This window comes from Dipteris shenzhenensis, chromosome 12, assembly GCF_047967505.1.
Source record: "Dipteris shenzhenensis isolate YYH24624 ecotype China chromosome 12, Dip_SZ_1.0, whole genome shotgun sequence".
NCBI classification, from domain to species: Eukaryota; Viridiplantae; Streptophyta; class Polypodiopsida; order Gleicheniales; family Dipteridaceae; genus Dipteris; species Dipteris shenzhenensis.
The window spans coordinates 23,998,199-24,070,287 of record NC_141607.1 but is presented as its reverse complement, the minus strand read 5'-3'; the positions used below and the strand labels follow the sequence as shown (position 1 = coordinate 24,070,287).

At 41.8% G+C, this 72,089-nt stretch overlaps 2 protein-coding genes across 3 annotated transcripts in view; one reads left to right on the top strand and one right to left on the bottom strand.

The window, feature by feature from the left end:
- LOC147896010 (pentatricopeptide repeat-containing protein At4g19191, mitochondrial-like) overlaps positions 1-1,903 on the bottom strand; it is a 10,994-nt gene extending 9,091 nt beyond the window's left edge. The window contains exon 1 of the mRNA XM_087382893.1: positions 1-1,903. This exon is cut by the window's left edge and continues 1,472 nt beyond it. Within this exon, the coding sequence (XP_087239019.1) occupies positions 1-1,465 (1,465 nt within the window). The 5' untranslated portion in view covers positions 1,466-1,903.
- A 30,496-nt stretch (positions 1,904-32,399) lies between these two features.
- Positions 32,400-62,364, top strand: LOC147896009 (phosphatidylinositol 4-phosphate 5-kinase 9-like). Of its 2 annotated transcripts, none has more exons than XM_087383105.1 (8): positions 32,400-34,510; positions 34,630-34,797; positions 35,382-35,547; positions 38,630-38,740; positions 38,867-39,054; positions 56,902-57,047; positions 60,704-60,866; positions 60,962-62,364. In XM_087383105.1, the coding sequence occupies exons 1-8, from the start codon at positions 33,036-33,038 to the stop codon at positions 61,254-61,256; spliced, it is 2,712 nt and encodes a 903-aa protein (XP_087239231.1). In that variant the 5' UTR covers positions 32,400-33,035; the 3' UTR covers positions 61,257-62,364. The 2 variants fall into 2 exon arrangements, with proteins under 2 accessions (XP_087239231.1, XP_087239230.1); XM_087383104.1 differs by having other exon boundaries at positions 60,704-60,869.
- The last annotated feature ends 9,725 nt before the right edge of the window (positions 62,365-72,089 follow it).

Genomic DNA, 72,089 nt, shown 5'->3' with positions numbered 1-72,089 from the left:
CTGTGATCACGTCTGTTTTGAGGCCTCTTCTAACGATCTGGTCATGAACAATTCTACCCTGCCCTATTGCACCTATGCTGCCACAGGCTTTCAAGGCACATGACAACGTAATTCCATCTGCTTCTATGCAATTTTCTTGCATCTTCTGAAAAAGTTGAAGGGCAGAAGAACCATGCCCATGCTGGACATATCCTGCAATCATTGCATTCCACAATGCAGCATCTTGATTCGGCATCTCCTCAAAGACTTTGCACATCTCCTGCAGGCTTCCACATTTTGCATACATGTCAATGAGGGCAGTCCTGATGGACACATCTGATTTAAAACCACTTCTAATGATGTGGTTGTGTATCAACCTACCGTTCCCTATAGTTTCTACGCTGCTACATGCCGCCAAGATGCATAGAAAAGTAACTCTGTTTGGCTGTATACCATCCGCTTGCATCTTTTCATAAAGCTGAAGAGCAAGAAGACCATGTCCATGTTGAGCATATCCTGCAATTATTGCATTCCAAGATACCAAATTTTTTCGCAACAATCTGTCAAACATGTTGCCAGCCTCATCAATGCTTCCCAGTTTGGCATACATATCAATGAGGGCACTACCAACAATTGTGTCTGATTCAAAACCCATTCTGATGACAGAGTCATGTACTAGCCTGCCCTGCCTGGAGGCTCCTGTGATACTACAAGCTTTTAAGGTGCATGAAAATATAGCTTTGTCTGGCTTTATACAGTGTAATTCCATGTTCTCAAAAAGTTGTAGAGCAAGGAAACCACGTCCACCATTGACATATCCAGCAATCAATGCACCCCACGATACTACATCTTGGGCTGGTAGTTTATCAAAAACTTTATGTGCCTCATCCAAGCTCGCACATTTTGCATACATATTGATAAGGCAGCTCCCGACGACCACATCCATATCAAGCCCTCTTCTGCTGATCTGGTCATGTATTAGCTTGCCCTGCTCTGCACTTCCTATCATGCCACATGTTTTTAGGATAGACAAGAACGTGACTTTGTCTGGCTTGATGCCTTCGTGTTGCATTCTGTGATACAGCTTAAGAGCCATATCACACTCTCCAAGAGTGATATGTGCTGAAATGATTGCATGCCACGTATAAACAGTTGGCTCTGCAACATTGCAAAATACAAGGCTTGCTTCCAGCAAGCTCCCATACGAGACAAACAAGCGGATAAGTTGGTCTCCAAAAATTGTGACTGAGGCCAGTCCGCTGCTGACCATAAGAGGATGCACTCGCCTGCCGATCAAGAGGCTTTTCCTTTCGGTGTATCCCTGTAGAAGACAGTGAATGAGGTCCCTTGACAGAGGCATTCCTTGGTGATGCATATTGTCTGCGGCTTGAAGGGTTTCGTCCAGCCATTGCACACTACACAATTTGCTCGACTTTTTGATAGTTCTGGAGGTTCTACAACGAAGGGAAAGGAAGTCAATGCGCATCCAGATGCTTGGCACGTCGGGTGTAATGAGGCAAGAACATGGGAACCCAAAATTTAATAATGACTCAGGGCATGGATGTCGTCGTCCCTCATGCAGAAGACGTCCGTCTACTTCTCCCAACCGTTCTGTTCTTTCTGAGGGCAGCAGGTGTAATCAAAAACAAATTCTCCCCAGAAACGAGAAGCTATAGTTTGCCTCTTCAAGGGGTAAAGCCTAGCTGAGTGTATCAAACACAAAATGGAGTCTCTGGCTCTTGGATCTTTCATATTCTGTTATGAAGGAGACCTGGATTAGCCAGTCCACAGTGCACACTACTTCACACGTGGATCAGCTTGCAGTTGTGGTCAATGGATATGGGCTCTCGAGTCTCAACAAGCACGTGAATTATGCTTGGAAGTTGGGAAGGTCGTTAGGTTAACGGCCACACAAAATGCACTTGGCCACTACCCTGGTGCAAGTTCGAGTCTAGGCGTCGAGTACAAGGACGGGTTGTATGGCAAAGGCCGACTACTATCTCATCCACATCAACCCCATGAGACGGCTCGAGGGTTTCCTGACAAGCACCAGTAGCTAGTTATGATGGTGTGGTTCACTTGGTTAGAGGTCCCCATGGATTAGGAGACCTCCCCTTCGATGCCAGGTTGGGAGATGGGTAGGTGCTATGGCCATATGTGGCAAACCCATGTGTCACGTCCTCGTAGAGCACACGTGAGCCGAGTAGCACGGCAATCAAGTGGTCAAGCAACATGTGGCATGTGCCAGTTTTGTACCTAGCCCACATGGGGCTGTTATTTTGGTAGCATGGTTGAAACCAAATAGAACCTACTAACTAAGCTATGACTAATCTATCCTAAGGTCCAACCAAGGTTGGCAAAGGCATGTAATCTCTCACCCTTCGTAACAAGGATATCTAATGAGGATTTCTCTTGCAACCCACTTTGTGTATGCTTGTCTAAGTTTGTTTGTGCACCATGGAAGATTGGTGCACACAATCCTAGCCCCTAGCATCGCCCCTTGTACTCCCTTCGTATCCCCCTTCACAATCCCTAGCGTAGCCATTGTATTGCAACCTATCTGGCAACAAACAAACAAAGTGGAGGTACCCTACGTCGACTCTAAAGGGGCTAATCAAGCATAAGCGCATGTGGCTAGTGTGGCAATAGCACCATGCGAGGGAGACCCGCAGCTAGTAGTTCATTGATAGTAGCAGAAACAGCTTGATGGAAGAGCCGAAGGATCTTTGTTGCTCTTGACAGCCTTGCAGGTAGCACCTATGGTGCTTGTGTGATGTAAGGTCTCAAGGAGTGACTCAGCGCTCAACCAATTCGGCATGTCTTTTAGTACTCTTCTACAACCCAAATGGACAAGGAGGTAAATTGCTACCATGGGCTATGGTTTTGGCATAAGCATTGCCTGTTGCTTTATTAGTTTGATGCCCGTTGTAGTGGTTCTTTGTTGGATCGCCCAATAGCTTGGATGGCTTGTGTGTCCGATCCTTCGACTGTGTATTGATGCACTCTATCAAGAGTCATTCTGGTGTTTGGAATCATCTATCTATGTATTTATTTCTCATCTAATTATTTCATTGACTTTCTTGGTTGATTATCCTTGTACTAGTTGATGCTAGTTTGGGATTTTACCATGTGCTAATGCTCATGGGTTTGTGAGCTTGAGCTCCCATAATGTGTGTGAGTCTTAGCCAATGAGTCGTGGCATTATGAATTATGATGGTGGAGATCTTGTTGGAGAGGTTAGGCTGGTAGTAGGTGATACTACCACAAATGTACTCATAAACAACTCTACTTCCATGCAAATATGCACAATTTAGAATTAAAATTTGTACCAGAGTGAGTTGTACTAGAGTCATCGCTAAAAGATGTCCCTAGCAATGCATTTGGCATCGTTTTATGATGCGATTTTCATTCTATTTTTGCAATGCAAAACAATGCTATTTTAGTTAAAAAAATTGCATCATTTAACAACATCTCCAATGGTAGTTTTCTTCCCTCGATATGTAAGTGGCTAGTTGAGCTTTCTTTTGTCTTGATAATATCAAGTCTCGCACAAGTTAATAGAAGCGACTCCATGATACCTTTCCCTAGCCTAATCCCCATTTATATTTTCCAACCTCTCTCATTTCCTGTCGCCCAACATCATTCATGTCTCCATTTGCTACTGAACTAGTCCACCTTAACTTCAAGTCATATTTTCCTTATAGCTTGTAAGTTTAATCATATGCTTTAACTCTTTTCATTTATTATACATGCTTTAGCTCTATTTTTCAATAAATGAATCACATATATTTGATTCTAAGAATGGAGTACAAATTATACAAGCGCCACACATACAATTAGTTGGAATGGCATCAAATTATTCTTGCTTTCATTTTGAGGCCATACTAGAAATGCGGCTAGAGCTACATTGAAGAATATTGCATGTATTATGATTAACCATGGTAAGTAGTAACCACTTGTAATGGGGATGCTATATTTTATTTCGTAAGTTGTATTTTATTTATTTTAAACAAAAAAAGAGCCTTTATATTTATATGAAGTAAATCAAAAAAGTAATTATAGGACTGTCTCAAAAGGTGACATCAGTCTTATCTAACATCTTGTAAATTGACATCCTTGGGGCGCCAACTCCCTTTAGTAAGAAAACCCATCAAAATCTTGAGTATGAGATGAATTTAACAATATGCCATGAGTAGAAATTATTCAAATTAATATAGTTGTGTTCTACACTAAAAGAGCTTCAAATATGTCTTTACACCTTGAAATTTGGGTAACACATGAAAAAGTTACATTACTTTGAAAGGAGATTGGTTTTCATATTTTAGTGTATTTTTTATTTTACCCCCCCAAACCCAAAAGAACCCCCCCCTTGGGCCTCACATATTATAAAAAATATGTACAAATCTTAAAATCTTGCATATTTTTCAAGGCATATACCTTATATTTTGAGGGTGGGGGGACATAAATTTTTCATATTTTTCCCTTGCATATTTGAAAATTTTTAAGGAAATCCATGCATATTATATATGGACTTGTTCCCCCATACCCTAGATTTTACGGTAGTAACATATTACATATTGAGTTAGCGCCCCAGGTTGACATCACATTATCATGCTTCATTCCTAGAGCTTCCAGCACCCCTAACACGTTCTCTTATCACTATAACTAGATCCATCTTGAAAGGGATATTTCTAGTTGCTTTATTATTCCTACTAGTCCAAATAATGCCTTCGATGATCTAAAATATTTCGTACTGAATAACATTAAGCCCCTTACGATCTCCTAATATAGCCTATTTCCAACTAATTTGCATCTCAATGTTAACTCCATGCAGCCATCTCAAAACTACTTGCCAACCCACTCGAACTTCTAGACAGTCCCATTGTAAATGCTAGTGAGATTCTAGCACCATCCCACACAGTGCACACATTGGATTAATAGCCATCTTGCTAATTGACCTCTCATAGGAAGATCGCATGTCACCACATCCTTTTAAAAGGTGTAGCCCTCCATATATGTCTACATCTCATTGCCCAAATGTCCTCATGATCGAGACACCTGAGACCATCTATTCTCACATGTCTAAAGGCATTACTTTCCCTCTTCCCCCTAGTCTCAACTGGTGCATTTACTAAGTGCCTTCCCCTTAGCATTGACCCATTCATTTAAACCAACCATGTCTCTTTTTAGAGAGCTCATTGGCTAATCAAACTTGATAGCCCCAACCATGTTTGCCTAGTACTATCCCACAAGTCATCAAAATGTCTAATTCCCTTCATATGCATAGCCCTAGCAATCATGGCACTCTTAAGTAAGTGGTGGCTCTTTGACAGCCATATTGAGAAATCAGGCAAAGCATCCCCCATCAAAGACCTTTGTCCTCCATTATGCATGTGCTAGCTTACCCTTGCATATCAAATTGAGCTGCTTGACTAGTTTAGAGTTAGCCAAGTTAAAGCCTCCATCAAAGAAATGAACATCTTGCCATCGAATTTCCTTTCCTTATGTCTCCACCACCAAATGAATACTGACCACATTTGAGCAGCAGATCCAATCTTGGTTACCCACTTAGCACATAAGCTCCTTGATTTGCTTTTGAAGTCTTCCAATCCCAAACCTCTTGGCTCTTCTAAAAGCATAATCAGACTCCTATAATAACATGTTGCTACTACCATAAAAAATCATGAACAAATTTATAGCAAGATGACTTGGAAAAATGTATAACAAACAAACATATACTAATGCTAAAGATGTTATGTTTAGTCACTGTCAAGCGTCCAAAAATGAGAGTGTCACGCCCTCACAAGATCTAACCCTATCGAAACCAATAGACTCAAGGACAATTCTACCAAGAGATCCACCTACACAAAAACATTAGATGAGCATGAAGTCCTATTCAAAAAGTAACATCTATGTCAAATGAACCAACTGGAAACTCTACTCTGACAATGCTACCAATACCTAAGGTAGCCATATGCTAACAGTACCCAAGGTCAGCGACAACTGTCCTAAAGAGTCGTGCCCAAAATATGTGTCATTTGACTTGCTTGCTTTAATCTTAATGTCCTTTACACTAGGAAACCATATACCTAGAATCTTCTACTGAAGTATAAACACAGTAGTAGTCTCTTCCCAAATGGAAAAATATCAAATCTAATTTCCAAATTAAGAAAGCTCAACAAATATACACTTCCAAAACTCGAAAGTGAAATCAAATCCATACTTCCGAGACTTGGAAGTGAAACCAAATCTACACTTCCCAGACTTGGAGTGAAATCAAATATGATTTGCTAGACTTGGAAGTGAAATCAAATCTACACTTCCTAGACTTAGAAGTGAAACCAAATCTAACTTTCCAGTCTTGGAAAGTCAAAATATCTACTTGTCAACCGCGAAAAGCGTAGTCTAGGGTTCTAATTCAAAGAAAATTTGAGGTCAATCTTAAAGAATTTTTGAGTATCAGAAAACCCATATTTCAGCAGACATTATTATGATTCAAGATAGAATCTCATAATTGTTTGTGTAAGTAACCTATCTTCCTAAAAAGGGAAAGATAGTCATGTGTTCGTAGGTGTAGAGTCTTAAATAAATATGGATACTCTGGCATAACCCTGCAACATTTGTTGGATCATGGCCGCCCACACCACCAAAATACACCACATATGCACGTGCTATGATTGCTACACCATGAGTTTGTGGATCTGTCGCCAACTAAAGGCCAACCAAAAACCAAAAACTAAAAAAAAAACCTTGAAAAGTATAAGACAATTCAAGACTACATCTAATGGACCGCCGCGCTAGTAGCTCCTAGCTCTTCTCCCTCACTAGCATGTGTCTGCAACTAGAAACCTATTGACTACCATGCTTTAATCATCAATATCTAAGGTTGAGGTGAAGGCTACAGTTTTGAGATGGCAAAATGTAAATTCATTGGTCTAGATAGGGTGCTTATGGAGTCCTATTAGCATTATTGGGATCGTCGTGGAATAGAGTTAACCTTGGTACTGAATTTTATGATTTGCCAACGTGAAATTTTGCATGATGTCAACAATGGGATGATAAAGATCATCCCAAATAGTTCCTCTAGGCTCTTCCCAAAGGATTAAAGGCCTTTGGCACCCTTGAATGTTGTATACAAGATACTTGCAAAAATCTTTACTACAAGAATTAAGTTTTTTCTCGCTCAATTCATGCATCTGTGGTGCCTAGGCACATTTGAGGTAAGCACACACTTGGATTGAAAGTGGTTTTTTAAGAAGTATAATGTATTTATTAATGTCCGATTCTTTAATTGTATTTTCAATGGCAGGTTCGGATAGAGGACCACAAAACTTTTGATTGGGTATTCCAACACACAGAAATACCAGCAATTATTAAAGATCAAGTTCAAGGAGGGTTCTGCATGTTGCCAGCAAAGGTGATTTCCAGGTTGATTGGCATATGGCAGGCGACCTCAAGGCCTTTGAGTGTGTTCAACATAAGCAAATGAGGTAATTCAAAATCTCCATGCCTTTACTGCGAGGAGCCATCATATGTCATAGATCCCAAATGTTGGAGGAAGGCACCTAACAGAGATAAGGTCGATCTCAATTTCAAAGCTGTTCTTGATATCCCTTTGTGTAATGTACATATATGCACATTTCACATTACACTCTTTATTTCAAATCATCGAGAAACTAGTATTTTTTAATTTTGATTTTGCTTGGAAGCTTCATCCTGAAAAGCGTAGGAAGGATACACTTCAAGCAATTGAGAAAGTATTGTTGGACGTTGGTTTCCATGGAGGAGATGTTCATACCACAACAGACTTGAAAAATTTGGCAAATGGAATGAAAGTGCCCATTAAGCCATCTATTAGTGGAGTGAAGGCTAGAAGGTTTTTATCACAGCCACAGGGCAAGAGAAAACCAAGTAGACAATCACTCTATGTTTCAAGAGTGTAGTACGGCATTTGGAGGAACTCATACAATACAATTAAAGATCATGAAGCAAATGGGATTGCACGAACAGTTAAAATAGAAGAATGGAAATCCTTAGACAAGCTTTTCATACTTTTTGACAAACAAACTTGGACCAAGAATGATAACTGTGAATTGGAGGAGGAACTAAAGACTTTTGGAAAGTCAATGAAAGAAGCTAGAACAACATGCAACATAACACATTACATCGTTATAAAATTTCATTATTTTATTGTAAATGCAACATTATCTGCAACCATCTTCCATATTTTGTAAAAAAATATGGATGCTCTGCAATTTCGTCAACTCAAGGAATGGAGAAGTCTCATTACACAACATGAAATGCATTTTTCCGACATACACAACATTTTGGATACTTGTGTTGTGCATAAAATTTGTGTGCGCAATATGTGTGTGTAGTATGCTTGCTTGTGGTTTTTTTGTTGTGTTGTGTGTGTTTGATTTATGTGTGTTTTGTTTGTATATCATTGTGCCATGTGCCAATGTGTGTGTGTGTGTCATGGTAAATATGTGTGTGGAGTTAGGTGTACTGTGGTGTGTTTGTGTGGCTATGGCAAACCTATGGGTGCATGGCATGTTGTGCGTGTTAGTTTATGGGTGTGTGAGTGCATCCATTTTCCTGTGTTGTGAGTATCCATCCCAAATACACAAATGCCATCTTGTGAGTATCTCATAAACTTTTGGCGAATAATCCCACACAACTAAGGATTGTGAGTTAACAAGCAGTTTTAATGTGAAATTAAGAAAAGAAACTCAAGCTAGCTATATGTTGGTTGTTAGAAAAACACAAAATCAAAAGGAAATACAATTCCATATCATGACATCAATAGAGTGCTCATAAGTGCATAAGAAAGTTTAACAGATACTAGAAAACACTTTGAACCATAATTTTAATGACTACTAGCAAACACTTTGAACCATAAGTTACATTATAAGAGCCCCGAAGTGGCCAAAATAGTTTAGATATCTCGTATAAGCTAAGGAATTTGTATAATGTAAAATATAAGACCTTTTATGAGGCCATCAAAAAGATCAATAGTGATTGTCCCATGTGCCAACATGTGTGTGTGTGTCATGGTAATTATGTGTGTTGAGTTAGGTGTAGTGTCATGTGCTTGTGTGGCTATGGAAAACTATGGGTGCATGGCATGCTATGTGCATTGGTTTGTGGTTGTGTGACTACACCCATTTTCCTACCATTGTGGGTAGCCATGAAAAAGACAGAAAAGACCATGAATGAGTCTTTTGAGCATCTCATAATCTTTTGGTGACACAAAAGCAATAAAGAGAGTTAATATACTTGCAAAGGAAAATACTAAGCCCATCTCATGATATTAATAGGGTGCTGATAATTGCATAACAATGTTTGACAATTACTAGCAAACACTTCAAACCATAAGTCACACTAAGGAGGAAAAAATGGCCAAAATAGCTCAGATATCTAATACAAGCTAAGGCAAGTTATATAAGGTAGAATAGAAGACCTTCTAAGAGGCCATAAAAAAGACCAACCATTCACTCTGACTCCAATTGGCAAAGATCTAGCCAAATTTCCAAAGACAACATGGTCAAAGGCAGCAATATTGTTGTGAGACAGTGAATCAAAAGAATATTGCAAGACATGCATTAAAGTTTGTACAAATGAGTTTTCATAGAAGGTTTGGGCAACATATCTAGGCACTTAAGTCCAATGCATTTGATAGTAAAATCTATACAGATTCCATAAAAAAGATTGTTAGGTAATGATGTAACTATTGTTCAAAATCCAATGGCATTCAATTGTACTAAGGGATCATATAAACAGATTTAAAGCTTACGAAATTCTCTCATCAAGCTATGTTGATAGTAAAAGAAAGTATAAATTTACTAGATAGTAATACCATTATTGACATGGTAGAGCATCCTCTCATCAAGCTATAATGATAGTAAATGCACCCATTTACTAAATAGTAATGGGATACAATGACATGGTAGAGCATCTATCAAAGGTAGAAATCTTTCAAGAAAGTGCTCTCACCAACATAATTTCAACAACTCATAAATCTAAATCAACATGGCTTAGTCAACAAATAGAGTGCCAGTCATCAGGAAACTATACAAAGTATTTCCAAACAAAGGCATAGGAAAGTGCTATCACCAGCATAATTTCAAAAACTCATGAATCTAAAGCAATATCATTTAGTCAACAAATAGAGTGCCAACCATTAGGAATCTATATAAATCTTTGCCTATCAAAGGCATAGGCTCCAAACAAAACAAAGTAGCTTGTAGCACACACTCTAGAGTCTTTCAAATAATTTACATGCATAATGTAGATGCTCAAAAACTAAACTTCTAAGGACAAATATCAATGAGGAAGAGAGGAAGATCAACAAGGTAAGAGATACAAGAGGAAGACATATTGGGCCATGATTTCTTCTATTTCCATCCCTCAAAGGAGACATCCTCACAACATGGGTGTGCATGCCCATTTATGGCCTTCCAAACCTCCATTCATACCCATCCCATATTTATTCTAGGGTTCCATTCACTTTATGATTTTGTTCTTCAATAAAATCTTCACCTTTGGTCTTCATCTTCATCTTCATGTGTTTTTTCATAATTTATTTGACATCAACATATTTCCCACCACTTAATTGGTTCATATCCTCATGGACTTTAGATACATCATGTCATTCCATGAACATGCAATTATAAAGCACCTTTCATATGCACCCTTGCTACTAGCCTTCTTGCATCTCATACATGCAACGGTATCCTTCATTGATGCTTCCATGCTTTATCATTATTGCTTGCTGTGAAAGGGTCCAAGGGGATGAAGTTGTTTAATGGATGTCAATTAAGTTCAATGTTTAGAACTTAGTTCTTTTGGTCAAGTTGACTATGTTAGTGGGAGTTTAGTGTTAGGGTTAGTGCTAGGTAGTTTAGTTGACTAGATTGAGTTTCAGGTTTAGGTTTTTGGCCCTATGTGAGGGTATACAACAACTTTATCACTTTGTCCTTGGTAGCTCTCTCATTCTGCTCATCATTGAGCTCTCTTTGCTTCTCAGAATTTCTCTTCTTTGCTCGACGAAGCTATCCTCCATGGCGGCTCACTTTTCTTACTCGTCATCTGTGCATCCCTCTTAGAAGTGGATCACCAAAATCAAAGGGGAAAACATTTCTGTGACATTGTGTTGGCCATTTTTGTGTGATAAAATCTTTAAAGTGCAGCTGTCATCCATGGTGGCTCTCTTCTTCTGCTTGTCATTTGTGGATCTGCCTCATGGTTGTTTATTCAATGGTAATTATTAATTTTCACATAGTCTAGTAGGTTCTATAATATTTCAGTAGTTTTGTATAGAAAACCAAAAATTCAAAGGTGCAAACTTTATATTTGCTCTTTGCAAAACCAAAATTTCTATTTGTTAATGTGAAATAAGCAATATGTCCAGGTTTTCAAATTCATTTTGGCAAAACATATTAGAAAACAGAGATTAGTAATTATGAGTTAAATATTCCATTTACTAGCTACAATCAATTCCAATAGTTTTGAATGAAAAACCAAGAATTAGAAGCTGCACAATTCATATTTTATAAATTTCAAATTGTAAATAAATAGTTGCTAAATGAACATAAGGCTTCCAAAATACAAGATGAATTCTGAATATAAACTTGATTGAAGGTAATGGTTTCAAAAGAAATTTTAATAAACATTTATGAAGCATTATTACACTAAGCATTCATAGAAACGAAGAATACATGCATAAAAAATTTTCATGCCAGGTCAAATCATAGCCTCAACTATCAATTGCCTGATAGACCAGCATCTATGAAGTTTTATTTCACCCCATATAACCTGAAGGAGTACAAGAGTGCTCATCCAATAAAGGGAGACTAGACTCCAACTCTATCTAAGTCTACAACTAAACACACATTTAAAACAAGTAGCATTCTTCATATTCACAATGGAAAACCTAGAAGAAGCCCCCTTCATCTTGTCATCCAGCCAAATTTAGCAACCAAAAATATAACAAATAATACAAAACAATGCATCAAGTGCGCATTAAGCCCATAACCTACAAATGTTGCAAAGAAATACAAACAAAGTCATTCCGAAAGTTGTAAATGCTACAAGCAAAGTGAAAGATTCCAAGAATAGTGCATCTTTTCGCATCTTTTCAATGTGTCACACTAAGGAAGGGGGCAACAAGGCTCAGCAATCAAACCACATAAGCAGGTAAGTAACAAAACAATAAAAAAATTCCAATTCACCTAAGTATCCTTTGTGCTCCAATTGATTGATTGCTAGCTCGTGTCTCAATGGAAGACAGCTTGAGACTGAAGCTCCTCACCACCGCTCCTCTGAATTACATGTCTTATTTATAGGGCCCAACCTCCCTTTGGTGACTGTCTATTGTACCTCCTCCTCTTAAAACAAGGCATCTACAATTTAGAAGCCTTCCTTAGGGGGGCCTCAACAGGATTGCTCAAGGTGAAGAACAATCGGTGAGTGGTCAGACATCATGGTACCTGTAAAAATGCTAGAGCCTCCCTCGTTATGCGCGTTGCCCAATCCATGCAACAATGTACCAGAGCCTTGACATGCACTGCATCTACTTTTAGAGCCCACTGCATCATGAAGGATACCTCTATCCCAACCTGGTAGTGCACTAATGAAGCATCTAGTACATAGCTTATGTGACCCATACCTCTGGCCCCAAATGGATCACCCCCATTGCTATGCTTGTACTTGGCCTTTCCTCTCTCGGTAAGTCAAGCTGAAAAGTAGCTAAGTCTCCATGGGTGAGCCAAAGATCTATCCCTTGGGGCCCCATTATCCACTACTCCATCACGTGGAATAGCTACTCTTTCATCATATAATCAACCAAGTGGGGGTTCGTTTCTCTGAGATTTATCCTCTTGTGTGGAAGCAAAGTGGAAGCCTAAAAAAGGGTGAGTGTGGGAACCAACCACTCTAATGGATTTCCTTTTTTGAGGCTTCAAGATCATCACTTTCATCTTTAGGGAAAGAGGTTACTCATCTAGAATCTCCAAGTAATTCCATGGTACGATCAGAGAGAGAGAGAGAGAGTCTCACGAACCGGGTTGGAAAATGCACATGTGTGGAAGAATGATGCATAAATTGAGAAGCATCGGCCCTCCAAATGGGGTGGAAGGAGTGCCCACGTGAGTGTACTTTTGCTATTGACAACCACTAGGCAATCCACATACCACCTATGAATGCATAATGCCTCATACACTGTTATGGATAAATTTGACCAAGGTAAAAGGCATAAATATGTGTGTGTGCTTGTATGTGTGGCAATAGTATAATAAAATATGGTGTGCATAGGGCCCAAGGTTGAGGTGGCAGGGCATGACCATGTGCCACCCTTCCACGTAAGAGGACCCATAAGGTGTGTTGTACATAATCCATGGTAGTAATATTATAAAATGTTAAGGTGGCATGGTTTCTCCATGTGCCACCCCTCCACCTAGGCAGTCCCATGCTTGCATTTAGTGAGACATGGCCCAAGGACCATGGGAGAAGTAATATAAAATAGGTGGAGATGGATATTATATTGGATTATTCCCTCCATGTAGGATAGGCCCATGTGGGGGGGTGTAGATAGTCCAAGAGTGCAAGTTGAATAATGGGGAAAGTAGGAGGAGGTGGCAAGACTCCTTGTGCCAACCCTCCACTTGTCCTCCTAGATGTTTGAATGTATTATAAAATTGGGGAGAGACCAAGGGAGTATCTTAGACTTGGGATATGGGGTTTGATATATGTGGAAAAATGAGGCAAATGGTTGTTGCACACAATTGAGAGTGCGTACCCACCTAGCCCACATGGGAGACTCCTCCACACACACCATGCATGTGGGAGGATGCATTTATTGGGAGAGACCCCCTCTCTTGGCTATACAAGGAGGGGGCTATTCCTTGATGGGACATGCTCATTCTTGTAAAGCCACCTAGCTAGTACTTTGATTTCCCCCCCCATCCTTCCTTTCAAATAAAGCATGACTCTCTTCCCTTGATTTCTCCATCTCTACATTCCACCTTCCATCATGTACATGCTCCTCTTCCCCCTCTTCCTTCCCCCTTGTGCCATAGTCCCCCTCTTCATTTCCACCCCTCTTAATCCCTTTTCCCCACCCATGTTAACACTTCTCCCCTCACGTTCCCTTTTCCTCTATGGCCCTCGAGTGTCGCCATGCCTAGTGTCTAGCCTCATGCCTTGATTTCTTTTATATATAATAGAAGTGGTGTGGTTAGTGGGATCGAAGTCTCCACGTTTAGTGGCGTAAAATTCGTTAATCCTACGGTTGGGTGTAGTTCTGCAGCATCTTCCATGTGCAGTTCTCTGCTTCTGCACCTCCAATTTGCGCGTCTTCTACTCATGGTTCTCCATCTCTGCAGCTACAAAACTCCACTGCTTCTGCGCTTCCAGTCTGTGTGCCTTCTACTCGCAGGTCCTGCACATTTGCGTGTATTCTGGCTCGCAAATCTTCTGGTTGTACCAGAAACATCTGCAAAACTGCAACATCCGCCTCCTAGTTGCGGCTGGTGCATCTGCGCATGTATTCGCGCATCATAGACAGATCACGATTGATTTTTTGGGTCCCCGCATCTTTTGGTCGTGATAGATTTTCGGGGCCTCTGCAAATCTATAACACATCTCGCACCCCTCTATCCTCTTCTTGTTCTTCTTCTCCTTCTCTTCTCTTCTCCTCTCCTTTTATTAAGGAGTGGGAATTGAACCCAAGACCTCCCTCTTCACAAAAGGAAGACTTACCATTGGGCCAGCAAATAGAAAGTGATCAAAATATACTGATACTGCTTATATGTTGAAATCCCATGAACTGTAACTCTCTAATCATGGGGAGTTTCCTCTTGCTGTAAAAAGCAAAAGTACTTCATTTCATGTGCTCTAGTCATATCTTATACTAGATCGCAGATTCTGAACTTTTTCAAGCTCACTCCTTGGGTGCACGCCACACGAGGAGGATGGATATTTATGGCACTTCTCGACGAATTCAAGGATTTGGTGCTTGGTCCTCTGCTCATTATGGCTACCAATTGGCGAGATCTCTTTCTTGATCTTCATGTGGATCTTCAACAATTGATTGTACAATGCATTGCTCAAGTAGATGACAGGTGGGATGATACACCGTGGATGATTCAAGGTGAAGAACTAGTGATACACTGGGAGGGCTTTGATTCCAGTACTACTCACTATGTGGTGATCGAGTGGTACTGAGGCAGTTTTACCACTAGAGATAGAGATTTCGGCCTTGAGATTGGCACAAGAACAGAGGATGATAGAAGATGAACATGTAGAGGCCAGGTTGGTACAGCTTGAGAAGTTAGATGAAACCCGATGCCTTGCACTACATCAAACAGAGATCCAAAAGAATCGACAAAAGGCCTGCTTGGATGCTAAGATTTGTAAGGGATGGGAAAGACACTTTGCTAAGGGGGATGTTGTGCTATGCTTTGATAATAGATTGGACCACCAAATGGATAAAAAGCTCCTTCCATTATGGACCCCGGTCCATACAAAGTCATCAAGGAATGTAGCAATGGGTCTGTACAAGTTCAGGAGCTGCATGAGCCATATGGCAAGAAGGTGATCAACATGCATTATCTCAAGCCCTTCTTTGTGCGTGATGGTCCTAGGCATGGAAATGCCGTGCATTCCCTACCTGGGGGGGGAACTGTTATGGATAAATTTGACCAAGGTAAAAGGCATAAATATGTGTGTGTGCTTGTATGTGTGGCAATAGTATAATAAAATATGGTGTGCATAGGGCCCAAGGTTGAGGTGGCAGGGCATAACCATGTGCCACCCTTCCACGTAAGAGGACCCATAAGGTGTGTTGTACATAATCCATGGTAGTAATATTATAAAATGTTAAGGTGGCATGGTTCCTCCATGTGCCACCCCTCCACCTAGGCAGTCCCATGCCTGCATTTAGTGAGACATGGCCCAAGGACCATGGGAGAAGTAATATAAAATAGGTGGAGATGGATATTATATTGGATTATTCTCTCCATGTAGGATAGGCCCATGTGGGGGGGTGTAGATAGTCCAAGAGTGCAAGTTAAATAATGGGGAAAGTAGGATGAGGTGGCAAGACTCCTTGTGCCAACCCTCCACTTGTCCTCTTAGATGTTTGAATGTATTATAAAATTGGGGAGATACCAAGGGAGTATCTTAGACTTGGGATATGGGGTTTGATTTCTGTGGAAAAATGAGGCAAATGGTTGTCGCACAGAATTGAGAGTGCGTACCCACCTAGCTCACATGAGAGACTCCTCCACACACACCATGGATGTGGGAGGATGCATTTATTGGGAGAGACCCCCTCTCTTGGCTATAAAAGGAGGGGGCTATTCCTTGATGGGACACGCTCATTCTTGTAAAGCCACCTAGCTAGTACTTTAATTTCCCCCCCCATCCTTCCTTTCAAATAAAGCATAACTCTCTTCCCTTGATGTCTCCATCTCTACATTCCACCTTCCATCATGTACATGCTCCTCTTCCCCCTCTTCCTTCCCCCTTGTGCCATAGTCCCCCTCTTCATCCCCACCCCTCTTAATCCCTTTTCCCCACCCATGTTAATGCTTCTCCCCTCACGTTCCCTTTTCCTCTATGGCCCTCGAGTGTCGCCATGCCTAGCATCTAGCCTCATGCCTTGATTTCTTTTTTGTATAATAACGCACATTCCATGCATACGAGAGGTCACAACCTCTCATGCCTCTTGGGATCCATCCGTTGGGCATACCCCATTATTCTACCCTTAGCCTATGACACTTTATGCCTACCATTTATTAATGCATACCCATGCATTCCTACCCATTCCTATCCTAGGACCTTTATGTGTGAGTGCACCATTTATTCCATATCAATTAATATCTCCAATACATTATCCATATGACATTTAGCCATTTAAACCTACCTAACCTACCTTCTAATTATTTAATTTGATCATGCCAGCCTAATACATTCTAGACCACAAAATCGTGTTGTGACATGCCCTCTTGCTTGGGACATAGATGTCCTCATCTACCAAGGATTCTTCCTTGTCTTCATGGTCGTTAGCACTCATTAAGTTCCTACATAAACTTCCATACAACATCTTCAATGTTTCATCTTCATGTCTACTACTCCTGCCAAACAAGTCCAACATTAGTATGTTCCTTCAAAGCAATTTTTCAAATAAAAAGAAAGACATAGTGTTTATCTTTTATGTTGTGTCATCCATATACTCCTTTGCTTTGGATATTCTTACAAAGACTAATTTAAATTTATCCCCATTAGGGTTAGTAGGGATCTAGATCCATTCTACTTTTCCTTTCCAATAATATACCATTTTCTAATCTATCTCTCTCATATGCTTGCATTGGTCCAAGTTCCAAGTGACCAGCTTGGAACCATTAGTTTTAGGTTTGATCAGTCCCAAAACTTATAAGATAGGCCTAACTTACAAGCCGTATATGCACAATGGCTCTGATGCTGCAAGGGCTAAAGTTTGGATAGGGTATCAAAAGGAACGGGTTCTGTGTTTGATGGAATCTCATGTTGAGTGCTATAGCAGTGGGAGCATTGATGGTTCGACATGATTCCCTAGAAACACCTTGCATGAAGGATTGTGATGGGTTGTGGTCGCTCAACATCTTGGTCAACATGGTCCATAGCTTTGGTAAATTACAACATCCCACCAACTTAGGCTGATAATGAACAAGGGACACCTCGCTCATGCTTGTTCTCCTTGTGCTAGGGAATTACAAGGTAAAGAACATGGACATGTACATGGAACCTTTGGTTTCTATAGACAAAATTAAGCAAGACTATGTTTTAAACTTGGACAAAATCAAGTGAGATTAGAAGCAATGTTACATTTTCCATAACCCCTTTTTAAATGTCTTAACTTCTTAAGATTTTAACTCGACTAATCTAGTCTAATTTAAGGTTACCAAACCTATAGCCATGTATAGCACCCTCTTGCTTGGGAAGAGCCCAAGTACTCCCATGGCTCATCAACCCAACATAAGAGAATGACTTAACCATCTCTAGTACTCCAACTTCAAGACTCTTGGCACCATGGATGCCTTCCAAAGCCCAGCTTGCCCAACGTCTCTGTACAATACCATTGTGTACATTTCCAAGGTAATAATTGTGCACGTGCTCAATTCTTGAGTTTTTCCTATTTCTACTATATGATCCTACATGCAAATGCATCTACTACTTTATCATCCTACATGTAAATGCACTATTGATTCATTATTTGTCCTAAATGCTCATCTTGAGTTTAAGTAGGTCAATCATTTGACCCTTGTCATCACCATGCAATTGTGTATTCCATTCTTTTCTAGATGACGAGTCACTTTTGTAGCCTTCATTCAAGTTTCCTCCTCCTACTCCAAATTCATTCACCATCTAACCTATTCATGGTTACTCATCCAAGTCGATACATCACTTGTTACATCTCCTTCTAGGATTCCATGATCTCTTTCCTACCCCCACAACTAATCTAGTTCCATTCTCTAAATGTTACTACTCTATGCCTCCATCATGGTGTCAAGGTCTACCCCCATTGAATGTCTCATATCTCTTTGTAACTTTAATCCTACCTCACTTTGTGGCCATTCTTAGGATAATATAACTCATCCTTGTAGTGCTTTTTGATAGTAGTGTTTTGTAGCAGTCCCCTCCTTGCTGAAGTGACCATGCTTCATCTATGGTACTGCTTGATTTTATGTTCTCATAATCTTTCCTAAGTTCTATATCCTACAAATTACTTCTTTGATTGTCCAATGTTACCTCCTCCTTTATCACCACTTCATTTCCCTTTTTAAATAGTCTTTTTCTTTCTATTTCTCTTATTATTATTTTTTCAAATCCCAATTCTTTTTATTTTCTTTGATATTTCCTTTATTTTGTATCTCGAATAATGTAACTATTCTTTTTATTTTTTTACTAATTATTATGAAGCGACCACGCTTCTTCCATATTACTTCCTAACTAGTGTTCTCTCTTCTCTACTAAGAGAGGGGGAAAAAGGAGAGAAAGGGGTACTTAGAGGAGAGGAAACTGAGGAGAGTAACTAAGGAGAGGGAACTAATGAGAGAACTTAGGAGTGGGAACTAAGGAGAGGAACTAAGGAGAGGCGACTAAGGAGAGGGGGTACTTAGAGCCTTAGAGGAGGGGGGGAAGAGGTAATTATGACATGATAGAGGAGGGGAGAAAGAGGTGATTATGGTAGCTAGCAACTGCAGAACTAGCTGGCAATAGAGATTGTAGCACTGGCAGCAGCAGGCAACACGTGGCGATGCGCGGGACTACAGGTGTAACAGAGGGCTAGAAGAGGCGAATGCAGTAGAGGCACTGTCGGTGGCCACGCGGGCCCCAAGCACAGGTCGTGACACAATTTATGACACCACGTGACACACAACCACAAGGCCTTACACAGGCCTTGCATAAGAGTCAAGGCCTGCACAATGGTGGGGCGGTTTAATGACGGGCTATTCGCTGCACTGCCACAAGTGGCGGTTGCTGTAGCCGAGACCCTAATGACCCTTAATTGGTAGTGCAGGGCCCATCCCCTTTTTTTTTCAAATAAGTATGTTGTTTGCCTCCTCGCGCATCATGAAGAAAGCATAGACTTTGTTTTTTTGAATCAAATTTCAAAGAGGGAAAGAGAACGAAGCCCCCTGGTATTTTTATTCATCGATGATGCGCTGATGTCAGTATCTTTGGCAGCTTCCACATGATAGGTCCACACAGTCAGAGGATCACTGCTCTAATACCACTTATCATGAACCGGTTGGAGGATGCACATGTGTGGAAGAATGATGCATAAATTGAGAAGCATTGGCCCTCCAAGTGGGGTGGAAGGAGTGCCCATGTGAGTGTACTTTTGCTATTGACAACCACTAGATGCTCATGCAATCCACATACCACATATGAATGCATAATGCCTCATACATGTATCCCATGCATATGAGAGGTTAGAACCTCTCATGCCTCTTGGGATCCATCCCACCCCATTATTCTACCCTTAGCCTATGACATTTTATGCCTACCATTTATTAATGCATACCCATGCATTCCTACCCATTTCTATCCTAGGACCTACATGTGTGAGTGCACCATTTATTCCATATAAATTAACATATCCAATACATTATCCATATGGCATTTAGCCATTTAAACCTACCTAACCTACCTTCTAATTATTTCATTTGATCATGCTAGCCTAATACATTCTAGACTACAAAATCATGTCGTGACAGAGAGAGAGAGAGAGGATTATATAACCTATTATGTACTATTACATATTATATATATAAATATTATATATATATATATATATATATATACATATTTAAAAATAATACATGTGTGTGTGTGTGTGTGTTAGACAAGACAACAACCCCTTTTGCATAGTTAAAAGACAAAGGAGTTAGGGAAGAGAAAAAAGAGAACATTATAGAGTGAAAGGAAGTGCTTGAGCGAGTAGGTAAAACACGTACGAGAATGTATAAAAAGCTATGTAAGAGTTTAATTGACAAAGAATGCCAATAATGTTTTAGTAAAAATATTTGCAAACAAAAGTAAAGCCGGTGAAGTCTTGACAAGCATCTCTTTTATTGAAGAGGAGAATCAGCATACCTATCACCATCCAACAAGAAAACATGGTAAGAACCACCTTAACTTTGATTGGGAAGACAGTGTCATAAACACTCCTCCCTTGTTATCAGTGTCACAATAAAATAGAAGCTTAACCACAAACTTGACCAGCACAGTGTAAAGCTATAAGCAGGGAAAAAGTGGGTGGTTATAGGAGTAGGGTGAAAAGATCCTTATAAATTGAAAAAAATTGTGAAAATGAAGGAGGTAAAGGGGAATGTTTAAAAAAATAATAATGGAGAGGATAAAAAAAGGTTTAAGGTAGGTTTGCTAAAGGGAAAATATATATAATTGAGTAGGGGGGAGGGAAATATAGAAAGGGGGAACTCAGATACTATTATTGAGAAGGGGGGAAATTATATGTAAATATATAAAAGGGGGGAATATGGAGAAAAGGGGAAAATTAGAAGTAAAAATATATAGAAAAAGGGGGGAGCTTAGATACTAGTATTGAGAAGGGGGGAATTAGATGTAAATATATAGAAAAAAAGGGGGGAACTTAGATACTAGTATTGAGAAGGGGGGAATTAGATGTAAATATATAGAAAAAAATGGGGGGGGGGGATAAATGAATAATACTATAAGCACGTAAAAAAGAAAAGATGGTGTTGTTGTGGACTAAACCTATGAGTCCATGGAGCTGGAGGGCCATGTAACTCAAGAACCATGAAGCGGGACATGCCTGATAGTGAACTCAATAGAGGTGGCTGCAGCAAGGTCAGGAGGTGTAGAGGCGGGGTCCAGAGGCTTAAGGCTGAGCGTGTGTGGGCAAAAGAGTAAGGTTGAGCGTGTGTGGGAAGGCTTAATATATAAGAGAAGGTAGGGGTAGTCGAGCCACGGACGTGTAGGTAGTGGGCCATGGGCGTGTAGGTAGTATGGAGAAGTAGCTAGTTAGTGAGTATGGGAAGGTGTGCGGTTTAGAGCATGTGCATGCGTGTCAATGGGGAAGGCAGGATAGTTGAAAAATAATGGGCGGGTAAAAAATGCAGGGAGAGGGGACTTTATCAAAGGTAGGACAATTAGCCAATAGGTGTGTGTTTTTTGTTTGTTTTTGTAATTACAGAGAATCCATTAGGTGTGTTCGGTAAATAGGATAATTATAATAGGTTTGGAAGATAGGAAAAATTAGAAGAGAGAAAGTAAAAGGTTTTAGGATTGGGAAAGATTATGCACAGTTTCGGACATCCATTGGAGTCCGTGAAACATTTCCTGATTTTCAGGAACTTGGGAGCCAGGGTTTAAACAAAAGGGAGGAAGGGTTAGAAAGTGTGTGTGGGTGTGAGGGGAGTTAGTAAATGTGGCTGAGAGAGAGAGAGAGAGAGAGAGAGAGAGAGAGAGAGAGAGAGAGAGAGAGAGAGGCCTTTTTTCAAAATTTGGTAGTTTTCTCTTTACTTTTAGGGGCTCTAACTTCACCATTTGCACATCAAAATGAACGTTGATTGAACCCTTAATTCCTACATTGAATCTAACAGATTTTTAAAAATTCCTTGACCCAAAAAGTAACATTTTTGACTCCATTAGTCAACCAAAGCAATACACCAATTATAACCAATGCATGATGTGAAATTTGAACTTTTGTTTCCTAAGCTTGAAGAAAAAAGAGGTTTGATTTATCTAAATGAGTGACGTTCCTTTAATATGGACATGTACTTCAGAGGGTCACTATGTAAAACAAGGGGTAATTCAAAATCCTAATCAGAAATAGATGTTGTAATATGTTTATAGTAGTAGTTTTGAATTATTTCTTAAAGTGAATATCTAATGCCCTTATGTATGTAAAATTTTGTTGTATGTGGAGCTTGATTCTTTTTTGAGAGTCTATTTTTAGCAGTTTTTAAGATCGAGGCATGTTTATACCCACTCTGTGAGTGGGGGAGCATGGGGGGGGGCAATGCCCCCCAAATACTATCCCGAGAGGTTCCAAGGGGGGCGACGATAGCTATTTAGGCCCCCTTTTTAGGGGTTCGGGAGCAACACCCCGAAAGCCAAAAATACATAAAAATTGGTGCATGAATTGTGTTGTCAAAAGTTGCAACAAGTTGAATGAGATTCAAATGGCTTGCCCAAAGGGAATCAGGAGCTGTGTGTAAACATGAAAGCTCAAGGGGGCATCTAAGGTCGTTTTGGTCCAAAATGCAATAAACCAAGGCTTGGCGTTCACATTACATGGATCAAAATTAGGTGATTTGTTAGGGAATATTGCCTGATCGACCAGATTATTATACAGAGATTGTATAGCAATTTTTGCTCTTATCTCTCGAAATGCTATCAAGTTACGAGAAGTTGTGGAGAAGCTCTTGAAAGAAACTCAATGTAGCCCAGATAGGATTCGCTCCAGTAGAAGAGTCATTTCTTAGAAAATCTTGAGGCGTCCTCCTTTGGGCATGCATTGCATCCATTGCAGATTGAGACCTTGAAGAGCACACGTCTGCTGTAATCTTGGTTTTGTTGCTTGAGCATGACTCATGCATTGGGCAGGAATTTGTGTTCTCTTGCATGAGAATAAAATGTGTGCAGCAAACTATATATCTTGATTTGGATGTGGCTTGATTGTTAGATTGTCCATGGTGTGCTTAATCCTTAGGGAGTCACGGAGTGTGAGTGATGAGATATTTTTTCCGCAGGCCGGGGACGTTGGTGAACAACTTGCTTTAACTGTTGTGGTGAAGGAAGCTATTTGGTGGAAGCCAACAATACAATGCAGGTCTCACCCGTGGTGGATATCTAGACAATTCACAGGTTGAGGATCTGGTGTTACTATTCGCATAAACCTCAATGAAACTATCTACACACTACACGAGACGCTCCATCTGTGAAAGGGCTGAGCATGAAGCATCCCATTTCCATCCTCTTGATATCTTCCATGGCCTCTGTGGTAAAGTTCGAAGGAATATCATCATCTCATGGTTTCCCCTTATCGAGTGCATAGGGATGTTTGTTCTCGCTGATGGATTAAGATCTTTGATGTGGTTTACAATATTTTCTTTACAATCATACTGTTTACACAACCACAAAGTATGAGTTGAGAGGGCTGATAGAGGGGCTTCGACCTGAAGTACTACGTGACAACAACAAAATGTCTCTTGTGCCTTGGCTTTGTGAAGACGCCTTCCCTTAAGGAGAGGTATGGATTTCTCCACTTCATTTGTCTCGTGTAAGTAGCGAGAAATTGTGCGTTGTGTGTGAGTAGGAGGGGTGGGATTAAAGTTTGAGATGGTAGGAAACATGGCACCTACAAAATATGTAAAGATGGGCATTGAAAGTTTCAACGTGCAAAGCCTTTGCCAGGACATCTGCCTCAAGGTTTCGTATGCTTCCATTTGCAAGAGCTTGAGGAATTGGTTTAGAACAGATTGAAGTCTGGGAGGAGGTCATCACACCTTTGTAGCTTGATAGTATTAGGAGGATCTTCACCTGAGTTTTTGCTTCCTTTTAATTAAACCCAGATAATCTATCCTTGGTAATGAATTGTCTGAGGAAGTGTAGCCAAGATAGCAACAGACTTCACCTCAAGAACAATATTAGCTGAAAATCTAGGTATTGGTGGTGAGGGAGGCAAAGGGAAGAAGGGGGAGTGAGGGGGTGGGACATGGTGGAGAGACACTGTTAGGAGGAGATGGAGGAGGGAGGGATGGAGCAATTCGTGGTGAAACACCTAGAGATGGTGAAGATAATAGGCCACAGGAGAGATTTGTGCTGAATCACCCAGAGATTCATGTTGACTATAGCTATACCTTCTGGAGAGATTCACACTCACTATAGTCTCCAACCAATTAGAATATTTATTTTTGGGAAAATTAAAATTCCATATTTTTCCCTTTCAAGTGCAAACGATTACTAAGCCCTACCCCTTTGGGGGTAGGCCAAAAAGGTATGTGGCTCACATATCATGAGAGCTGTGAATATACTACTTGTATCTTATATCTTGTCTCACTGATTGGATAAGACAAACCTAGGACTAGTTGTTTTTTTGTGGACATAGCCCACACTGGGTGAACCACATATATCGATGTCTCTTTTTCTCTTCCATTTTGTGCGATTTTGGTATTGTATATTTTATGCATTTCACTTCACATTATTGCTCGGTTATCGCGTTGCTCCTAAAACTTTTTATGAAAAGTCACATTAAGGCCCCTCTTGCTAAAGGCAAGTCATAGAGTTGCATACTTTTCAAATATCCACCACAACTACTGTCGCAACAACATCCCCCCCCCCTCCTCCCACCCTCCCCATTCTCCCCTTACCTGCTGAAGTACATGTTTTATCGACAAGGCATGGTTAAATAGATCTACATCTCCTTGAAAAATATTTTCACAAAAAAATCACTATGTAAACGTGATCTTCCCTCAATTATTTTGTCATTTCACGAGTATATAGAGACGAATTGATGAGAACAATATTATAAACTTCTATAATTCTAGATTTTAGTTATAAGAATACAAAATAAACACAAATCATGGAGGAATATTCAATGACTTGTTTAATTCTTTAAGGATTTTAGAATCCTTCTCAAAAAGTAATGTCTAAGAGTTATTTTGCATACACAAATGAAAAAATTAAACAAATGGGATTATTGTGTCTCATGAAGTGAAACGTTTCCATGTTTGATATGAAAATATTAGACTTCTAAGTAGATCATTTTTAATGAGTTTTCAAGGAACAAAAACCACACATTGAGCTTTTTCTACTTTAAAATTTCAAAATACAGGCACTACTTTATCAAAATAAAGTCCTTGGAATGACATACTAATTTTCATACTAGATGCATTTTTTTCCTATCTTTCTAGATAGGGTGAAATAGATGGATGATTTTTGCACAAAAAAAAGGGTTCTATATTATTTACATAACAACTTTTTACGATGGATGATTTTTAGAATCAGGACTTACACACCAAAGCAACATTATTCTATCATATTATTGTAATGTACATTAGATGCAGTATGCCAAAAGGATTTGTACATGATATTGCAAAATAAGCCTAGGTAAGTGCACTTAATACACTTAATGCATACTTTTTCATGATTTTGCGTAACCATTACAAGGCCTTATGACCGGTGGTGGACACAAACAAAACTAAAAGCCATCCTAGGCCGAGTGCCATGGAATTAAGATTGAATAAATGTTATAGCCTTTATAATATCACACCTCTTATTGAGTACAAAAAAGATATTTTGTCTAGTGAACATTGGAATTCAAAAGAGGCATAGACACTAGAATGTGCGAGTACATCAAATCGAAAAAGGTCATCATTCTCATTGATAATGGTGTAACCTTTATAATATTATAGCTCTCGCTGCATGCAACAAAGATCACTTATTTAGTGAGAGTCCTATCCGATGTGAATTAGGTGGTTAGTGGAAGGATGGGAGGCTTGCCTTAAACATGAGAGGAGGAGAATTTTAAGCAACGTAACACTTTCTTGTGAAATAATAAAATTCTAGGAAATTATGGTTAGAGCTTTTCTTTCTTTTAATCACCTTTACACCCATTTATTAAGCCTTACCTAGATGTTGAAGTTGCTTGGTTGATATCACGAGTGCATGCACCACTGTGTGGGCTAATGGAAGATGCATATGCATTATGTTATTGGTGTGGTTGTTGGAGGCTTAGGGTGTACTCATTTGGGCCACGTGGAAGAAATACATTGCCAATGTTATCCCATGTGAAAACTAAGTTTTGTTTCACAGAATGCATATTAATATCTGTCTTCCCATTCTTAGTATTAGATGCAAATGATAGATCCCTTACATTCAATGTTTAAATGTGATGTGATGTTGTGTCATGGGAGGATAAAAGAGTCTATGGAGGGATGGTATGTTGGGAAGAAGACTATCGAGCTGGTGATACACTAAACCATTTGCCTGTTTGGAGAGCAATGAACAAATCAAGAATTGTGAATCCTAGAGGGGCAATATGATGTAACTTGGGAAGAACTGTTTATATAAGGCCATGCTGCAACCTCAAATTATACTTGGTTATCATAATTCTCACAAGGGATTAGCATTGTTAAGAATGTATTCAACAAAGGTTAAGTGGGATTCGAGGGCATATTCTCTTCATTGTAGGGGATACATTCTTTTATACAATTTGGGTGGTCCCCAAGCACATATAGATTTGGGTGCCTCAACCATATGATTGGATTTAATAGTATAAGGTAGTGACTTGCATTATTAATAATGTTCCTCGCATTTGCAAACTTAAACATGGGGAATAGGTCCTTTGTTAGCACTACCTTATGAAGGGGTTATGCTTTAGTCAAGGCTTGAATTAAGTGAAGTTTCACATGTCATTTTGGTATTCGACATAATCGTGCTTCTAACTGTATTGCTTTTGGAATGGCTTCTAAAAAGCCAAATTTATTTACCATTAGACCATCTTGTTTTGATGTAATTCTCACCCCAATAACAAATTTCTCCTTACATAATTTCAACTCCTAATAAGCCATGAGGTAGTGTGAAAGCCAAGCATTAATGCCCTCATCAAGGGGGGCAATAGGATGGCTAGCTATTGACACAGTTTCACCATTTTGATGTAGCCTTGCTATTAGTGCTATTTGACAATAGATTTGCACAAACAAGTAAAGTCATGGTAAGGGGCCTCCATCACTCTTGAAGAGGGTGGGTTTAATCTCCCCTCAAAGATGGCTTCCAACTACATATTGTGATCCCCGCCCTGAGAAAAGGATTTGTGACACCCTGGCCCCTTCCTTTGGTATTCTTTTTTTTGTTCGTGCTTAGAGCTAGTGCATGTGCTGCATATGAAGATTGGATGGATGACCTCTACATATATCTATACATACATACATACATACATACATGTGCATACATACACACATACATGCATGCAATGTATGCACGCACGCATGTGCGTGCGCGTACACACACACACACACAAGGCATTCACATGAAAAAAGGAACCTGCTGCTAAGGGTTGGGGGAAAGAGGGGAAACAAGTATTTTCATTATACTATGCAAAATGCACCATGGGAAATAGAGGGGAAATATGTGGCGAGTGGGAAATAGCACTCTATGTTCTAGGCTTTCCCACACCCTTGAGAATCATTGATGTGACACTCCTCTACTATTGATATGACATTTCTTTATAGCCCTCTCTCATTTTTCCTTAGACTATTATGTTATACAATATCAAATGTATGCATTTCTAACGAAGAAACATATAAAAAAGCCATCCTCTTTTCCTCCTCCATCCTAAAGTCCAACAAAGTCACCTACATTCTGGTCCTTTAAATTACATGTTCATTTTGAAGGGTGTCTCTTGAAGCACAAGATTGTATCCAACCTAGTAGGAACCTTAGCCTATCAAAATAACTTTGCCTTGCCTTGCATTGTGAATCGAATGGGTGCTGTAGTCCTTGTTGACGTAAAAAAGCTTAGGAACCATTAATAAGGAATGATAAAGTGAATATTTAAAATTGAATAGGAATTGAAAATTTTAGATGAGCTACTCAAATCATACTTGGACTTCCAAATGAAGAGCGTGTGCACTAGCTCTTAGTTGCTTGGTTTAATTGGATTTCCAACGAAGAGCATATGCACTAGCTCTTAGTTGCTTGGTTTGATTTCGTACTCGGGAAGTGAGGAGAACGAGTAGTGTTCATGAAAAACCGTGGTTTAATGAAAATTTTGAAAATTAGCCTTTAAAATAGGGGGTCTCAAAATCTTCAAATTTGAGAGCATTTTAGTTATTCTTTTGCTCAAATCTTGCAAAGTTTCAATAGAAATCTTTAGAATTTGAGGTTTTTGTATGTGTGCAAGGTGTGATGATCTACGAGTTGATGATGTTGGCAAGAGGAGAAGGCTATGTTGGATAGGAATTTATCATCTGGGAGGATTCAGGTCCTGTTTCCATGTAGGTAGGTGTTCTTTGGGTGCGAGTAGTTGAGGGAACTAGTCCGCAGGCTGTTTGGTGGATCCAATTTTTGAACTGGATGCTCCAATGGCCACCTAATGTGGGAACTCAATGCACATGATGCTCTCACCCAGGTGTGTTCATTTGCCCCTGGCTCTCACCCAGGTGTGTTCATTTGCCCCTGCGTGGAAACATGACCTCAATTTACGTTGAAGGACAACTTGTGAGGGGTTCTCGAGCTTGTAGGCACTCCTTGACAAAGGTAAAAGAAAAGGTAGTGGTGTGATGCTGAAAGGAGGAGAGTGTTTGTTGGGACTCTTGCACATGAACAAGAACAACTAGAATAGTTTGTTGCATTTATTATAGGTCTGAATGTTTGCAGAGAGCTCTACATGTGGGAGCTGGCAACCTTTGATTGGTCTACCCATTGACAAGCTCTATACCTTTGAGAGCATTGAAGGCACATCCAGCGAGCTCTGCATTTGGTCTACCCATCAAGCTTTGTACCTCTAGCGAGCTCTGCATTTGGTCTACCCATCAAGCTTTGTACCTTTGTGAGAGCACTGAAGGCACTTCTAGCTGCTCTGACAGCCACATGCCATCTTTTGATTGGTTGAGAGCCACATGCCATCTTTTGATTAGGTGGAGCAAAATTTGAGCACTGGTGCTAAAATGTAGCCTCCAAAATGGAGGTGTGAATTCTACCATGAGGGGTGTTTTGTTTTGCGGCTTCTGCCTCGTTTTTGCTGCAACTCGCTACCAGTGCTGCACTTTTGTGTGCGCGTGCACTAAGCGTTGGAGTGACGGGTGGAGGAGGAGCATATAAATGTGTGAAAACTGTAGATGAAGGAGGAGGAGGCAAGAGCACTCTAGAAAAAGGTAGAGTGCATGGAACTTTGAGGTATGCGATGGGCGGTCAGGGGATTAAGGAGTGGCGAAATGGCCATTGGCCTTCGGCCAGTTTCGACGGAGCAGAGAGCTTGCCGGAGCAGTGTCTACAGGTTGGGAAAGAAAAGTGATAGCAGGCTACCAGAGGGCCTCCCATTGGCTACATATAATCAAAATGAGAGCCAATGCACATGAGACACAAATGTGCAGCTGGTGGCACAACACGATTTTGTTCACATGCATAAGTTGCTCAAGGAGGCTTTGGCATTGGACAGAGGTCTGAGTACTTGCAAGGAGCTTTGCACTTGAGAGGTGGGAAGTTCTCATTGGCCTACCCATCCAAATCTGTACCTTTTTGGGAGCATTGAAGGCACTTTAACCTACTCTCAGTTTGACATGCTGGCCTTCTATTGGTTGGAGGTGAAATAGAGCAGTGGTGCTCAAAATGGCACCTTCAAAAAATGAGTTGCACAAAGGAGCACCAATGGCACTCCAACTGTTCCTCGAAATTTGGGGTTGGTTGAATCACGATCCCAGTCGTTGGATCAAACTTTGGGAATAATGGGAATGTGTGCTTCACATCTTGACTGACTGCATTACGTACACGACCGACTATCAAAGGTAAGAATGAGTAGATCAATGGCTCGCGAGTAGCGCCCCATCTCCACCCTTGGATGAACGTAGCCCCTTCGAATCTCGACGCTTTTAAGCCGTTAGATCCACATAGCCCCTTTGAATCTCGATGCTTTTAAGCCGTTAGATCCAAGCAAGATCTAACGGTGTTGCATAGGCCAGAGCTCTAGACATCACGCGACAACCCAATCACTATCGAATCCTCCAATAAAAAATTGCCACGTGTTGCAACTCGTGCCCGCCTCCCCCATCCGTTGACGGCCGAAAATCAGCATCGGTCGTTGATTCTCGGTCGAAAAACTGGGGCACTCTGGAGGCCAGTTGCCCCGGTTTTCTTCCCAAGAATCGGCTCCCGACGCCGATTCCCTACTCCTTCAAAACTCACCACCAGTGGTGCATTTTAGGGTACGTGTGCACTAAGCCTGATAAGCGCAAGGAGCACCCAGGGTGGGTGGTGAAATGGATGCACTAGTGTTGAGATCTACAACCTTTCAGAATGGAGGTTCTGCGAAATAGAGCATCGATTGCGCTTCACGCTCCAACCAGTGCTTAAATTTGCTGCACACCTCTAGGCTTCATAAAAAATTCTGTGAAGTCTTTGAAAAAAATTTAAGCTTCAAAATGAAGATGACACGCCAGACAAATCCCATTTTAAGCTGAAGATGACAATTGCAGAGGCTCCGAGACTAATGCCAGGCCCTCGAGATTCTAGAGGAGGGAGACTCACATTATTTGGTATACATAGTAGATAAATTCTAACTACTAACTATATGTATGTACATTATATGGTGAAGTCTTGGAGATATGCGTGAGCGTGATGAATGCTGAGCTGGTGAAATTCTTGGGAGTGATATGAAGCCCAAAAGTCTAATGAAGCTGAATGTGCGAAGCAAATGCAAGCACTGGAGGCGCCAACCAAGCATTAAGTGATGCGTGTGCACTGAGCGTCACACACCGACGGGAAGCAAGCGCGGAAACAGGTTCTTGGAAAAAGGCGAAACAGGGCGAAAGAGATTGTGAATATAATTATTGAGAAAAGCGCAGGCTGCACTGTGCCGAAGACAAGGAGGAGGGGCTGGCGGAGACGGACCCCGGTGCGTTTCGCGGGAGAGCGACAGACCGTAGGCAGCTCGTAGCGATGTTAGCCTTCGCAGTAATACTGTCGTACCATCGTTGTACAGCCTGCTCCACGTTGCAATCATTCTTCTGCACACTAGCGTGATTTTATTGTTGTTTGCCTCTCACGTCACAACAATTTTACAATCCGATCCCCGGCCATGGATCAATATTTCATCGTCTTTCACTGTTCCATCACATCCTTGCTTTTCACACTTCTGCGCAAATTCAGCTATCGGCCTCCCTCCTGCCACCCTCCTGCGCCATTTCGTACCCCATTCATCAGAAGTCGGATTCAGGACGCTCGCATTTGGATTTCCTGCGCTCGAGAAATGCATTGGTCGCGAGCCGACTGCTCGTGGCCTGTGCCGACCGTCAAGTTTGCAACCCAATCCAGCCTTTGGATTCTCTCCGCGCCCTGCGGATCACGTGTGTGTGTGCGCGCGCGCGCGCGCGCGGGGAGGGGGCGGGGGGGGTATGGGGCGCGAGGATAAGACGGATGGCAAGGACAGTGGTGATTCGTGAGAAAATGGCGACACTGTTCGATCGGAACCAAAGCGGGCTTGCTCCAATTTGTCAAAGGCTACCTCGGAACCAGCGGTCAAAATCTGAGAGCTCCCCTACCGCGAAGAAACAAAGTAGGGGCTGGGATTAAAAAGTGCGTGCAAAGGGGCAGCAGACGGAACGAAAAGGGGCCGGGGGGCGGGGGCTACGTGGTTGGATGATCGATTTGGAAGAAACAAAGCGGGGAACTCTGAGATTGCGACAAGTTAAAAGGAGGAGAATGAAGATGGAAAATGGAAACAGGAGGCGAGTGGAGTGTGTAGAGGAGGCTGGAGGTCGGATTGTGGGGAAAGAAGCGTGATGGATGGGGCTGGGTGAGCGGCGACAGGACAGTGTAGTATGTAAACTGATGAGAGCTGATCAGAGGAGTGTCTCCCGAAAGGCAGGCCGAGGCCTGGAAGGCGCCGGCGTTGTTGGATGCAGTGGCCGACCAATCGTCTTCGCCATTCAGTCCTCGAAAACACGCCCTCTGCCCCCCCCATTGGCCGTTCATCAGTCAACGCTCCGGCCTACCCCCCCCCCTCCATCCCTCCTCCCCGCACTTTACTCAACCGCAATCATCATCATCCCAACATTCATCATTGCATTTGCATCGCCTCATCGAAACCTTGCTCATTTCAGACCTTCCATCGATTCATTTTCCCTCACTCTGCCTGCCTGCTGCTTGCTTGCTTGCTTGCTTGCTTGCTTGCCTGCTCGCTCTTCTCCTTCCCCTACCTTCTCCATCCCCTTGCTTGCTGGTACATTTCCTTCCTGCATAGCTTCCCTCTTCCTTCATCCTTCCTCACACAGATCTCGGCATTCGCCTTCACATCCCCCATTGCCTCGACGACGCTCCATCCCCACCGGAATGGGTCTTCTTCTCAAGCACTCTAGCACAATCTCACCTCGTCCGTCTCGTCCTTCCAACACCAATGCAGGTTCTTTGCATTTGTGCACCGCTCCTTTCTGGATCTTGCTGCAAATAACCCACGTGCATCAACCGTTTCAATGCATCTACAGCTTACCCATGCTAGCTGTCCGCCTCTTCTCACTTTACTTCGCGTCCGCAAGTTCTCAAGTTCACCATTAAACGAGAAAGAATAAGCCAAGAACTTTCCGCCACGAACCGTGTGCTTGGCAAAGGCCGTCGAGTCTTAGATTCTCGGACACATTCTCCGTTCGTTTACCATAATCTTGGAGGATTTAAGGGAGTCGCATGAACACATTCTTAATGTCAGTCTCCCGAGCTGCTCCATAGTAAGGGGCTTCAACAGCGAATTGTCACATGTGTAAATATCGAAAGCATAAGCTTTGGTAGCTTCAATGTGGACCTTCAAGATATATGAACAGATCTCTGAAGGCTATTGATAGCCCATACGAATTTCAAGGTTCAACCGTGGCAAACTTAAAGAATACAGAGAGGGCTCAAAGGGGCCTAGCATTCCGACCGCCCACAAGAGTTTTCAAAAATCTTGTTAATCGCATTCAGAGTAGAAATGGTTCCGTGGTTCCTGAAAATATAGTCCCCGGTGACGTTTTATGTATGCGTGGCCCTGAAGCTCATGTGAATAAAAATGAACAATTTGACCTTACGCAGGAGAAGCCCGGAGCTTCTCATGAGCGGTTGTTTTTGTCATTTGGTAGAGAAGAATCACGTGATCTTGCTAACACAGATTTCAAGTTTGGTGAGCTTGTTGAGGAGAGGTTGCTTCCTAATGGAGACCTCTATGTTGGATCTTGGCAAGGGGACCTTCCAAAGGGAAAAGGTAAATACTTGTGGTCAGACGGGTGCATGTATGAAGGCGACTGGGTGGAAGGCAAGAAAACAGGGATGGGGAAAATTTCATGGCCTTCAGGGGCTACGTATGAGGGTGACTTCAAGGAAGATTATATTCATGGAGTGGGAATCTACACAGGTGTTGATGGCACCACTTACAATGGAAGTTGGCATATGAATGAGAAGAAAGGCCTTGGGACGAAGAGTTATACCAATGGTGATGTTTACGAGGGTTCATGGAACCAAGGGGTACCAGATGGTGCAGGCAGGTACATTTGGAAGAATGGGAATGAATACGTTGGAGACTGGAAATCTGGTGCTATGTCTGGGAGGGGTGTGTTCATGTGGGCCTGCGGTGATAAATATGATGGCCAATGGTTGGATGGACTGGAACATGGCCATGGTGCTTACACATGGGCAGATGGTAGCAGTTACGTTGGTACCTGGATCAGGGGCCTCAAAGATGGAAAGGGTACATTCATTCCAGCTGGAATAGATTGCCCTGGAGCCCCTGCCTCAAACATAGAACGGGAATCATCACAGGTGGAAGTTAAACCAATCCATACGTCTCAGAGACCAAGAAGCTTGTCAACCTCTGATCAGGAACAATGGGTTACAAGCCTTTGTAGAAGGTCTAGCGAAGGATGTCTGGCAGAGAAGCATGAATTCAGTGAGACATCTGAAAATGAAGTCGAGTACTGCCTGTCCTCCACAAGACGTTGGAGCCTTGATGACTCCTTTGACAAGGTCCTTGCCTTGGAAGACAACCATTGTATCCTGAAGAGTAAAAAAGGTAGCCTGCACAACCGAGAGAGTGGTCAAGGAGGGCAAGTTACTCATACACCATTGGTGCTCGAGAGGGATTATGTGCAGGGAGTGCTGATCAATGAGTTTGTGAAAGAGAGCTCAGTCCCTTGTTCAGCAGAGCCCCAGAGGAGGTGGCCAAGGCACTACATTAAGGAACTCAGTAGACCTGGAGAGAGAATTTTTCAAGGGCATCGGAGCTATGATTTGACATTGAACTTGCAGCTAGGAATCAGGTGCTAGTTTCCTGACCGCTTGATCCAAAGATGCCTTTAGATATGCTGTATTTGGTAACTGCATGCAAGATGAGAAGGCGAAAGGCTACTAACACAATTGTTGGCCCTCAACTTTTTAGATATACAATTGGAAAGGTAACAGCAGAGCCAAAGCGTGAAATATCGCCTCCTGATTTTGGCCCAAAAGCAAGGATTTGGATGAACTTTCCAAGGGAGGGATCTCAGCACACCACTTCTCATCAGTCTCCGGATTTTAAGTGGAAAGACTATTGCCCAATGGTCTTCAGGTCTTGTTCTGTAGCTCCCTTCAATTTAGAGTGTTATCACAGTCTGTTCTAAATCCTTGTGCTCGTGGCAAATTTGTGCTGACAGTGATGGGTCTTTTAGTACTCCGCGTTTGAAACTATTTCCATTAACAGTGTCAAGGTGCATGCAGCTTACTTGATCTACCCATTTATAACCAACTTGTTTATTTTGTTGTCTGTATTTAAAGTTTGGCATGATATCCTTAAGGAACCAACTGGTAGCCCAAAACTAAATGTTTGACAGTTTCAAGGCCATCTGTGGCAATGCTGTAGGTGTGAGGATTTGTTGCTCATCTTGTCGGTGAAACAAAAAGGTCTGGAGGCTGTTGCTGCGCAAATGTACTTTGCATAAAATGTCCCTCCAAGACTACCGAACAACATTGACTCATATCCTACAGTGTTTCTGTGGTCCATGTACATGCATTGTCATAGATACTAAAAATCATGGAAGCCTGTATTCATGTTGAGTTTGTCTCCTTCCTCTAACGTGTGAAGTCACAACTTAGTTTTGAAAGTACTTTGGCTAATTAATAAAGTTGCTAAACCAAAATTCATGACTGTCACAGGAACTTGAGGGAGATGTCAAAGATAAATACTGCAGACTACATGCTTTCTATTTGCGGTGATGATGGCCTCAAGGAACTGTCTTCTCCAGGAAAAAGTGGGAGTGTTTTCTATCTGTCCTATGATGATCGATTCATGATCAAAACGCTGCGCAAGGCTGAGGTCAAGGTATTGAAGCTTTTGGACTATGAAAGACTAAACCGTGCTTGGAACATCACGTTTGTAATGTTGTCCACTTACTCTAATGAATAGGGTATTTCTTCCCATATTGATAGATGTTAATAGTGCTAGTGATTAGCAATCATGAACCACATTGGATGGAATAGTTCCATATATAAGAGCACATTAGGATTTACAAAATGATGGTGCATTTCTAAAGGCATCAAGCTTTATGTTAATAGCTCTTGTGCTTAGCAATCATTAACCACGTTCGATGGAATAACTCTACATTGGGATTCACAAAGCGACAGCGCGTTATTAAAGGCATCAAGTTTAAGACATCCTTGTGAACATCAAATTAGTTGGATGTCAAATATATATGTGCTTCCATGAATACCACTTGCTCTTTGCTTTCAGCATATTAGGAAAGTTTCTACCCCAATAATAAGATGTGGAAAGCTCAGAAGTAATCCTAGCGGCAGTGATAGTCCATGAAACAATTTGGATGGCGTTAGGGAAGCTTCAACTTTCCTTTAGAGATCATCCCTGATTTCTTAATGATGGAATTCTTCATCAACTTCTAAAGAGTTGTCATAGGTGCGGCTGCTTCTGGATAGCAGTTGTCATCAACCAGCTCTTGTCAAATTGCATCACCTACTTGGTAAAAGAGTTCTTGCATACCTTCCTAGAGCAGGGCCCAACCACCAGGGATGTTGATTACCTTTATAATTGAAACTTATGTCCGAGTTTGTGAATGACGAAGTTTGAAGTCTGTGACATTGTAGCATAAGAAATATGCAAGTTAGAGCCTTGCTGTAGGACAATCAATCATTGAAATCAAAACAAAAGTTGAATGAGGATTTTCACGATGCCGCTGAGGCTTGTTAACACAGCACCATGTTGTTACTGCAATTAAAATAGGAATGTTTCAGGATTTTGGTATCATTCATTCTTAATCTTCAGAAACTACAGCAAACATTGTATAACAGCCACATTTGCATCATTGTCAAGAGGTGCATCATTGTCAAGAGGATTCAAATGTGACTACAGAAGTTATTTGTCCCCAAGCAACACCCTCTGTTAGAAGTTATGTGAAATGCATAGATAATACCAAATGCAGAAGCCCTAAAGGCAGCCTCATAAGTACGGTTTTACAGGTAGCTGCATGGCTGGAGAGAGTCTAGTAGTACTTGTGAGCTTGGATCAGCTGCCTCTAGAGCTTGCCCTGTACCTTTTAGTGGTGAAACTGTGTGGCTAGATAGAGTCTAGAAGTAATTCGTTTGCTTAGATCAGCTGCCTTTACAGCTTGCATAGCCCGAAGTCCTGTACCCGCCTATAGCTAGCTTTAAAAGCCTTTAATTCGTCATTCAATTTGCCTTCTGCATTCCTAACTCACCAATGACTGAACACTGAATGGCGTTAGGCTTATTATGATTCTACCTTCTAGTTGTTGGCTTTATGTGTGATTCTGAGTCTTAAGCAATCATGTTGACATAAGGTTAATAATTTATGTAAGTTTCTGCAATAGTCTTCCCTAGTCAAACAGTGATAGGGATTGATAACGTTCCAGGATCCATCCTCGTCAATGAACCAATGCTCTTTCAAACAGATTTATGCTTCAATGTTCTACAGTGGGTAATGTGTTCATTGAAATCATGTGTGATAACAACCTTGCACATGAATTTGTGCAGCTGCAAGAAGCAGAGGTTATATCACCTGAGCCAGAATACACTAGATGTATGCAGCACCACGCAAGGAATCACTGGATACTGAGTACGAAATTAAATGGAATGACAGATCGCTATGTAGATCAGAAAGTTGTTTTCTCACTTACGAATTAGTCTTGTTATTCCAGCACCCAGGAACCTGTCAATTTTTAAAAGAATCCTGGTAACTTATGATATGGTCTAGTCTTCCAAGCTCTGAAATCTATTGTTGAGATTAGTAGTCAATAGTTTGCCTTTTGTTTTCGTTCACAAAAGTATAATTAATCCAGCGGGCTTCCAGCTCAATCCAACTAGACCCAATTGACCATGTCATCCTTCTCGGCCAGTAAAGCGACCATGACTTGCCTCATCAAATACTCCCTCTGGGAAGGGGGCAAGTCAGACACAATGGTTTGGACTACGTTTCTTTCCTTTATTTCATGTTTTACAGATCTTCTTTCTAAAACTGATGAGGAAGCCTGATAGCTCACGTACTTTTTACTCTTGAGAATATTCTCAAAATACTTGAATATGCCCTACACAGTCTCTGATATTATCTTAGCCCAGCTAGTAGATTATCCATCGCTACATTAGGCTGAAGAAGTTGACTTCAGCATAAAGGGACCACATCCAGCAGAAGAGACTCTACCAATCCCAAAATGTGGCAACTTGAATACCAAGTCAATGAAAATACTCTCCTACTGTTTTTGTGACATCTCCAATATCTACGCCTATGTACAGTTCATGTGGAAAATTGGACATACATAGCATTAGATTCTTTAGTTTTCTCATGCAAAGGCCAACATAAGCTACGCAACACCAATGATAATCTTTGCTTCATGCTGACATTTCTTAACAAGCATCACTTTGGCGTTTGAACTATTTGGCACACAAACTGTGTTGTTGCAATAGCATCTTGTAAGTATCAGCATATAGACACACACAATACTTTTCTTTAGGTTCTCTGTGATACAGCATCTGCTACCAAATTCTGAAATGGTCACCATGATTACACTGCATATGACTTGGAATCCCTTCAAATCAGGTTGTCAAAAAGCATAGTTCAGAATACTACTGGCTGTTGACTTTGATTTCAAAGAAGTGGGTGGCCTTTGGGAAAGGAATAAATCTCTTGTAAACTTTTGCAGAATTTTTTTTTGTGAAACATAATGGCATGCTAAAATATACACTGGCCATTCTTGAGTGCAGATTTTGTTGCAAGTTTAATAGAAAGCGTTCTTGCCAGAGTTATAGACTGCCGAAGAGATCCAAACCAGGGTCCCATTTCAGTAAATCTATGAGAGATGCTAATTCAAGTATTGTGCTCTTCATAGGCCACAACATCACATGTTGTTACTAATGTGCTTGATTGTGGTTTTCACCAGGTACTTCTGGGAATGCTTCCAAATTACTATGACCATGTCAAGACCTATGAAAATAGCCTTATCACTAAATTCTTTGGTCTTCACCGAATCAAACCGGTTGGGGGTCAGAAGGTCTGCCTCAGTTTGATGTGTTACTCCCTTAAGGTGTACAGTTTATATAGCCGTATTTAAACTAAATGTCAGACTTTGAAGTCCGGCCCTTTGGATTTGCACTCAAGCATAGCATGTATTGTGCAGGTTCGCTTCCTTGTAATGGGAAACATGTTTTGTACAGAGTTGAGGATACACCGAAGGTTTGATTTAAAAGGGTCTTCTCAAGGACGTTCGGTAGACAAGGTGGAGATCGATGAAGGCACAATTCTAAAGGACTTGGACTTGGATCTTGTCTTTCAGCTTGAACCATTTTGGCGGGATGTTTTGCTTAGGTGGGTAAACAAATTTTTGTAATTGAAAACATATGTCCTTGGTGGGTGACCATATTTTTTGCATTTTGATGGGATGCTTTGCTTAGGTGCATGAACATATTTATTGCATTTAAACATATGTACTAACCTGATGTTCCTTGCTTAACCTTCCAATGCTTTTGGTTTTCCCATCTGCCAAAAAAAATATTTTTCCTAATTCATTTATCTTTGCATGCTTGGACACTCAGATTTCCATCCAATAAATATTTTTTAAGTTGTAGGAAACTCTGTTTCCAGGAATTTCCAAAATATTGGCATTTCAAAACTTGGAAACACCTAAGAAACTCCCTTCTTTGTATTGAGAGGGAAGGGTCCATTAAATGGCCGTTTGCAGTAGACATTCATTTATTGATGAGTGGAAGCATCAATACACACATTTGTATTGACACCATTCATTCACTGGTGCTAGAGGATCATATTTTGCCAACCATCCATCCCCTCTATTGGACAAAGCTTCTTTTGAAGGATTGCAATGAGAACTACAATCTGCCACATGTAAACTACATCTTTGAATTCTAATCTTCTTTCCCTCATTCAGATACCACATCCCTATAAATGAGCTCTACTTAGCCTACCCTTCCGGTTTCCTAGTTTTTTTCAATGCCATTTCTGAAATGTTTCCAATGGTGGACATTGCGACTTGGTGTATTTCACTGAATGCTCAGGAGCTGTTTGAATTTGAGTTTTCCTGGAGGTCAATCATGGGTTAGGCTTATGGTGGCTTGTGTGTGATAAATTAAGCATTCCAGGCTTCATTATCATTTCCTCTTTTGTTTGTGAATATTTTTGTTGAAATCGGAGTCCTAGTGTGTGTGGTCCTAGTGTGTGTGGTCCTAGAGTCCTAGGAGTGTCCTACAGTTGTGTGAGTGTGAAGAGTCTTGAGGCCACTTGTGCCACCTCATGTGGTAGGTGTGATTCCTCCCCTAGATTATAGGATCTAGATTCTCTTGTGTGTGACCTCATCTATGAGGTGTCTGTGTGGGAAGATAAGGCTTGCTCAGCCTATAAAAGAGGCTATGTACTTGCTGTGATTAATCAATCAATCAACATCAGTTCGTGCCTCAGCCCTTGTCTCCAATCATGTGTCTCTCACCCTCTCCCCATTTTCAACAGTTGGTATCAGAGCAGGTCTTCCCTGACTGAGCTCTTGCTGACCCGAAGCTGCCCACGCTGCTGCTCCAGCTCTTGCCCACGCTGCAGCTCCTGCCCACGCAACTGCTGCTCTACGCTGCACCTCTCTGCCCACGCTGCTGCTCCTGCAACAGTCGCCATTCAGCCCGCAGCAAGCAGCAAACAAACCCGCCATCCTGCGGATCTTCTGCCCGCTCCTCTGTTCGCTCTTCTACTTGCCTTTGCTGCCCTACCTTGTAATCCTACCCGCTACCTCTCTCCTCCGCTGGGCCACTCTAGTTCCACTCTCTTCTCCTCTCCTTCCTCGAAGCACCCCCTCTTCTTCGTTTGCCTCTCCACATGAGCTCCTGCTCTTTAGCCTCAGCATCAGTGTACAAGAGCCCGTATCAGCCCGGACCTATGCCTCTCCATTGACCAGCAAACAGGCCGTACAGCCGTATGGACTGTACGGACTGTTGCGCTGTACAAACAGGCCTACTGTCAGTACAGCTGGCCTTGAAATGTGCGCTATCTTCTGCAAACAGTCCGTCTGAGATATTCTGCCTGCTCTCATGCGACTGACGACCTTGTGAGGGCCGTGGCCATTGACTCGCACATCGCAGCTCTTCTGGTTTGTAGTTCACGCTTCCGTGCTGATCTGTGTTGCCCACGCTTCAGCAAACTGTTCCGTCTTTTGCTCAGCTTGACTGCCCTGCTGTGAACTTCGAGGTATGCTGCACTATCTTGCTGCCCGTGTCAAAATCGCCGCCACATTTGGAGGGGATTCAGACCGATTTGAAGAGCGGCTTGTTCCAGCCCATTTCTAAGCTCAAAACCCTAAATTGCGCTTTTCAAGAATTTTGCCTCATTTTGGGTGAATTTGTTGGGGCTTTTATGGTCTGAAGCTTCCCTAGTATTGCTAGAACACTATGCTCTAGGAAAATTTGAAAAGCCTCAATTTTCTGCAAACCCTAATTTTGCGGCAACCCTAACCCAAAAATTTAGGGCTTTTCTGTCGTGTGTCTTCCTTTGGCATAATTGAAGCTTCTACCATGTAAAATTTGGGCCTTTTTTGAAATTTGAGTAAACATTGTAAGGGATTTAGACACTGGCTGTAATAACAGCTAAGACCTTCCCACCAATGGATAGCATAAAAAGCTCCTCGATCATCGAGAAATTCTCAGAGAGCAGAGCAATTTCCCAACTTGGCAGACGAAACTCTGGCGGCTTCTTATGCGAGAAGGGATATGGAATATCACCAATGGTAAGGAGCCAAAACCCCAAAGTGATGATGCTAGAATCAGTTGGTGGGAGAACCAAAATGATAAAGCAATGGCTATCATTGGCCTAGCTTTAGCTGACAACCTTATCCACCATGTGGATTTTGATAAGATTGCAAATGACGTTTGGGAAAAATTAGAGAGTTTGTTTGGAAATAAGATCAATAATTCCAAAGTATTTCTCAAACAAAAACTCTTCAAGCTCAAGATGAAGGAAACTGAAACCCTCAATGAACACTTGAGCAATCTTGGGTCAATTCTCCAACAATTATCTGCCATCCGAGCCATTGTTGAAGATGATGATCAAGTTGCTGTACTTCTCTCAAGTATTGAAGACATTTCCAAGTACAATGAGATCCTTGCTGTCCTAAGAGTTAGCCACAATATGAGCTTTAAGGATATGGTAGCTCATCTCATTGATGAGGACCGTAGGCTTATAGAAAAAGCAGAATCTTCCTTCGAATCTGGCAAACCATTCTTTCTCAAGAATAAGCCCAAGAAGAAAGGAAAACCGCTTAAATGTAATTACTGTCAGAAACTTGGCCATCCAGAGGATCGTTGCTTCAAGAAGATGGCAAAGGTACAAGCCAAAGAACATGCCAATCTGGTTGTGGAGCAGAGCGAGGATGAAGACGATGAAGCTACACCTTTTGGACCTGAGGAACAAGCCTGCACTGCTGTTGTTTTTGGTCTATCCCTCCATGAGGTGATGATGAAGAGTGGGCTTTCTAGAGTCATGTGTTAGGTACTCTGCCTTGGGTAGTCCCCCTAAAATGATGTAATAATTTGTCATTTTGTGTGCCTTGTCCTATAAAAGGCTCCACTTATTTCCATGTACCCAGTTAGGAGACAGGGGGGTTGTTATGTCTTTCCTTTATCAGGCCTGGCCGAGCTCGAGGATGTTGGTGTACTCCCTAGACCTATGAGTTGGTCATGCATCCATGCTTAGATTTGAGTCTGTGATCACGTTGACACCTAAGCCATGAGAGTGCTTGGTTCAACCTCTGAATTATGATCAGCTGTTAGCCTTTGAGATTGCCTGGGATGCACAGTCAGGAAGATATCATAGTTTCTCACCCTAGCTCCGAAGGGGGGTTTGTTGGAATCAGAGTCCTAGTGTGTGTGGTCCTAGAGTCCTAGGAGTGTCCTACAGTTGTGTGAGTGTGAAGAGTCTTGAGGCCACTTATGCCACCTCATGTGGTAGGTGTGATTCCTCCCCTAGATTATAGGATCTAGATTCTCTTGTGTGTGACCTCATCTATGAGGTGTCTGTGTGGGAAGATAAGGCTTGCCCAGCCTATAAAAGAGGCTATGTACTTGCTGTGATTAATCAATCAATCAACATCAGTTCGTGCCTCAGCCCTTGTCTCCAATCATGTGTCTCTCACCCTCTCCCCATTTTCAACAATTTTTGCATACACACTACATACAAAGAATGCTTCCGAGGCGATAGGTGCTTTTGTTCAGTCGAAACCCAATTTCCAAAATGTCAGACTATAGACCTTCTCTTGTAGAAACAAATTTTGCAAAACACACACACACTTTTTTTTGGTAAAATCCAGTGCATTGTTTTTATATTCTCATAAATTTACAAGATGGGAAGTCTCCAAAAAGGAGAGTATCCCAAAGATCAGAAGCATAAAGAGAAAAGCTCTATGCAAGAAGCATGTATATCACCCTCATGGTAGGCATCATATAAAGATTGCCGCAATGAGGCTCTGAAAGATTCATATGACTTGTGAATCTGGCGGCCCAAGTATGCCAAATTATGCTCATTCCAGATTGTCCAAAGAGCCCAATATCTCACCCATGAGAGAAAGAGTGAGTATTGAGATAAAGACCTCATAAATCTGCCAAATAACCAAAAATGTTTCCCAAATCTGTGACTCGGGAAACGGAGGCGAAGATGATCTGAAATTCTCCCAAGGAGGTTCCGAGAAGACGGGCAGTGCCAAAGCAAATGAGGGACAGTCTCTGAAGGAGCCTGACACCGTAAACATGTGGATGGTGCAATGTGACGTTTGGCAAGTGTGATTCCCACTGACAATGTGCCGGTCATGCATCTCCAAAGAAAAAGTCTTTGTTTCAAAGGCATTGTACACCTCCATAATATTCGGAGATTCTTCCGCCACCATGAGAGGGGCTGCCTGATATGCCACAGAGTATTAGCATATTGATGAATCCATGGGGCAGGCTGGAGAAGCTTGTAGGCTTTGATGGAGGTCAAAGCATGCAGAGGAATAGGATGAGAGAAGGATGCACACACACACTTTTTTTTTGTAAAACCAGTGTATTTATATTCTCATAAATTTACAAGATGGGAAGTCTCCAAAATGGAGAGTATCCCAAAGATCAGAAACATAAAAAGAAAAGCTCTATGCAAGAAGCATGGATATCACCCTCATGGCAGGCATCATATAAGGATTGCCGCAATGAGGCTCGGAAAGATTCATATGACCCGTGAATCTGGCGACCCAAATATGCCAAATTATGCTCAGAAAATGAATGATTCCCTTTCACATGCTCGGATCAAACTGAATGACAATGATCAGAGGAAATTGCACAAATGGCAGATTAGAGCAAGAATGAAGCCTCTCATGGATAAGGGCTGCTCATCAAAAGCCTTCTTCCAGGGCCTGCATGCTACTTGAAAGAAAAACTCATGTCTAAGGGTAAGAAAGATAGATGGCTCTTGGACGCACTCTTTCTCTGATCTCCAAGATGAATGCCAAAATTACTTCCAGCAATTGTTCTCTACTCCTGGTTCCCCATCAAATCAAGTGACTGATGCAAGGATTGAATTTCTTCAATATGTTTCTGAAATAGTGGAAATGGATGATGCACTTACATTGGAGAGACCTTTTACTGACATAGAACTTGATAATGCATTGTCCCACCTTAGCAAACACAAGTCCCCTGGTTGGGATGGTCTTACGGTGGAATTTTATATTTCTTTTTGGGATGATTTGACAGATGTCCTTTTGCAAATGATCAATGTTGCCTGGCAAGGAAATCACTTGCTGCCCCTTTGGAAGCATGGCATAATCAAACTTGTGCCCAAAAAACATCTGTGTGACCATATGTCAGATTGGAGGCCTATTACTTTGATGCCTGTAGTTTACAAACTCATTGCCAAAATGATTGTGTATAGGCTCCACGGGATATTGAATGCGGGCCTTCATCCTCATTAGTATGGGTTTGTGCCGCGAAGACAAATCCATGACAATATCTCAAATGCATTGACTGCAATTGAATATGCTAAGTACTCGCACCAAGATGTGCTCATATTGCAGGTAGACATTGCTAAGGCATTTGACACTGTTGAATGGGATTTTATCTCTCAAATCATGACAAAGTTGGGCTTTGGTCCCAAGATAGCAAATGCAGTTTACTGGCTTTATTCTGGCTCTACTTCTCAGTGCATTCTTGGGGGTCATCTATCTCGGTCATGGACACTGGGGAGATCAGTTAGACAGGGCTGCCCTCTTAGTGCTCTCTTCTATGCTATTGCGACCCATCCCCTCTTGATGTATCTTGATCATCTTACAAACACAGGACAAATGACTGGTCTTAAAATCCCTGGGGCTGCATCTTTTTTGGCACAAGCATATGCTGATGATTCCTTCTTTATGCCACAAAATTCTCCTCAGGAAGTTCACATGCTTATGACCACCCTATCATTGTATGGATTAGCAACGGGCTTGCATGTCAATTTCGATAAATCTAAATTGCTTCCCCTGAAACAATGTGACTGGCATTCTATTCTCTGGCCAGGTCAGGTGGTGCATTCCAAAGATGTAGTCAGGCATTTGGGATATCCTATAGGATGGCATATCACCAAGAAGCAGCAGTTAAAATGGATCTTCCAAAGACTTCAACATAAACTGGAATATTGGAAAATTTCTACTTGGCCACTTCATGTCAGGCTCAGAATAGTACAGTCCATTGTAATGTCCTATGTTCAGTTCTTTTTGCCCTTGTTACATTGGTCCCCAAGAGATATTTCAGCCTTTATGTCTCAAGCTATGGAGCTGTTATGGAGGACAAAAACTGCTGTGAAAGCATTGAGACTGATGAAGATGGAATTGGTGTGCTCTCCTAGGATGCATGGTGGACTTAATGTTCTCAATATAAGATATCATGTACTTGCAAGGAAGGCGACTATGCTCCATACTTTTTTCCGTCAAAAACAGCCATGGACTTGTATGATAGCATCCATGTGTGTCAACATGAGGACATCGGCATATGGCCATTGGACTATTGATCATTGGGAGGTTGTCATTGGGAGATTTGTAGGGAAGATACCTGGCTGTCCTTTCTCTACTGCTCTGATACTTGACTGGAAACAGGTACTTTCTAAGGTCAAATGGGCTCCGGATAATTGCTCGGGGACAAACTCGATGAGGAAAGAAAGTATTCATTGGAGTGTCATCTTTGACATTCCACTTGCTTTACAGGAACCTGTTCGGGCATATAATCTCATGAAATTGGGAATTAGATACATAAATGATGTGGTAGATGATCAGGGATATGTCTTATCCTTTCCTCAGGCCACTGCTTCCTATGCATTGGGAATGCATCATAGGTCCATATGGAAGAAAATTGCTGATTTGTTACATCCTCTTCTCCCTGTTCCTCCTGTGGCTGGCACAGACAGGCTTATGGATTGGCAATTGCAACCCTCTGCTACATGCTCTCATTCTGTTCCTCTGCCTGTCTTGACCTCCATCAAAACATACAGGCTTCTTCAGCCTGCTCCATGGATTCAGCAATATGCTAATACTCTGTGGCATATCAGGAAGCCCCTTTCATGGTGGCGGAAGAATCTCCGGATAATATGGAAGTGTAAAATGCCTTTGAAATAAAGACTTTTTCTTTGGAGATGCATGACAGGCACTTTGTCAGTGGGAATCACACTTGCCAAACGTCATATTGCACCATCCACATGTTTACGATGTCAAGCTCCTTCAGAGATTGTCCCTCATTTGCTTTGGCACTGCCCGTGTTCCAGGAACCTCCTTGGAAGAATTTCAGATCATCTTCGACTCCGTTTCCCAAGCCACAGATTTGGGAAACATTTTTGGTTATTTGGAAGATATATGAGGTCCTTGTCTCACTATTCACTTTTTCTCTCATGGGTCAGATTTTGGGCCCTTTGGACAATCTGGGATGCACACACACACACTTTTTTTTGTGAGAAGAAATCTTTATTTCTATAGAATAATTACATTCATAGCTGCTTCAAAAAGCGAAGTAGCTACTACTCAAGAAAGGATCTCAGTATAGGTTGTATACACATCCTGATCAATCAAACGAGTCTGAAAACAATCGTAGAATGATTGTTGCAGAGATCGTTTGAAAAAAAGGAAGGATGAAAATAGTGGATCACCAAAGACTCTATGATTTCTATCCATCCATAAAGTCCATAGGGTCTAATATCACACCCATACAAAAAATAAATCAAAACTTTGTCTCTGGGGATGAAATCCAAACAACCAGAAAAATCTGCCAAAAGTAACAGTAGGAAATCGCTGTCGAAGCCTCTGTCTGATGAGAGCAATGAGATCAGAAGTATTTGGATAGGACCAAAAGATGTGGAGCACTGATTCAGTAGAGTGCGAGCATCTGTGACAAACAGCTGAAGCAATATGTCTGTGTGCGAGTAACTGTCCAGATGGAAAAATGCCAAGGAGAACTCGCCATAGGAAAAGCTGTTGTCGAAGAGGGACTTTGTAATGCCAAAGGAGACGCAGCCTTTTTCTCCACCACTTCATTGGACGATCCATATGCCAAACAGTATTTGCTCTGTTGGAAATCCAAGGTGGAGGTAATAACACTCTATACAATGATAACACTGTGATATGTGAAAGCTTCAAAGGACAGACATGTGAGGAAGGAGAGCGTAAAATCCAATCCTCAAGCCGATGCTGAATTTCTAAATGAGGTACCGGCAAGTACGGTTGGAGCATTGCTGAAATTTTATGCCATAAAGGACGATAATGAGCTCCCAGGCCATATTTGCGAGCAGCCAAAGAAAAAAATAGAATTGTGCCATCATCTTGAAGTACATCCGCCACAGATGAAATGCCTTTGAAGGAGAGAAAATATGAACGTCGGGGTTCTTGTATGGCCAAAGGTGGGTGGAATACTTTAGACCAAAAGAGATTCTCTTCCCTCAAAGAGTTGCCCGAGAGAGAGTCCCTGCCTTTCCATTCCAAGTGGGAAAGAATGTGTTTCCAATCAAGAAGCAGAGAAGAGACAAAAGGGCATCCTCTGATCTTGCCTTGGATAGAACCAAATAAAAATTCCCACTGAGTAGGCTGCCAATTCCCAAAAGCAGATGTATGAAGATGTAATAAGAGAGAGCGAATCATAAAAGCCCAAGGCTGATCTCCTTGTAGAAACTGCATCATCATTTTCCCCTTGTGAGCAAGTAAATGCATTTGAATATTGAGAATGTTCAGACCCCCGTGCATCTTTGGAGAACAGAGACGATGCATGGAGAGTAATCTGAGACTTTTCTTGCCATGTTTTGAACGCCAGAAAATTTCCATGATAGCTGACATAAATGAAACTAAATCTGCCTTAGTGAACATAGTAAGAGGCAGATAAAATTGTATGTATGCTATCAAAATGGATTGTGTAATTCGCAGACGAACATGTAATGGCCAAGTTGCAAGCTTCCAATATTCAAGTTTTGCCCTCAACTTTACTAGCACCCAATCAGTTTGTTGTGAACGGGTGAGTCCCCAGCCTAAAGGATAACCAAGATGTCAAATGAATTGAGAAGCAGGGACAATTTCCCCAGGCCACAAAAGGTTGTGCCAGTCCTGTGCATGTAAAGGCAACAATTTTGATTTTTGAAAATTTACCCGAAGGCCAGCAGCCAATCCATATGTAGAAAGAGCATGCATGATCATGGACAGATCAGCCCGAGTATTTTTTGGAGTAAAGAATGAATCATCAGCATATGCTTGAGCAATCATGCTGCGACTGCCAAGGATCTCCAAACCGTGCAGCTGGTTAGTGTCCAAGAGGTGATCCAGATATTGAAGCAGTGGATGAGTGGCTATGGCAAAAAGTAAAGCACTCAGTGGACATCCTTGTCTGACAGAGCAAGCAAGAGTCCAGGATGGAGAAATATCTCCTGAAAGTATGCAGGTAGCTTCACTATCTTGATATAGCCAATTGATGAGTTGCTGCATTTTTGTGCCAAAACCCAAAGCGTGCATAGTCGATGAAATAAAATCCCACTGAACTGTATCAAAAGCTTTGGCAATATCAACTTGCAATAACAAAACGTCCTGCTGTGTGTATTTGGCATATTCAATTCCAATGTAGGCATTAGCAATGTTATCGGTAATATGCCTACGCGGAACAAAGCCATATTGCGCAGGATGCAACCCATCATGTAAAAACCCCTTTAGCCGAGCAACAATCATTTTGGTAGTGACTTTGTAAATTACGGGCATAAGAGTGATAGGTCTCCAATCAGCAAAAGACTCACAAATTTGTTTTTTAGGAAGGAGTTTAACAAGACCTCTCTTCCATGTGTCTGGCATTTTCTGATGTTGCCATGCAACATTCACCATAGATAGTAATGGATGCTTCAAAAGAGGCCAGTATGCTAGAAAAAACTTGACTGTCAAGCCATCCCATCCAGGGGATTTCCATCTGCCACATGATTTGATGGCATCTGACAGTTCCCTCTCAGTAAAGGGTTCCTCCAATTCCAAAGCTTGAGTAGGAGAAATGATTGGAGAAACATTTTGCAACAGTAAATTTCGTGCAAGCAAAACCTGTTGCGAGGGAGGAGCTACAGAGCCAAATTGCTGAGAGAAGTGATGCACACAAAAGGAGGCAAGCTGTGACCGTGAAGTAGTCCATGATCCATCAGGCATAAGCACTTTGCAAATTTCTGTTTTGATTCTCCTCTGATGCAAACTCTTGAAAAATTCTTTGGAAGAGCAACCTTTATCTGTGAAGGCTCTTTGTCTTGCTCTAGTCTCCCATTTTGCCAGTTTCCTGTGATCATTTAGTTTAAGACAATGTCTGGCCTGACATAATGTGGTTTGCTCATGCATGGACAACGAACGATGATGACTGAGTTCAGTGAGGTCTTGACAAGTAGACTTGGCCTGAGCAATGGTTTCCCTCAGCGTCTTCATGTAAGACTTGCCATAAGCTCTAATCTTTTAGAAATAAAAGAAGCCCAGGCATCATCAACATGAAAATGGCTGTTAGATGAAAGACAATGAGCTGCTTCATTAACCATTGCCTTGAATTCAGCATGTTGCAAATAACTGTTGTTGATGATTAGATGTCGCCTTTGTGGCAGTCTATCATCTGGCATCTTATGAAAAGATAATCTCAGCCATAGTGGTGCATGGTCTGAATGCACAAAGGCATAGTCAATCCACATTTTGCATGCGAAATCCCCATTTTGTTGTGGAGCAACACTGTACCAACGATCCAGTCGTGCCTTATAAGCAGAGAGAGCATTATGTTGAAAAGTGTAGCCCGGTGACTGAGGCTGCAATTCCTTCCAGAGGTCATGCAAAAGTAGTTGAGACCAGGCATGCCTTTCAGGAGATAACATATGATCGTGGTTGGAAGTGTTGTCTCCCTGTTGTGGAGCATTATTGAAATCCCCACATATGTAGGCATGAGATCTCCACGGGTATTTTTGCATAGCATCCCAAATTACAGTTCTGTCTCGGGATGACTGAGGTGCATAAACTGAAGCAAATTCAAACACCTCTCCTCTTATAATGCATTGGAGAACAAGCCATCTGCCTTTGTTGTCATTTAATGCAATGACTGGTTGAAGCTCATGTTTAATACTCTTGGTTGGATATTTATAATTTCTTCCGTTCCTCCTTGCATTGATCTCTCCAAGATGCACATTCTCTTGGAGACCTTCCTTTGGTCCAGTTAGAAGTTTTTTACTATTGTTTTTAGTTCTGAGTAGTAGTTGTCTCGTTCTAAGATAGGTATTAATGTATATTTTTTCTAATGAATACTGCTTCTTACAACAACAAAGCGTATGTGTGTGTGCACGCGCGCACGTGGCTGAAAACTCATTCTCTGGTGTACTGGTTCTTGTGAGCTTCAGCCAGTAGTAGCTTTTAATGGCAGGGCTGGTCATTGGATAATAGTGCAATGTCTTCTGCAAGGAGAGAGATTTGACTCAGTCTAGGCCCCCCAATCCTCTAGTCACAAAGCATTGATCTGGCAGGATCTGATGAATTATCCTTGGAGGCAAAATTCATCTTTTTGTGGGGATTTTAATAATGCATCACAACCACAAGAAAACACATCAAGCCATACACATATGCTTGCCTTTGGTTTTACCTTTAAGCATAATCTTCTTATTGAGCCCGCTTAGATCGCCGGCATATTTCAAATGCACAGCAATATGGTGCTTTCAATTGTAGCATGTGGTCTAATTATGCCTTCCCGCATACAGATCATGCTCCTCTATGGTTGCATTTGCCATTTTATAAAATTCAATAGGACAAGCTGCTAGACAAAGGGCTACTTTTAGTAAATAACAATTATTTGCAGCATGAGTCCTATGAAAATATGGTGAAGGAAGCAATTGTTCCTCTTTGGAGGCAGTGTCACTTTGATGCTGATTATGCATGGACAGCTTTTGTCACACGTATGCAGCATGTTATTCGTGATTATGGCAAGAATTATAATTGTGCTCTTAGAGAGGATGTTGCTAAAGCTAAAAGTACATGTCGAGAATTCACATAAATTAGTCATTTTTGGGCTTTATCTCAAGATGAGGCTGTTTGCTTGTGTCAGGCTAGAGCCTTTCTTTGATGCAATGACCACAAGAAGGTTAAAAAATGGGAAACTAGGGCCACGGCTTTCATTGATAAATGCTGCTTGTCACTGCAAGGACGTGAATTTCTAAGCTTTAGGAATTTACAGTGACTGCCCTAGGCTCCAACTGATTAAAATAGTTCAAAGGACAGTTCAACGCAATTAATTCCATGGGCCAAGGCAAGGGACTGAAGGTTAGAGAGGGGTAAAAATCCCTTTAGTTAAAAAATAGCTCCAAGTGCCACGTTTGGCAAGCTGGCTTGTGGGACAAGGCAAAATGTCAAAATTTTCTTTGAGCTTGTTTCTAGATCACAGAAAGACAAAGAGAGACAAATCACAGGCTGGGAAAGTGCCGCAAGGCTGTTCCAACAAATTGCCTCACTGATTTTTTGACTATCAGAGCAGTGCGTGTGCTGTTTGAGAGCTGATAGGGCTGCTAGAAGCACCAAACGAATTCGTTTTTGTGCCACGAGCCTCCAAAAGATTTCCATTTTTGTGCCAGGAGCCTCCAGAAGAATTTGTTTTTGTGCTAGGGGAGCCTCCAAAAGAAATCGTTTTTCAGTCAGAACTTGCTAGGGAATTTCGTTTTTCAGTCAAGGACCTGCCAAGGAATTTCGTTTTTCAGTCAAAGATGTGCCAAGGCAATTCATTTTCAGGTAGGGAGCAGCCAGGGTGATTCGCAATCTGTTGCAAGGCTGCCTAGTGTAGCCAGCCATCCACTATGAGCTGCCAAGTATTGCTAGAAAGGATTCACCTTCAGGAGTGCTCTGGATTAATTTCGCCTATGTTGCCAATCTAGTTTTTGGGTCTGTGTTGCGTGCCAACAACGGACAGCAGAGAATTGGACCTTCAGATCCTATTGCCTTGTTGCAGCAGCTAGCCTTTCTATGTGCTAGGAACAACCAATGTTGGTTGTTTTGCTAATCTTTGATAGACTTGGCTAATTTTTTTCTTGCCAGGACTCCCTTGAAGGGTCTCAGAGCTGCCAAGCTAGAACTATCAACCAGAATCGGAAGAAAGGCTGCCATGGGACTAGAACTATCAACCAGAATTGGAAGAAAGGCTGCCATGGGATAGCATTGGACCGGGATGCCTTTCTGTGATTGAAACTGATGCATATCAGGATGGAAGTGCCTGTGAACAGATTATTCAGTTAGCTGATTTCGGGCTGATGCACGATAGTGCTTTTCTTGTATTTGGATGCCTTTTGAATAAATGATAAAGAAAGACCGAAAGGGGCTCTAAGTTAAGGGCCAATCTGGTGTCTGGTGCAAGACGAGGGCAATCTAGCTCTTGAGTGTTGAATTTGAAATTATTTTGGTTTGATGTGATATCATATCAGCATGAAGTTCTCCAGGCCTTGCAGCTTGAATCACCTTTGATGGAGAAAGAATTGAAAGATGCCGTTAGAGCATGTGGGAAATGGAAAAGTCCCGGATGGGATGGCCTCACAATGGAGTTTTATCTACACTATTGGAAATCCATTTCACTTGCATTATTATATATGTTAATCACGCATGGGATACGAAGAAAAAGCAAGCCAATTGGAAGGAAGTGCAGCATTTGTTGTCCCCCACCTCAGCATTCCTTAGATCACGCCTTTATTTGTATTCATATTTGGCCAGCCTTAAAGGCTGACAAAAACAGAGTATTAGGCATTTTCATAGGCTTCTACTCAAGTGCTATCATTTTAGACTTTAATAATCCTGTGTGAAGTAGTGTCATAGCATGAATTGTATGTCAGTCTCTATGTACTTGCTTGACAATTAGTCAGTATATTAATGCTTCTTTAACAATTATTCTAAAAGCTAAAGAATTTTGCAGCATACAATATGGTCGAGAAATTGGTCACTGCCTACTATTAAGTGATCCTCTGAACAGACCTTTGACCAGTCAATCTTTCCAAAGAATGGGAGTAACTTTGGAGCAAGTTAGAAGTTTGCTTAGCTCTTCTACTTATAATGCTCCAGAAACGTCACATTAGGCATAGGCATTGTAACATGTGGATATGTTAATCTGGAATAGGGAAAATAATCCTAAATTGTTTTATGGGCCTCCAATTGTTGAGAGCCCCAACTAACATCATTGTTATCTCATCTCCGTTATAACTAGTGATTGATTCGTTCTTTGCAAATTTTCTCTTCATTGTGCTCATGGCTCCTTTGGGTAGACCATGTCAATAATGTCCTCCAGTTTTAAAAAGCCAAATTCGATTATACATCTTGCTTATAAGGTTTCAATCAGGCCTTTTCCTTATGAGCTTTGAGAAGCCCTCTTTCCCCAATTTCAAAAGTGCATTGATTTAAATGAGAAATTACATCTAGTTTTGTAAAAACATAGACACAACTTTGCCACATTTGTGACGATGCTCATTTGTGTCTATTTCATGAAGTCCTTCAAGAATTGATTGATTGTAAAGATGTCTGACTTCTTTTGGCTTACAACCAACTTGCTTGTGTTTGAAAAAAGATTCAATATGCTTTTACGGTTAAAATCAAGATGATTTTTCATCCACCATTCTCACTACTTCCTACGGATTGATAAGTGAAAACCGTTAATGGTGATGTGTTGAGGGATCCCCAACAATTTTGTGGGTTTGAGGTGGGGTTGGCTACACCCCACCATAATTGCATGCATTTGCATGCCAAGACAGAAGGCACAATGAGCTTTTTCGAATATAGGATCTACGTTAAATATTTAAAAAGTTGCAAGAAAATGGCAAGACACATAACTCATGCTTGAAAGTGTGTTGTATACTGAAGGGGACACCTTGTTGACGAGGCAAGGCTGTGAAGATTGGACCTTTACTTTGCTACCATAGAGTTATCTATAGAGGGTATGTGGACAGCAGTACCTCGATGACAATATCTCCATGCTGTTGGCAGATCTAGAGTCAGCTCCCATGGCCTGAAGGTAGAGACCGGTAAATGGGAAGATGGGGAGGCTCTATATAATCTGTGAGGATAGTTTGATTGAGGAAGAGCATCACTTTATATGGCAGCGTCAGGGATACTCAGCGATCAGATTGGCACAGGATATGCAGACGGTGCCATGGGATCTGATGACCTTTCTCTCCCTCCAACACGATAAATTGGAGCTACATTGATCCAAATGGCAACGCATAGGAAGACAGTCCTAGCATCTAAGAGCGAGTAGTAACCACTGGGGGGATCTTAGAGACCCTATCATCATACAAACATATCACATCTGGGGAGGAAGGGAGGTAGGATGGAGAGAGAGAGAGAGAGAGAGAGAGAGAGAGAGAGAGAGAGAAAGAAATTTTATTAGAGTCTTCGGAAGACCGATGGGTCTCTGAGACTGAAAGAAAACCTGATACAAATCACAGTAAGGGCGGAGCTACTAAACGAGCATCATCACCCGTGCTGAGTCCTAAGTCTGATCATACATAATCAAATACATCTGGGTGTGACAATGAAAAGAAAAAAGACTGAAGCGTAGCGGAATTCTTTGTATGTCATGTCGCCCTAGTTAGTGCATAGTCGGTGATGGGACGGTGGCGTCTGTCAAGGGGTGCCGTGCGTCTCGGTCTCCTGGAGGAGGCTCGACGCAAGACCAGAGCCACCGTGACTCTCGTGGGACGTGCCTCAGGTCTAAAAAATGACGGGAGATCCCCCAGAGTGATCTATGTGTCCCCTCGATGTCTCGTGTGTCGTGCTGTGGTCATCGGGTCGGGGTCTATGTCACGTCTGCGGCTAGAGACCGGACGATCAATATCACTCGATGGAAAGAACTTTGTGATCCTACTCTGAGAGGTGTCTGGTGTGGGGGTCTCCTAGATCTCTAGATCCAATAAGCTATCTCAAGAATGATGCCTCATCTCTGGTGGTCCCCTTTGAGGAGAGCTGAGATAGGCTAGATCTTGATCATATGTGATCTAGTCACTCTCCGTGTCATGTGTGGTCTCTGCATCCCTTGCTCGGCAGCATTGTCCGACTCTCTCTACTGATCTATACTGCCCTCATATCAGCTAGCTCCTCCTCCTCCACCTCACTATGTCCTGGAGCTGACTCAAGTGCATAAAAATATGTGACATGCCTCTGTGCTCAGTCTGCATCAATGACCTGTCACCTCATGCTGCTCTCTGATATGTCGCAATAGTCTCTCTGTGTCGTCACAAGATAAAGCCCAATGTAGACTTAGTCATAGAAGTGGATCAATCATGAGAGTGGACCAAAGCTGTGCCCCTCCTGAAAGAGGCATTGGTATTGTCCCTAGATCTCATAGTATGCTTTGCAGATGCTTAGGAAATGCTCCTCTGTCTCGATCTCCCCCAATGTGCAATACTTGCAGATCCACTGCTCTCTGGGTATGCCTGCAGCTCTTCCGTAGCAAGAACTCAGAGATGCAAAGCTTCAAATTGCCTCTCTGGAGAGAAAAGTTTTGCAAGAGGTTGCAGCAATGCACTACAACAGCACCTGCACCATAGCTTGTGACTAAAGTACATGAAATAGTTACCACCCGGCTCAAGTCTATGAAGCAGGAATTCACAACAACTATGAATAACAAGATTAATAAATGTGATATCCAAGGAGGTAAAAGAGCAAGGAACCAGGGCTGCTTATATGCATAGGAGGGCTACTGGAGGGTTGGATTGTCAGAGTTGGAAGCACGGAAACACAGATTGGCCATCTCAAGAAGAGAATCCCCTAGATTGAGTGGGATTAAGAAGACAGCTTATGTCCACTAAAAGGGTGCACAACCAAAAGTAGTTTTTCAGGACAAGATAGCAAGGAGCAAAGTTCTCAAACGAAATAACAAGCTGAGAGGTACCAGGACATGGATTTTATAGGAGCTAACCTGGACTCAGTAAGGCAAAAAATGCAAAGTAAAGGAAGCTCGGAAGGAAGGAAAGTGGGCTGTTTACGAAGATGGGATAGTGCTAATCGGAGACTTCAAACTAGACCCAAAGACTCTCAATCTGAAGATCATGTAATGAAGGTCACTTCGTGATAGGACTTGAATCTAGTAGTGTGCTAAATGATTTCAAGTGGAGATATCTTGTGCACTCCTTGACTCTATGGCACTCAGAGATGTAGAAGCTACTCTCTTTTGGATGTGTACTTTGTCTCATAGACCCGTGAGGCCTTTTGAAGATGATATAACTTTCTTTCTTTCTACTGTCTTTCACCGGAACTGGGTGGCTCGTAGGGATATGCAGCTCTCTCCAAGACCATATCTGTCCATACTCTTTTCTACTAGTTTTCTCATTTTTAGCTCTACATGATTGTATTTTTGTTTCAATCTCATTTACTAGTTTTCTCATTTTTAGCTCTACACGATTGTATTTTTGTTTCAACCTCATTAACTTTAGAATGAGTTGGGTAGGTTAACTTAACCCCAGTGCAGATTGTCATTGTTTGTGTTGTCCAGTGGAGTTATGTCTAGAATTCTTTGGACCTTGTATTTTGTACTTGTGTTTTTCCGGTCTCATAGATCCTAATGGGTCCCCCACGGATTTAATACAAGCATTTCATTTCATTTCATTCCTCTCTCTCTCTCTCACACACACACACACACACACACACACACACACACACACATAATATTCGTATTTCTTTTGCAGGCAGGTGGAATGTGATTGTAAGTTCTTGGAGTCTGAACGGATCATGGATTACAGTCTCTTGTTGGGCATTCATTTTAGGGATCCTCCATTCTCTGCAATATTCTCTTCAGAGCCTTATCAGCCTCGAGCACTGTTACAAATTCAAGGTGCGGTTGTGATACTTCCTGTCAATGAGAGTTGAAAAGCTTTGCATTTGAGATGATTCTTAAATTTTGTTTCAGTTTCTTGCTTTGATGAGGTACTTCGAGTATATCACATCATCCATATTTAGTGCTAGACTTTGTATCCATAGATTGGATAATAACTTCAAGCTTGTTCAAAGAGCAGGAAAGAAGCGTGCACTGGCTTTGAAGATACAAGCGTTCATTTAGAAAATGCCTTACTGCTAGATCTTGACTCGTCATGGCAATGCAATTGGTATCTTCTAACCATTCTTACATCACGATTGATTTTGTTGATTGGGCTTACATTCAGGCTAGAAACAAATGCGATTGAAGTAATAAAAGACTGAACTAGCTGGGAGACTGTGGGTCTAATGATTCAGCAGGTTGAATCAGCTTAAAAATAGGGACTGATGCGAAGGAGTAAGTCCTGCAACAGTATGACAGAAGAACAGGCTGCTGAACCTAGAGGAGCTAGTCAGGCCAAGCACATTAGGGTTTACTAAGTTTGAGTGATTTGAGCTGGCCCACCCAGGTCTGGTCAAATCTGGCTTGCTGGTCCATTGGCACGTATCAAATCTTAAGGAAATGGAGAATTCTGACACCTGTCTTTATTTGGTGTCTGAAGGTGAAGTGCTTGATGCCATGCTCAGATTTGCCAGACTTAGATTGTAAGATTGGTAAAAAGAAATCAAGTGTCATGTGATGGGCCAGTGCGTGTTGTCTGTATATAGCGGCATCCACTACTATGAGACGTCAATTGTTTTGCGACCATATCACAATGGGATACCAGCAGATCTTGCATTTTTGGAACCTCTGTTTGAGCAGAGTTACAGCATAGAAAAGGAAGGGTGCAGTAGCACACTCAATAATGGTCTATGAAAGAGCCTTCAACAAGGTTGAAGGCAGACCCATGAGCACTACAGCCAAATTCAGCAAGCTAGTGTGGGCTAGCCTACATGAAAATGTGAAGCTCAATGGTTCTCTTCGTAACTAAATCAAAGATCCACAAAAGAAAAGGGAGATACAACTATTGTAACAAGGAGTTGCCCAGTCGCAGTTTATAGTTGAATCACCTATAATTAATTGTCAATGTTTGTGCCAAGTGGGGACTCCATGAATATTTTGAGAACATTCGTGGATAAACTCCTCTTCTTTCTTATTTAATTCTTTTATAGTCTCTCTCATGGGGACGTTCGGAGGGACTGGTTGCTCACTTGCCGGGATCATCATCAGGATTCTTCTTTATGCAGATGATGTGGCACTCTTGTCGTCCACACCCGAGGGGCTCCAGCGACACCTGGATGCACCGCAGGCTTTTTGTTTATCCCATGATTTGGAGGTCAACCTTGGCAAGACCAAGGTCATGATCTTTAACACCTCTCGAGCAAACATGCAACAGAAGCAGTTTACTTTTACTTTCGATGGGTCACCAGTTGAGATGGTATCCTCATACACTTACTTGGGGGTCATCTTCTCCGGCCTGATCTTCACGATGAGACCAGCGATGCAGGCAAGACTGAGCAGGGGATACGCCTCACTAGCTCGGCTAGAGAGACAATGCTTCCACTCCCACATCCAGGACCCTCGGACCAAGGCTCTTCTCTTCGACTCCTTGGTCCGACTAGCCGGTATGTATGGCAGCCCTTGTTGGGGGCTCAACATGTCAGAGAGATAGTGGACACGGGTGGAGCGCCTGCAGATCCTCATGCTCTCACGGATGATCCGAGGGAAACCGTCTGTACCACATCACATCATTCAGGCCGAGTTTGGTGCTTCTCCACTCCAGTTAGATACAGCCTTTCAGACCATCACATATCTACACCGGGTTAGATCATACGGGGACTGCACATCGGGGAGACAGAGGTTGCCATGGTTGGTTCTCGATTCTCCATGAGGTTGGCAGCAGAGGGAGACGAGCGATGTTGGTATGCACGGACTCCCAGATGGTTTGTGAGACTAGGGTTCCACATTGATAGGATACCTCCTTTTCAGTACAGTTTAGATGCCCCTCTGGTACTCCCACCCACCATCCCGATTGGGCCACACACCAACCAGGTCATTTGAGAGGATCTCCTACAGCTACACACCTTTAGGACCTGGTTGGAGCTAAGGGAGCTTCCAATGAAGTTGAGTTTCTACAGAGATTACTGTCTTCGTATTTCGGAGGGATTCATCACACCACCGGGGTACATTGAGCTTCATATGCCTCACTCACTACGGATCTCCATCGGACAGTTTCGGGTATCATCACACCACCTCCGCATAGAGAGCGGCAAAGCAAAGGGGATTCCTAGGGAGCATCGCTTATGCATATTGTGCGACTGTTAGGAGGTTGAGTCGAAGGAGCATTTTATTTTCGAGTGCCAAGTGTACTACGAGATCCGAGGTCGCTACCACTGCCTCTTCACTCCAAGCTCCTTTCCAGATTTCTCGCCTACCCAGATTAGAGATGCCTCGCGGCGTTCATTCATGAGGGGGTCTGACACAGAGAGTACTTACTCAGGCGACGGGGCTTGGCCACCACATTATCAGACACCTCTCAGAGCAGGATCACAGAGTTCTTCCCATCGAGTGTCTAGCCGCAGACGTGACAGAGACCCCGACCCGATGACCGCAGCACGACACACGAGACATCAAGGAGACACATAGATCACTCTGGGAGACCTCCCGTCATTGTTTAGACCCGGGATACGTTCCACAGGAGTCACGGTGGCTCTGGTCTTGCGTCGAGCCTCGTCCAGAAGACCGAGACGCACGGCACCCCTTGACGGGCACCAGCGTCGCATCACCACCGGCTATGCACTAGCCAGGGTGACATGACATACGGAGGATTCTGCTCCGCTCCAGTCCTTTTCTTTTCATTGTTACATCCAGATGTATTTGATTATGTATGATCAGACTTAGGATTCAGCACGGGTGATGATGCTAGTTTCAGTAGCTCCACCCTTACTATGATTTGTATCAGGTTTTCTTTCAGCCTCATAGACCCATCGGTCTTCTGAAGACTCTAATAAAATTTCTTTCTTTCTTTTCTCTCTTGCTATTTCTTCCACTTACCCTATTTATGAGTTTTACTCTTGCATGATCCAAGGATCTTCCAGGCCACTATCCCACTACACTCAACCAATGTGTGTTGGGCCCCAACATATCTCCCTCCTAGTCCTAAACCTCCAGATGCCAAACAGGCAGTCTCCTCTCTAGCTCCTCGCTATTCTATGGACTGACTGGGATAGGCCTATGAGTAGATGCCTTAAGCCCCTCATTAGGCTCTTGGTTATTGGTGAGATATGATGTGTTCTCATCCTATGAAAATATATCAGAAGACCAACAGGTCTTGTGAAGTGGTTGCAATGCAATTCAATATTAGTCCTTTATTCTCAATGCTGTCATTGTGCCAAAAACTAGCATTTATGTTTTTATATCCATGCCACACATAAGCTAATGTTTCATGACTTTTTTCATAAATGTGCATGAATCATTGGTCTCTACCATAATTAAAGTCCTGGTGAAGCTAGTCTTCCGGAATCTACCTTATCTGTAAGGCTTGATTATTGAGCTTTGTATGAAAAGTGACAAAGGGTAGAGTGCATCCAAGTACATTTCCTCAGCACTTAACATGGCATTTTATTCTTCTGCAGGAGGGAGGGTTGAACAAGTGACATCTGCAAAAGATATGAGTTTAGTTGCACATGAACCAGAGAAAGATGGAATCTTTCCAAATGTACGTGTACGAGGTGGTAGCTTGAGGGCAGCTGTAGCAGCCAATGGGGAAGCTGATCCTCGGCTACCAAGAACTGCCAGGTTGTCGTTTGCAGTGTGGTTCCCTAAAACCAAGTTTCATTCTTCTCCAATATCATGCAATATATTATCAGCTAACATTAATGTGCAACGTGCAGGCTGCAGATACAATTAGGTGTCAACATACCTGCCAGGGCAGAACGTAGGCCACACGGGCAAGAAGCTAATCTTCATCCACAGGAGGACTATTTTGGTGAAGTTTATGATGTGGTATTATATTTTGGAATTATCGACATCTTGCAGGAATATGATGTGGGCAAGAGACTAGAGCATGCTTACAAGTCTTTCCAGTTCGACTCTCACTCTATCTCAGCTGTAGATCCAAGTCTATACTCAAAACGTTTCCAGGATTTTATCCAACGCATATTCCCTAATATGCGGGGCTTGGGCTAGCCAACCATTCCAGAATCCTGTCCCCTACTATTTCCTTCAAATCAACGTAAGCTCTAAACTGCAATAAACCTTTTTAACCTTTTCAATTATGGGAAAGGGCGGCCTTCCACCTGCAGGTTCGATGCTGGACTGGGAGATGCCATGCAGATAAGAGCAACAGAAAATGCAGCCAAGACTATTGCTTTTGTAGTTCTCTTGCTGCTATTTGCAAGAAAAAATGTATCATACTTACCAAATATGTAACATGAAGTACAATTCATTTTTTCCTTCCGCGAGAAGGACTGGTGATTCAAATTTGAAACCACGTTCCAGTTCTCTGCTGCTTTGGGAGACTTTGGCACAGTGGAGCCCAGAGAAAGCAATGAAATGCATTGGGAAAGTAGGCTTCTAGTCCATACCTGGCTGCACATTCCGTCTGAAGGTGATCAATTTTCATTTGAACCTCCTCAACGAGGATTTGAGCAGCCTTGCAGTTTTGGAAGATAGGATAAGGATGCATTTTGTTGTTAAGAATGATGCAAGGATGGATTGAATTACAGTGTGGGCTCTCAGTACTAAACCTGTACAGTGCCTGTTGAATCCTGTGGGTCATGGCACCCAAATTTTCACAGTAAAATTAGAGTGAAATTCAAAGAGCCTGAAACAGTGGGCTTTTACTGCTTTTGATGAAGGAAGCTTACTTTACACGATCGGGCCTTCATTCAATAATCCTTTCCAACAAACTTTACAGCATGAGCCAACTACAAAAATTGGTTTCGCATTCTGATGTTGGATCTTCAGTTTGTATTGATGTATTTGTCTTTGAAGCAACATCAAATCGATGCATTTTCCTGTGGCCTTTTCTTCTACTAAACCACAATGTGCAGGCGACTGACCTCAAAAGTACAAGAGCAAAAATACCAAAACGTCCTTATGCAATACTCAATACAATATAGACTGGAAAGCAAGGTTGGCAACTCCCACCTTGTGTTTTGCTTTCCTCAAGAAAAGACACAGTTTGCACTCGTTACCCTTATGCATTTTTTTGGGATGAAAATTTAGGAGCTATTGCCATCTTAGGCGACACCTTTGAAGCCTGTGTAGCACTTTAGGACAATTCACACCTTGTAAGGGAAGGTTGTACTTGATACTAAAAGTTTTCCTTTTTGGTATTTAATGGCCTTCATGATGAGATCTGAAAGAGAGAACAAACTTCTATTATGTATACAACAGCACCCCAATTTTAATTCTTGGTATGGAGTACATCTTTTCCCAAAAAACATGATTTGTACTTAGTTATAGTAGGATTGTAGAGGGATTGAAGAGTTGTTTTATTACGATGAAAGTGTATCTAAATGGTATTTTTAATTTTGTCCTTTTTCGTTTAGTCTTGGATTTTTCTTCTCAAAACCTTCTATTTGGCTGTGCAATGAAACAAATATTTATGTTACAAAGAGAACACCAAAATATGTCTAGAGGTGATGTTTAGGGATATTTCTTGTAGAACTATCATTCAAACTTCTAAGTTTTCCCCTTCAATCAGAAGTAAACCATGCTTTCAATCAGAGGTCATAAATTTGCAGCAAAATCGGCCAGGTTTCTTTAGAATTGTAAGTGCTCTTCTGCTTTCTGGAAGATGTGGCCAAATGTAGACACTTCTACTGACGTGTGCTATTGGAAGCCAAAATTGAGATTGCATTGTAGCCTTAGATATATCTCCGTGACATAGCCCATTTTTACATGCCACAGTCCAATTCGAACATTTCATCTCAAATAGCCTTTGGGGTCTTTGGCTTGCACTAAGAAACTAGAAAAGGTGAAGATGGAGGACCCACTCACACACAACACACACAAACGTAAAGGAGGAGGGAAACACTTTATACATGACCCATGTTAGGGTACGGGCTATCATCCTCAACACCTTTCCTCAAGATCAAAATCATGAAGTTGGCCTTCCCTTAAGATGATGTAAAAATCTATTTTCCAAGTGATTTGGTAAAGATATATGCAATATTATCTTTGCTAGGACCTTGACATAACCCAAACTTGGTATCAATAAAAAAATCTAATGCCGTGGCGAGGGAGCGGCTTCCTCACCACCTCCCCTACTCCCCCCCCCTCTCTTTCGCCCTCTTTTCCTTCTCCATCTAAGCTTCACCTATGCACAACTATGTGTCAATGTGTGCCTGAAGCGATGCTAAGTTGTGAAGCTAAGTGCTGAGATAGCCAAGGTGCCAAGTAATGCCAGGAGAGCCGAGACATCGAGACACAACCGTGGCATGAAGTTGTCGCATAGCACGAGCGAGACGGCCAAACGTTGTAGTGGCATGAAGTAGTCATGAAGTGGGAGCCGTATAAGCTTTGCCTTGAACATATTGGTCAAAGTGATTGAATGGTAACTATGTGTGATTTATCCTTGAAGTTAGAAAACAATTCAATAAGATGGGCATGACAATAATGTAATCCTAGGTTCAATGCTAAAGCAAAAATGTGAGGGTGATACAGTCATGCCCCATTAGCAAGGACTGCTATCACTATTATGGTGCTGATTGGATTGTGGTGTATAAAATCTGAGGATCCATTGGTGCAAATTAAATTCACCTGCACCATTAAGTGCCATCTATGCTGTGATACGGAGGGGCCTTCCTTGCTTGATCATACCCTGTCTAGCTAGCCCTAATCAATTGGTATCTCTTCCATTTGACATCTACGTAGAAGTCGTCAAGTATGTGTGAACCCTCCTCTACCTTAAGCTAGGTGTTTTGTAGGGGTGGGGAGCAAATGCTTGCTATTTATTTTGTGAACTAATTCATCCATTATGGCTTGCCTAGTCTTATAGTCTCACATGTCTTTAGGCTACACCTTTCCCTTTCTGATTCAAAAGAAAGGCGAGACAAAAGCAAGAGAGCTACAAGTCAAGCGAGCACATGATCTGAGTGAACCAAAGCGAGCCAAGTGAAAGGGTTTTTTGAATTGAGGGTGAGGGTCGCCATGTGGGATTGGGACCTGCTCTGATGAATGTCTTGTCATAGACATCTGTCTTGCAAGCTCTCAGCTGTTAGAGACTGTTGATTTCTGTTGCTTAGGCATTGCATGCATTACTTCGTCCGTCCATTCATTGACAAGTGTCTTCGCTTCCCCCCTTTGTGTCTCCCACTTTGTTGGTCACATCTTTCATGCCACTTGTACACCTCATTCCTTGCTCTGCGGAATCTTTAATTTCACTATAGCTTTAAATCTTCTTGGCTTTAATTTTAATTTCATTTCCTGTTTTATCCTCGCTGTTACTGTGATCTGCTGCGTATTATGAGTGGATGCTGATTATACAGCTACTAGGCATTCAAGTTGCACGAAATCCTGAAGGAAGTAAAAGCTCCATATTCCCCCTGTAAAAAAGCTACCTTGCTCACACGATGAAACCTGGCCAGTAATTTTGATAATTATTTTGTCTCTTTGTTCACAAGATACCTTGGCAAACAAAAGCCCCTTCCTTACAAAGAAAAGCAGACTCCTGGGTGTGTGAAACCTCTTGTGAATATTGTTCGAAAGAAACCTTTGTATGCACTTTGTTACAGGTGTCCGCAAGTGCTGATATCTCGGTTCTAGTTTTAAGCTTGTGTGCGGATCTAGACAGGTCTGAATGTTTGCCAACTTCTCTTCGTCCAACTAGAAGAGGTCTTTCGTCGCTGTACCATTTCGGCCTGGTCATCGTAATTCGTATCAATTGTGTCCATCGATTCCGCACACTTCTCAGTGGAAAACCCAAATGGAGAGCTTGGCACGACTCTTCTGATCAGGAGAATGCAGTCAGGTCCGGAGTCCAAGACAATGTGAAACGTTTTTGCTTGGCGTCTAGGTCATCTGTAAAGCCCCTAAGCTGGCTCATGCAGCATCTAAGGCTGGGTTCAGACGACCCACCTGGCAAAAGGTGGCTTGGCTACTGCCTGAAACCAAGAAAGGGATAATGAGTGGTGCGAGTTTGTTAACTTTTGAATGGCAAGCACCGGCAACAGAAAGCAGTGACCCTGCGACTGAAGTAGGGGCAACCATAAACTAAGGGCGATAGACCAATAGTGAGTAACAATTTTCCAAATGGAGTGCATTAGCTTTAAAATTTGGTTCTATAGCGCATTGTAAAAGGGAGAAGAGAGTAGAGCAAGTGACATTGTGGAGTTCAGGCTCTCTCTCACCTGGCTTGCTATGATAGGAGTTTGCAACTTAGTGAAAAGTTCAAGCCAAGGCGGCTTAATACAAGTGTGGCTTTTACTTCCATTGTCTATTATGCTATTTTTGTGTGTTAACTTGTTAACTATTGATAGCTCAATTCACCCATCATCACACAATTTCCCCTTTCAAAAGAAACCCCGACCTCCAAGTTATTTTGTGGGCATCTATTTCACACAACCAAGCACTCATGTACAAAGTTGCCTAAGGATGTCAAGAGTGAGCATCTTTGTCCGAGCACTGCACAATTGGGTACACAGTTCACAATGAGCCAGACACACCGAGCACTTGTGAGTTACTGGTTGGGAAGGGAGCAAACCGAAGCATCAACATTTGGCCATCTTGCTAGGGAACAGTCGATTGAATTTTCAGTGGATTGAGTATAGCAAGCCTAGGATTGAGTGGACAGTCATTGAGAGAGGTTCATGCTAACTAGCAATGAGCTGAAGCAGTTTTTGGGTGTCCTGAGCTACTACAATAAGTTTTTCAGAGTAGCCACAGATGAGTGGTGTAGTCTACTATTATGTTTGAAGACTAGAGTGTGGACTATAGAAATTACTCACACCAATCATTGGTTAATTAATGACTTAGCCAATGTCTGCTGATACATGCTAAAAAAGAAGGCAAAGATACCCAGGTAGGTGCATAGAGTTTCTAAATCAAAGAAATGGGCTACATCCAACCATGAGAGTTGGTGTGGTCTCAGAGTCATAATTGAGTTTCCAAAGGCAGTAGCCAAAAGCATTTATTGACCAATAGGAGCATTGAGTAAAATAAGAGAGACTCGGCCTCACTATAGTCTACCACAGGGGTAGAATCTGATAGAAGGACAAACCACTGGTAATTGGCTAAGGCGTCCTAGAATACTAGTAGGCAAAGGTCCATCATGGCAAGTGGAGTCTGAGCCCTCGTCTACAGAGAGTTTTGACCTAGATAGTTAGCCATTTTGCCCGTTGATTTAGTACGAACATGAGAATTATGACAATGAAAGAAGAGAAATACTTCTTTCCTACTCGACTAATCCCTTGGAAGAACGCCATTGAGAGAGGCATGATCGAAGAAGACCTGCAATAGCAAATGATCAAAGAATTAATAGAAATGACAACAGGTGTGCTTTTGATGGGGATAGACACCCCGAGCACCTAAAGGGGTGAATATAAAGCAACTAAATCAATTTTTCCGAGTTTCTCTTTCTATGGACAGAAAGCCTATACAGTCAAGTGTATCCCCCACTGGGCCATTGGCAAACATAAGGCCTATAGCTATTTTGATTAGTCGTCCATGGCCTTAGACACACAGTGAGTATGATAGATGGTCTAGAGACCTTGTTCTTCCGAGTGGATGTCATGCATACCTAATCAATGCAGCTGATCGAGTGGAAGATGAGAGAGAGCTACTGAGGAAATATAAGGCTCTTTCAAATATCAAGGTAAAATTTTAGAATATCAAGGGCATTGAAATAGTGCCAAAGAAAAATGGTAAACTCCGAGTATGTGTGGATTACTAAAACTTGAATGCTTAACTAAAAATTGAATGCTTAGAATACTCCTAATCTATTTCAAATACCCTTTACAGCTTTAGATCAGTGGTGGTAGGACATGAAATGTATTGATTCATGGATTACAGTGGCTACAACGAAATCACTTAGCTCCAAAAAATCAATCTAAGATTGTATTTATTACAATGTGGGGTGCTTATGCAACCTCGGTGATGCCTTTTGGCTTGAGAAATGCACCATCCACATTTTAAAAGTTCATAGCAGAGACTTTGAGAGACTATCTGTCTGAATTCACAGCCATTTATTTGGATGATTTTTGTGTCTATTCTACATATAAAGATAATCTCTGCTTTCTGGAGAAAGTGTTTCAGAGATGCATGCAAGCAAGAATTTCAATTAATCTAGCCAAGAGTGTTTTTTGTGTCTAAGTTGGTAATTTTCTCGGCCATGTGATCTTAGAGGATGGCATCAGAACCGAACCAAGTAAATCCATGCTATTCAAAAAATGCAAGAGCCTGAGAATCTAAACCAATTATGTTCTTTTGTGGGGTTTATCAAATTTATAGGTGTTTTATCAAATATTTTGCCAAGATTGCAGCTCCATTATATGAATTGACTATGAAGGATGCTAAGTTTGAATGGACTACTTAGTTGTCTATTGACTTGAAAAGCCGAGCTGCACCTACACCTATTTTAAGGCAACCTAGATGGGATATCATCTTTTATGTGCATATTGATGCCTTTGGATATGCATTAGGGATCATTTTGGCACAACTAGATGGTTGATTGGATTACCCAATGTATTATGCTAGTCAATTGTTGACACCTACACAGTCTAACTATAGCACCACCAAGTGTGAAGCTCTTGGCATGATATTTAGTGTACAAAAATTAAGGCATTATTGACTTGACAATCGCTTTGTTTTCTATGTTGATCATCATGCCTTGCTTCATTTAATCAACAAGACTGTCATTCAAGGGTACCTTGTGCATTAGATGCTACTATTGCAAGAGTTTAATTTTAATAATATTCATAAGCCTGGTAAAACACATGCGGGAGATGATTGTTTGTCTCGACTACCCACACTTGAAGACACTCAAGGTGTTGTTACAAAACTTCCAAATGCCGAGCTCTTTGTAGTTGATTATTATGAATGTGATTATGCTGAGTTGATGGATTACTTGTCTCATGGAACATTTCTTGACAGAATGCCAAGAGATGTAGGCACTTAGCACTTGAAGTCTTAGAAATTCACATTAATCAGTGGGCCTGTCTATCGACAATGTGCAAATGGTGTTCTAAGTTGATGGGTTTTGCCTCATGAACATGCCATAGTCTTATAGGTTTCTCACTCAAGCCCATTCGATGGACACTTCCAGGGAGAATTGATAGCTCAAAAGGTCTTGCAGGCAGGCCTATGGTGGGGAAATTTATTCAAAGATGCTCAAACCAAGTGCACACTGTGTGACGTATGCCAACATCTGGACATCTTTTGCCAAATCATTCTATGCCATTGTGACCTTCACGTCCTTAGGAAGCATTCAAAAGATGGGGATTGGACTTTGTTGGTCCTTTCAAGCCTTCTAAGTTTACATAAAATAAGTTAATTATGATTGCTACTGATTGTGCTACACCAAATGGGTAGAAGCTAAGTCACTCCGAGATAATTTGGAGCACAAACAAGTTTGTCTTTGAAAATATCATTTGTAGATATGGGTGTCCAATACAAATTGTCAGTGAGATCAAGGGTCACATTTCCTCAACGAAGTCATGCAGTTGTTGTTGAAGGATGGATTCAAGATTATGCATACTCACTCTACGAATTATTATGCCCAAGATAGTGGAGAAGCTGAATCTATAGACAAGACAATCAAATTAATCTTGGCCAAGATAATGCAATCTAATAAAACTGATTGGGATACTAAGCTCCATGCTACACGATGGGCTTATCAGACTGCCTTCAAAGTCACCACAAACTTTACTCCCTTCTAAATGGCTTTTGGTTTGGAAGCGATAGTACCCTTAGAACTTATTATTTCCAGTCTCGAAGTGGCAGCTAAATATCACTTAGGCAAGTCCAAAGCAATTAAGGGGGGATTGCATCAGCTAAGTCACTTGGATGAACTATGCCTCTAAGCAGCATGGTCACAGTAAATAATTCAAAGGAGAAGGAAAGCATGGCATGATCGGCATATTGTACCTAAACTATTGGAAAAGGGGATGTTGGTGGTACTATATAAGGCCAAGCTGGGACCCCTAAAAACAAATTTCAAACTTGATGGAATGCACCATACAAGTTGATTGAAGTTTTTCCTACTGGGATAGTACAGCCTGAGGATTTGCAAGGAAATGTGTTCCCCACATTGTATAATGGGAGCGAAGTGAAACCCTAACAATCAGCAGGTTCCTTGATAACACACGGCTCAGGTACAAGTCACTTGATTGAGAATGCCTAGTTGATCTATGTGGAGTAGCACATATGCGAGTAAGTTGTTTAGTGACAGTAGAGGGATGGAATTGTTGGTAAGCTGAAAGGAAAGCAAAGAGTGAACACAAACTCAGAATACTTGCATTATTTTGCATTTTGGAATGAAGAAGAGTGAGGTCCTTAAGTAGGCACCTCATACATGGTCACTGACATCACTGATGACTTCAGAGCTCCACAATCATCTCCTCAATCTGCTCCTAGATTCTCTCAATCATCCTATGTGGCTCTCCACCACCTAACTGTACTTGTGGGCACCTAACTGTGCCTCTAGCACTCACACATAGAAACCAAGGTGTGCCTGAGGCATACAAGGAAAGCAAAGAGTGAACACAAACTCAGAATACTTGCATTATTTTGCATTTTGGAATGAAGAAGAGTGAGGTCCTTAAGTAGGCACCTCATACATGCTCACTGACATCACTGATGACTTCAGAGCTCCACAATCATCTCCTCAATCTGCTCCTAGATTCTCTCAATCATCCTATGTGGCTCTCCACCACCTAACTGTGCTTGTGGGCACCTAACTGTGCCTCTAGCACTCACACATAGAAACCAAGGTGTGCCTGAGGCATACATCTTGAGATATCCCAACAAACACCCCCTCAAGGGAATGCCTCAGGCTATGTCAAGGATACATCTAGTCTCATAGTTTCTCATACCATCTCATGGTGGTCAAGGATAAATCTATGGCTAGGTTCTCATGCTAGCAAGGGTTCCCATGGGTATAAGGTAAACAAAAGGGATACAAAAAGAATTTCCAATGGTTATCTCCCCTGCATGTACATGCACACAATGTCTGCAGGAGGTACCATGGAGCAACACATACACAAGGCCTACATCATAAGGTGACCAGAGGTGTTTACACACAAAAACACAATAGTTTATTCATTCATTTTGGAGGACTATCCAGGCTGAGTACCTTGACATAAAAACAGAGATCTGGAGCATACATAGAGATGTTTTAAAATGCATAATCTTCAAAGGATGCCTCATCTTGTGGAGGCTCATTAACTGAAGTAGATTTGCATTTTCTGTCTTTGCTTTGGCTTTGCAAAACTTCTCATTATGGTTGTTCTTGCCACAGTGCTTGCATGGATTAATTTTGAAGCAGTCCTTTGAAAGGTGATTTGTCTTTCCACAGTGATTGCAAGGAGTATACTTGCCCTTCTGGACTTTTACAGCATAAACAGTGTCATTGCCTTTCTTGAGCTCCATATGCCTTTCTTCTTCTTGGAAAGCAGAGATAATACCTTCAAGATTAGGATTAGGAAGATTTTTCAAAGTGCTAACTATGTGATCATAATCTTCAGGCATACTCTTAAGTAACACTGCCATAGCATCATCTGGAGTAATAGGAGAGTTGATTGAAGCTAATTGAGTCATAAGACTCCACATATAGTTGACATGAGCATCATCTGGAGTAATAGGAGAGTTGATTGAAGCTAATTGAGTCATAAGACTCCGCATATAGATGCCTACAGCAAAAAATAGAATTTGGGAGCAGTTTGTTTTTGCGATCAGTTGTGGAGACCCTTGGTGAGAGGTAGAGTTCACAAGGACCCCAGATACCCTGCATTTCTCCTTTGGGCAAAGAAGACATGATGGGTTGTTGGAGCACCTACATCCGTTCTATGTTGGGGATGGGGCACTACATAAAGGGGGATCTACTTGCATCCTCGTAGGTACCACGATGTTGGACCACTCTCCGAGCATACTTCACTTAGACCAACCTCCAGATCTCCCAACTCGCATCCTAGAATGCAATCTCTGTGTCCAAATAGTCCAGAGTACCCAAAAGCGAGTCCAGTGAAAGAAAAGGAGGAATGGAGACATCTGGGATGAGAAGCATCCAAACATCCAGAATAGTTTCCCAAATCTGATAGAGGGAAACCGAAGCTGCAGCAAATGAGAAACATGAGTGATCAATAACCGAGAGTGCGGACAAGACCATAACAAATGGGGAACTGTCTCATGGTGATAAGAACAACGGGGGCAAGAACACTGCTAGGTATGTTATCCGATCAAGTACTTATGGGATGGGCATGCCACTTTGCATGTAAGTCAATTCCACCTAGTTTAAGGTGTGCAAAGTATTGTGCCCATCGGATATGCTTTGCATTGTCAATCAAGCATAAAACACCGTTTTTGCCTTAGTGTCATGCACAGTCGTAAAAAAACACGGTCCTAGGTGTCTTATTCAAACAAGTACTTCTTAGATGGGGGCTCCACTTGGAACGCCAATCCATTTCAACTATGTTGAGGTGGGTGCAAAGTATTGTGATCATCGGATATGCTTTGCATGGTCGACACACATTATACACCATTTTTCCCTTAGTGATATGCACATCCGTAAAAAAACACGCCCTTAGGTGTGTTATCTGACAAAGTACTTATCGGATGGGTGACGTGCTGCCAATTTCACCCCAATGGAAAAAGCTCCCACTAGCCATCTTCAATTCAAAGAAAGAGATTTTAAGTGATAGTTTAGAGATGTGAGAGCTAGCACCAAAAATCATGTCAAGCTTCTGCCAAGCTTCTGAAGGAGACTCCAAGTCAGAGATACGGTGAATATAATCATCTCCTAAAGTAAGAGCAATGATACCATATGCTTTTTCTTCTCTAGCTGGATCCCTTGCCGGTCGT

Excerpts from the sequence above, each read along its gene's own strand:
- LOC147896009 (XM_087383104.1), top strand. The coding sequence starts at position 33,036 with ATGAACAGATCTCTGAAGGCTATTGATAGCCCATACGAATTTCAAGGT. Across the intron at positions 35,548-38,629 it reads TGCGCAAGGCTGAGGTCAAG|GTACTTCTGGGAATGCTTCC; the intron begins GTATTGAAGCTT and ends GGTTTTCACCAG. Across the intron at positions 60,870-60,961 it reads CTACCAAGAACTGCCAGGTT|GCTGCAGATACAATTAGGTG; the intron begins GTCGTTTGCAGT and ends TGCAACGTGCAG.